Source organism: Mus caroli, unplaced genomic scaffold, assembly GCF_978045245.1.
Source record: "Mus caroli unplaced genomic scaffold, Mus_caroli_1 scaffold_3, whole genome shotgun sequence".
NCBI lineage: Eukaryota > Metazoa > Chordata > Mammalia > Rodentia > Muridae > Mus > Mus caroli.
In genome coordinates, this window is record NW_028227258.1 from 147,096,138 (window position 1) to 147,168,226 (window position 72,089).

The window sequence follows — 72,089 nt, forward strand, 5'->3', positions numbered from 1 at the left end:
TGTTTTTCTTTAAGGACTTGTAACTCTTTAGCCATGTTCTCCTGTAATTCTTTAAGTGAGTTATTAAAGTCCTTCTTGATGTCCTCTACCATCATCATGAGATATGCTTTTAGATCCGTGTCTAGCTTTTCCGGTGTGTTGGGGTGCCCTGGACTGGGCGAAGTGGGGGTGCTGGGTTCTGATGATGGTGAGTGGTCTTGGTTTCTGTTAGTAAGATTATTACGTTTACCTTTCGCCATCTGGTAATCTCTGGGGTTAGTTGTTATCGTTGTCACTGTTTAAAGATTGGAGCAGAAGCTGTGTTCCACTCACCAGCAGTCTCAAAATCCTGCGGCGGGGGTCGTGGGTAGCTGGCGGTACCCCGGTGCTGGTCCAGCCGGAAGAGGCCTGTGGTCCTACTCAGGCCGGTTTTCTGCTTCCCTAACTAATGCAGTCTCTGGTCCCGCCTGCAATTGGATTGGAGCAGAAGCTGTGTTCCACTCACCAGAAGTCTTAAGATCTTGTGGTGGGTGTTGTGGGTTGCTGTCGAGTGTCAGCCGACCCTGCGCCCTAGCTATCCCGGTGCTTTTCTGACCGGAAGAGGCTTGTGGCCCTACGTAGGCCGGATTTCTGCCTCCCCAACCAAAGCAGTCTCAGGTCCCGCGTGATTGGACTGGAGCAGAAGCTGTGTTCCACTCACCAGCAGTCTCAAAATCCTGTGGTGGGGGTCGTGGGTAGCTGGCGGGTGTCAGGCGACCCTGCGCTCAAGCTACCCCTGTGCTGATCCGGCCGGATGAGGCCTGTGGCCCTACTCAGGCCGGTTTCTGCTTCCCTAACTAATGCAGTCTCAGTTCCCGCGCGCAATTGGATTGGAGCAGACGCTGTGTTCCACTCACCAGAAGTCTTAAGATCCTGTGGTGGGTGTTGTGGGTAGCTGGCGAGTGTCAGCCGACCCTGCGCCCTAGCTACCCCTGTGCTTTTCTGACAGGAAGAGCGTGACTGTTGTCTTAAAAAAGCCTAAAAGAGGGTTGTTAAAATCACCAGACTAGAGTTACAAATGGACTTACAGATGGTTGTGAGCTGTCATATAGCCCAACTTCAATGTAATTGCCTTTGTTTTATTTTTATATTGTCTTTTATTTTTATATTGACAAAGAATGAATGAAAACCCAGTCACTAGGGTAAAGGTTAATAACCGATTTATCACCTATACCTGCTAGGAGAGGGAAAGTCAATTTTCTCCAGTAGTGTGATATGGGCTATATCAACCATTCTAGGACAGACCTCATGTTTAGGAGTAGTAGACCAACATACTGTGGTATGTTTCCACAGTTTTGTTTGTGAATACTTTTATTTTGTTACAGTTTGGTGATCAGGGGATGTGTGGTTTTATCTTGTTTTCTTGTTTTTAGGGGGTTTGTTGTCCTGGGTTTTTGTTAAAAGTAATTTTCACAAAAGCATAAAAAACAAAGAAAAATGAATAGGCAAATGTCAAAGCAAAAACATAGCATCAGAGACTAGCAGGGAACTGAAGGGATCTAACACATGAATTTGGAAGTCCCAGAAGAAAATAAAGAGACAAGATATAAAAACAATTGACGAAATAACAGCAAAAACTTTCCATGTTTTATCTAATCTCTGACTTTAAATAAATAACTGGAGGTGCTGGAGAGATGCCTCAGAAGTTGAAAGAAGAAAATTACTGGACACCTGAACTTTTCCTGAACTCTCTTACCCCTCCCATCCAGAGACTGTTCCCGGAGCACTCCTGAACTTTTTACCCCAAGGTACCCCCTCCCAATTGGAAACTGCTCCAGGAACATTTTTTAGATAAGGGGTCTCCTGAAAAAAACCTAGTCCTACCCCTCCTAACTGAAGACTATGCCAAGAACATTTTTGAGATAGGGGCCTCCTGGTACTACCCCAGAATGTTCCAATAGATCGAGTACATTGCCAAAATATAGGACACGACCCCTTGGTTATGTAAAGCCCCTTGGCAAAGCCCCTTGGTGACGTAAAACTTGTACTTTTCCCTTGGCTATTTCCTATAAAAGCCTGTGAAAAGTTTGGGCCAATTGCCGAATCTCCTCTGCACCTTGCTGGCTGCATGAGTTTCGACCCCAGATATCTGGTATATGTGCTTTTTTTATGTGCTTTCTTGTCGTTGCTGTATTAAATCTTACTCTCTATACATCTTAAGTTCGGTCTCAGTGTCTTCTTGGGTGCGCGGCTGACCCGAGGCTTGAGTAAGTGCCTCCCTTTGGGAGTTTTAGAGTCTTTCATTTGGTGCATTGGCCGGGAATCAGCGCGACTACCCAGAAGTCCTGGACCCATTCAGAAGTAAGATTTACTGTTCTGCTTTGGTCTGGTGTCTGTGTTCTGTTAGTTTCTGAGAGGCCAGGTAGGCTATTCTGCATTTGGTGCGATCGCAGTTTCGGTTTTGCAGACGCTCAGTGTGCAATGTGCACGGTGAGACCGCGCTCCGGGTAGGAGCGTAGGGTGTGGACAAAGACAGATGTGTCCAGGTGTCCACCGTCTGTGCGCCCTGGGAGACGTCCCAGGAGGACAAGGGGAGGACTAAGGACGCTTAGTGGACCCCTCTGTGCGAGATCGTGGGTTCGAGTCCCACCTCGTGCTTCAGGTTGCGAGATCGTGGGTTCAAGTCCCACCTCGTGCTTTGGTTTTTTCTTTTTGTCTCAAGTCTTGTGTCTGCTCTTGTGTTTGCTATTATTCTGGAAATGGGACAATCTGCTGGGTGTGTAGGTGTGGAACTGCTGCATTTGTGTATTCTGAGATTGTGTGTTTATTCTGGCAGCTGCCACTGTGGACCGTAAGGACCCTAGTGGCTGTGAGAGGACGACTGTCTATGGCCTCACAGTCTGCACCCCAAAAAGATGTTCCAAGGGAGACCCTGGAAGGAGTGCCCAGGGTACAGAACAGTCAAAAAGACCTGGCTGTTGCCTGGCAGAGTGAGAGAGAAAGAGAGTGTTCTTTCTGCCAGGGCGGGGGTGGATGTGGAGTTCCACCCCGTCAGAAAAAGGGAGTCGATGTGGAATCCGACCCCGTCAGAAAGTGGCGTTTGGCTGGTTGTGTCACGTGACAAGACTGTGTGTGTGTGTGTGTGTGTTAACCCTTTGTCGACTGTAGACTTGGACTGACGTCAGGACAGAATTTGTCAGCAATGGTTTAATGGTTTTAGAAAAAAGGAAAAAAAAAAGGGAAAAAAAGAACCATCAGGCCGGTCTTGCCCACCGCGCTCTCGGCGAGGCAGTGCCAGCGGCTCGCAGCGGGCGGGCAGCACCGGCCGGCCTTGCTGCGGGGCCATCGTGGGGCGAGACCAGCTACCACCGGCCGACAAAGGCAGCGCACGGTCCGCACTCGGCTGGGGAGCCCCAGGCTGTTCAAAAGAGAACCTAGATGCAGAGCCGGCTTTGGCGGCGCAGTTATGCTGGTGGTGAGTGCAGCCGCCTGCCGGTCCCGGAGTGGCCGGGAAGCCTGCCACAGCTGAGGAGGGGCCGACTACAGCCGCCGTCCCTCCTTTGGCCCCCCCCCAGAGTCTACCCGCACTCCCTTGTGCCTGCCTGGCTGCGTGCTCCCTCCCCAAAGACAGTGCAGAGAGCACCAGGTGTCTATCAGGTAGTTAAATAGTTAAATTGCTGCCTCTGCCTGCCAGCGTTTGTTTGCCACTCCCAGGAGTTTACACCGCATTCCGGCGCGCAGCGGAGACTCGGCGCTGGGCTCTTCACATCAAAGGATCTGTTTTCAGCCTTTGCCTGCCTCCTGGGTGGGAGAGAGGCTCATTCTCCTGTCCCCTGTATCCTGTCTCTTGTAAACAGAAAAAAATTGTGTTCATTTTGAAATATCAGTGGTCTGGTATAGCTAGATGTGAGAACTGCACTCCCTTCTCTGCCCCATGTGTTTTCTCTTCTCAGGCACCGCCCTGAGCTGCGTGAGTTTGTTCTAAGCTCCGGTGAGGGAGACCACTCACTTGGGGCTTCTTCTGTCCAAGGTAAGGAACACCTGCGAGTCTAACTGCCAGGCTCTGATGAAGGATAGAGGTCTGCAAAGAAGAACTGAGAGCAAAGCTTCAGCAGACTCAAAAGAAATAGGTTAACAGTAAAAAGAGGTAAACTATGAAAAAAGTTAAGTGACAGAATATAGATGTAATAATTAGATAACATTCAAAGTAAGCAAAAACAAGAAAGAGATATATATAGATAGAAAGAGAGACATTATATGAGATCTCCATTGCAGTTAAGAAACAGGAGCAAAGAGAGATAAATGACAAAGACTAGAACCTAGCAAAGTGACACTTGCTAATAATACTAGCACTTAGAGATGATCTGTAAGAAATAAGGAGCCAGAAAATTTTCTAAAAAAGATAAGAGAATTGAAATGCTGGTCACAAACGTCAGGGAAACTAGAAAACTTAGTACCTGGCAACAAAAAAAAAGAAAGCTTTTGGCTAAGGATCAAAGTGTTTACTGTTAAGAAGAGAAGAGCACTGGGTGAGAGACTGTCCTAACAAGAAGAAGAGGAACCCCCCTCATGACCAAACCCTTCACCTGTTCGTGGCTAAAAATAAAGAGATAGCAGAAGGGGTGCTAACACAGAAGCTGAGTCCTTAAAAGAGACTGGTAGCCTACCTGTTGAAGCAGCTAAAAAGAGACTGTGTTTTCATATTCCTCCACTGACCAGTGCAAAGCAAGTTTAAAAGGTCCCTGGACACTACAGGTCTTTGCAAACTGTGGATTCCAGGTTTTGCTGAATTAAAAAGATAAACAGCCCCTCGTATAAAAAATAAAGAACAACCTTGGATGGCCTTAGATGCTATTGAGACTGCCCTAATGTTGTCCCCAACTTTGGGACTCCTAGATGTGACTGAGAACAAAGGTATTGCCAAAGAGGTTCTTACTCAGAGATTGGGACCCTGAAAAAGACCGGTGGCATACTACAGGTAAAAATTAGACCTGGTGACTGAGAGATGGCCTGCTTGTCTGCACATAATGGCTTTTGGTCAGGGACACATGATTCAATTGTTTCCCTGACTGATGGACACATTATTAGAGCTTTTTGTTGACAGAACAAGTGACCTTCGCTTCCCCTGCTAACCTGCTGAGTCTTCACCTACTCATCACTGCTCTGACATTCTGGCAGAAGGAACTTCGACTCTGAAAGCTGAACTCTTGGCACTAACCCAAGCCCTGCAGTTGGCTGAAGGCAGAGACATCAAAGACAAAGAAAAAATTCTGGCCCTCCTAGAAGCTCCTGAATGAACTGGGTGAGTTGGGGTACCGGGTATCAGCTAAGAAAGCCCAGCTATGTCACACCGAGGTGACCTACATAGGGTACACCCTCCGGGAAGGAAAGCGGTGGCTCACCGAAGCCAAGAAAAAGACTGTGATGCTGATCCCAACCCCCACCACCCCGCGCCAAGTACGTGAGTTTCTGGGAACGGTGGGCTTTTGCAGACTCTGGACTAAAGAAAAAGTCCCATTTACCTGGACTGAGGAACACCAAAAAGCCTTTGACAGCATAAAGGCAGCCCTGCTTGCAGCCCCCGCTCTGGCTTTGCCAGATCTGACTAAGCCTTTTACCCTATATGCTGAAGTGGTACACGGATGGCAGTAGCCTCATGGTTAAAGGTAAGCGGAAGGCGGGGACAGCAGTGCAGCAGTGGACAAAAAGCAGGTGATCTAGGCCAGCAGCCTCCCTAAAGAGACTTCAGCCCAGAAAGCTGAATTTGTGGTTTTGATACAAGCTTTATAAATGACACTGACAGCAGGTATGCTTTTGCCACTGTATGGAACAATATGCAGACAAAGAAAGCTGTTGACATCTGCAGAAAAAGACGTTCTCAAAATGGATAAATGAGACTGCTCACATAGTCATCAAGAAGACTATTAAAGAAAATTTTTCCAAGGTTCAGAGTGCCAAAAGCAATAGTGTCAGATAATGGCCCTGCTTTGTTGCCCAGGTAAGTCAGGGTGTGGCCAAGCATTTAGAGGTCAAATAAAAATTACATTGTGTGTATAGACCTCAGAGCTCAGGATAGATAAAAATTAGTTTAAAACTCTAAGACAGACCTTGACAAAATTAATCGTGGAGACTGGCATGGACTTGGTGTTCCTTCCCTATGCCCTATCTCTTGATTCAGTTTTACTCTGTTTAAGATCCTTTATGAAACTCCTATGCCCATTACTGTTTTAAATAATGTGTTTAAACCTATGTTGTTATAATAATGATCTGTATGCTAAGTTAAAAGGCTTGCAGGTGGTCTGGTCACAACTGAGAAAAATTGGACTGAGTACGCGGACGACATCGCGCCAGGGATCCCAACAGCCGAGACAGTGAACGAGCTGGGTACCCCAAGGACATCTCACCAGTTCCAGCCAGAGATCTGATCTACATGCACCTGCATCATGCCCAGACCCTCAAGCCTCGCTAAAAGGGCCCCTGCCTAGTTCTGTTTACTAATGCTTCTTATTCTGTTTTTGTTCCCATGTTAAAATAGAGTAAATGCAGTATCTGAAATTCTAAGATTAGAATTATTTACTAAAAGAAGGGGGGAATGAAAGAAGAAAATTACTGGACACCTGAACTTTTCCTGAACTCTCTTACCCCTCCCATCCAGAGACTGTTCCCGGAGCACTCCTGAACTTTTTACCCCAAGGTACCCCCTCCCAATTGGAAACTGCTCCAGGAACATTTTTTAGATAAGGGGTCTCCTGAAAAAAACCTAGTCCTACCCCTCCTAACTGAAGACTATGCCAAGAACATTTTTGAGATAGGGGCCTCCTGGTACTACCCCAGAATGTTCCAATAGATCGAGTACATTGCCAAAATATAGGACACGACCCCTTGGTTATGTAAAGCCCCTTGGCAAAGCCCCTTGGTGACGTAAAACTTGTACTTTTCCCTTGGCTATTTCCTATAAAAGCCTGTGAAAAGTTTGGGCCAATTGCCGAATCTCCTCTGCACCTTGCTGGCTGCATGAGTTTCGACCCCAGATATCTGGTATATGTGCTTTTTTTATGTGCTTTCTTGTCGTTGCTGTATTAAATCTTACTCTCTATACATCTTAAGTTCGGTCTCAGTGTCTTCTTGGGTGCACGGCTGACCCGAGGCTTGAGTAAGTGCCTCCCTTTGGGAGTTTTAGAGTCTTTCAAAGTAAAGAGCACTTATTATATTTCCAGATGACCAGAATTCAAGTCCAAGCATCCATGTGAGGTAGCCCATAACTTCCTATAACTGTAGCTCCAGAGGACCCAATGCTTCCAGCTTCCACTCATATGCATATTCCCACTTACATACACATAATTGAAAAAATAATCTTAAAAACAGTGTGATATGATGGGGAGATGGCTCATTCATCAAGAACATTGGTTATTCTTCCAGAGGATCCAGTTTCTTTCCTCAACTTTCATATGACTATCTTTCCATTTTTAGCCATCATGAAAGCATAATGCTTCCCCTCTGCTTCACTGGGATTCTGTGTCAGAACAGACAAAAACCTCATCTGGATGAAAACAGACAACAAATTCTGGTACAGATACAGGTAAAGAAGAAACCACATATATTGTTGATATGACAGTGAACTCATGTAACCATTAAAGAAATCACTGTGGCTCTTTCAGAAAATCTAGAAGTACCATAAGTTTCAATTTTTGTTACTCCTGATTATATGCCCAAATGATATAAGCCAGCATCCCACAGATACACTTGTACAGACATGTTTATTACTACACTCTCAAAGCTTCAAGCATAGAATTAATCTGATATGCATCAAAGAATGAATGGATAAAGAAAATGGGGTAGATATACCCATTAGAATTTTATTCAGTTTTAAACAAGATTGAAATCATGATCATTTCAGAAACGTACATAAAATTGGGATCAATATAAGTCATATAAGGCAATACATGATATAAGGCAGACCAAGGTAGTTAAATATTACATTTTCTTTCATATGTAAAACCTACCTTAGAAGTATATTTGTGTATTTGTGTATGTTCTAATGTGAAGAAGAAGGGGGAAAAATGAGTGGGCTATAGAGTGTAACAGTCATGGAAAGAGGGAAGGAACTACTTTACAGGAAGTTGAGAATCAGAAAGAAGAAGGGATTAAAAGATGGGAGCACACTGGGGAAGATAAAATTATATATATATATATATATATATATATATATATATATATATATGTATATATATGTATATGTATATATGCATATGCATATGTGTGTGTATCACAATGAAAATGAAACTCAAAATATTCCTAAGGAAAAAAAAAAACAGGAAATGATTGTGCCATAAATAATTTTACATTTTAATATTATTTCATTTTATAAATTTATGGGGAGAGTTTTATAACTTGATTGTGACATTTAGTAATGTAATCAGGGTAGTCAACATTTCTACCTGAAACACTGTATGGGTTGGTTTTGTGTGAACTTGACAAAAGTTAGAGTTATCAGAGAGGAAGGAGCCTCAGTAGAGAAAATGCCTCCATGAGATTCAGCTAGAAGACATTTTCTCAATTAGTGACTAATGGGGGTTGTCCAACACATGGTTGGTGGTGTCATTCCTGGGCTGGTTGGTGGTCCTGAGTTCTATTAGAAAGCAGGCTGAGTTTGGTGATTGTTTATGGGATGGATCCCGGGGTGGGGCAGTCTTTGGATGGTCATTTCTTCAGTCGCAGCTTTGAACTTTGTCTCTGTAACTCTTTCATGGGTATTTTGTTCCCCATTCTAAGAAGGAATGAAGTATCCACATGTTGTTCTTCTTTCTTCTTGATTTTCATGAGTTTTGCAAATTGTATCTTGGGTAGTCTAAGTTTCTGGGCTAATAATATCCACTTATCAGTGAGTGCATATGTGTGTTCTTTTGTGATTCGGTTACCTCTCTCAGGATGATATCCCCCTCCATTTGCCTAAGAATTTCATAAATTCATTGTTTTTAATAGCTGAGTAGTACTCCATTGTGTAAATGTACCACATTTTCTGTATCCATTCCTCTGTTGAGGGACATCTGGGTTCTTGCAAGCTTCTGGCTATTATAAATAAGGCTGCTAGGTACATAGTGGAACACTTGTCCTTATTACAAGTTGGAACATCTTCTGGGTATATGCCCAAGAGTGGTATTGCTGGCTCTTCTGGTAGTACTGTGTCTAATTTTCTATTGCATATACCAACAATATTTTGCTGACAGGACCCTGATATAGCTGTCTCCTGTGAGGCTATGCCAGTGCCTAGCAAATTCAGAAGTGGATGCTCACAGTCATCTATTGGATGGAACACAGGGTCCCCAGTGAAGGAGCTAGAGAAAGTACCCAAGGAGCTGAATGGGTCTGCAGGTGGAACAACAATATGAACTAACCAGTACCCCCAGAGTTCGTGTCTCTAGGTGCATATGTAGCAGAAGATGGCCTAGTTGACCATCAATTGGAGGAGAGGCCCTTAGTCTCGTGAAGATTCTATGCCCCAGTATAGGGGGATACCAGGGCCAGGAAGTGGGAGTGGGTTGGGTTGGGGAGCAGGGGAAAGTGGGATGGTATAGGGGATTTTCAGAGAGGAAACTAGGGAAAGGGATAGCATTTGAAATGTAAATGAAGAAAACATCTAATAAAAATATACAAAACGAAAAAAAAAAGAAAGAAAGAAACAAAGCAGGCTGAGCAAGGCATGGGAAGCAAGCCAGTAAACAGCACCCCTCCGTTGTTTGCTTTCAGTTATGTTTTGTCACAAAAATAGAAACCCTGACTAAGGCAAATATCTTTAAAAATATCTTGGTTAAAGAAGCAATGACAGTATTTATGGGGTACAGAGTTATATACAGTGGGGTGTGTGTGTGTGTGTGTGTGTGTATGTGTATACTGATCCAAATAGAGAAATGTGCCTTTTTTCTTCTATGTTTCATATGTTAAACAACAGCTTGCTTTATACACTAAATTTATTTGCATAGGACAGGAGCTCAGTGTACTTCCTTGAAACATATTTACCAGATGCTCTGTGGTCTCATTCAAAGTTATTTGTCATCAGATCACTACTACTCCCCAAAATCTTCTTATGCAAGTACCTCATACATTACAACAGGCCATAAATCATTACTTGTTAAATCATCAAGTCAAACGTTAGTCATTCAGAATTCTGGGCATTATAAACCCTTTCTACTTAGCAGTATAGATAGGGCTGGGTAACTTTCTCTGAAAAAAACATTGAGAACATATTTTCAGCATTGAAGGTTGTAAGGTCTCTGTCATCACTCTTGAAGTCTATCAGTGTAGAGAGAGAGTAGCCAGAGATGAATCACTGATTCTGGCTCTGTGGATAGAGGACAACTATTTCTTTGCATACACAGCACATTACACAGACATCCCATTTTTGTAAAATTATGCTAAGTATGACTTGTAAAAACTCTACCTAAAAGTTCTAAGTTTTTCTGTGTGGCAAAGTAAATTTGCCAACATGCTAAACCACTATGGACACTTATATTTGTCTTAATGAGAAATAAAATTTCCATATTCTTTTAATTTGTGTTTTTTACATTTAATCTTATTTCTACTAATTATTCATAGAATAAAAATGTGTACGAGGTGGAATTTAAAATTTGCAACATTTTTTTGGGGGGTGGGAATAATGTGAGCAAGCATGTGTTTAAAGCATATATATCTAAAAATAAAATTGCAATAAAATTTTGCTCATTTAAAAATAGTTTTGCTTCTGTTTTTTCAAATATACTTCTTTAGTCAGGATTTGGAGAAGGAATTAATTTTTCTAGATCTTCAGATGGGGAGATATTGAAAAGTAATTGGCAGTAGCAAGTGATTGTGTCAAAACAAATAGCATGTCCATTAAGGTTAGCTTGGAGCCAATAACACAGAAATCCACAAAAAAGAAACACAACTTGATAGACATGCTCTATATTAGGAGACTGAATAATTGGTGCGAAAATGAGGAAAAGTGATAAAGCCATAGATCCAAATATAAATGGCAGCCACACCTGAAAAAGAAAATGGGAATTTTTTTTTTGTTGACATGGTAAGCTGTTATTACAAAAAGGGCATTATATATGTTACAGAACCAAGAGGACGTGAGTGCATACATATCTTCAAAAGGTTTAAAGTAGGTAGTCATGATATTAGCTTATACAAATAAATTGATTGCAGATTAAGTATTATTTAAAAAATCCAACATCAAGTTAATTATTTACCTGTAGTGTCCATGAGGTTTTACTCTATCCATCACCTTGAGTTAACATTGACTAAAGGCAGTACTTCATTTCCAAACATTAGCAAAAATGGTTCCTTAGTAGATACCATTGCCATAAATAAAATAACAACATCATAGAACTTTTAGTCATTAATGTCTTTTACTGAATTATGAAAACTAACTATATATTTACACATAGCCAACATTTTCCTTCTCTTGCTCTCCCCCTCTTTCTTTTCCTCCCTGTCTTCCTTTATCTGTTACTTTGTTTCCATTATTAATTTTTAGTTAACATAGTATAGTTGTATATTTGTAGGTCTGGTGATATTTACTTGGAATTTTCATATACACACATAATTCTATTATGCTCTTATTCTACCTCTATTTTCCTTTTCCTTTTTGTCTATCCATTCCATTCTTGAAAATTGTTCTCACTTGACTTTCTAAAAAATGTTCAATTATCTTCTCTTGTTTTCATAAATCTGTATTTTAGGCATTATCATCTATTCTGATCTCATTTCTATGTTTATGTCCTATATATGTATATACACATATTAAAAAATAAACGTGATTTCAAAACTTTAGTCTAGTTTGTATAATATTACCTTTATTGATTTAAATATGTTCAATTATTCTTTCATTCTTATAATTAAACCAAAATTTCTTGTTGTGTCTTATCCCCTTGATATATTCTCAAATTTAGATTAGAAATATTATAATTACGAATTTTGTGCGTATATTCACTAACAAATTGTTTAATAATTTTTCTAATTGTTGTTGGCTTTTTCTCCTTATTATGGATTATTATTGTAGTATTATGGTAATAGTGGCCTTCTAGTATTGTTTTTAGCATTTCTATTCTTTAGATTTTATGGAATTGTTTGAGAAACATTGGTGTGAACTCTTAAAGCTTGGTAGAAATCAGCGGCTCCTTAAAGAGTTCTTTACAATACCAAGAATACAACTGAGGAGTGAAGGCTCTAGGTAGGCACTAGCTCAACATCTCTTTGTTGAGTGAGTTGTGAAGGTGTTGGCTTCAATAGGGCCATATTGTCAGTCTGTAGGGAGCAGCAAATAGCCTAGTTTCTTTGGTTTTTTTTTTTTTTTTTAATGTAGCCCCCCCCCCCCTTTTTTTTTTTTTTTACAAACAGCTCGTTTGATGTAACAAATTTCTGGTACTTAAACTTCATTTGGTGAAAAAGAGATGTCCAGTTGGGCCTTTCTCTCCCCCATCATTTGTTGGTTTAATTTATTTCACCTTCATCTATGTATGCATTTTTGGGAAGCATCCATTGATTTATTTTTTGCTCAGATGGCCCTTAGTTTTAGCTGACCTCTCCTTTCCCAAATTCTATGTGTTCCTACAGTTCCTCTGGCGACTTTTTAGTATACACACACACACACACACACACACACACACACACACACACACTACATTTTGAAGGCTTGCATTGTTAGCTAAATTTATAGACTTTTGAGAGAAAAACACAATTCACAGATATTAGATGGAACATTCTGAAGATACCTTCATTAATTTTTAATGTGGATGGATTATGTGAAGATCAGAGTGCTATGTGGAAATCACTCAGCATTATTACTACAGGACCCATCTGATATTTCATGCACATTATTGCTTAGTGACTTTGAAATTGAGAATTCCAATAGTTTATTGAATATTTGCTATTCATATATACTCCTGATGAGTTATCCATTTCAATAATTTGTAGTGCTTTACTACAGTTTGTTGAATTTTGAAGTCTTATGTCAATATCTAAATAGTCACACCAGCTAGTTTTCAACTTCCCTTTGTTCAATAAGGTCCCGTGTACTCTTTACTAATTTATAGGCAATTTTGCTAATGAGATATATTTTTTAATGATTCTAAGCAGCTAGATATTATTTCTCATCTGTTAAACTAGTCTTTTTCTCTCTTTTGGTGATTTGAAGCTGTTTGCATTTGATTTAGCATTAGGTATGGCTTAAAACAAAATTTTGGTTTATTTTTCTGGTTGTCTGAATTATTGTGCTTTCTTCTCTCTCTTCTGTTTGTATAAAGAGTTTACTTGTTAACCATGTTAGTAATGAAGAATTCCTTTCTATTTCTTCTTTGTGCATATATTCCTCCCATGAAGTATATTCCTTCTGGTGGTTTCATGATAGAGATAGTCTTTCTTCATTTGTTACCTATAGTATTCCTTTAAGTATGTTCCCCACAGATAGTTTGATGAATTGTCTTGAATTGTCCCTATTGCCTCATTAGTTTTATAAGATAGTTTTGGTGGATATATCACACTTGATTAGTTATTATTTACTTTCAGACAAAATTTGTTTTGCTGTATAACCCCATCCTTTTTGAAAAATAATATTTTCTTCTCTCCCTTGTGTCTGCTTACCCTCAGTACATTCTTTTCTACTTTCAAAAGTTATTTCATTGAGGACTTGAAATATAATATCCTATGCTTTCATAGTATTTAGTTTTTCTGATGTGTGACATGAAATAATTTTGATGTATTTAGATTTTAGAAATCCAGTATTATATCATATATTACAAAGACGATGTGAGTTTCCTTGTGTAGATCTCTATCATTACTATTATTTGTCATTTTTTCATTGTCTCTAAGAAGTATATTGCTGATCTACAACTTACCAATTTATATATAACTCTAACAAGTATCTTAGTGAGAAATCTTAACTGTAACACAAGATCATGGTCTGGAATGTATAATTACAAAGTAGAACTTGGTGATGATTTTATAATTTTTGGCATCTTTTTAAAGGGGTGTTTCAGCAATACATCAATATTCTGGATGGTTGAAACACTTTGAAAATCATTTGATTTAAAATTTAATGGTAATATCTCCATCTATAATTTCTCTTGGGGTTTTTAATCAAAGAAACACCTGAAGGTTTAACACAGTGTCATATTCATAACTGGCAACAGAAGAGTCTCTAAGTGAGTAGTTCAATTCTCAGGATGAGGTTCTTTCTGAGTAGAAGTTTTCAGTGGAAGAACTAGTGGACTATTAACTTATTTGAATATCTTTTCTTTCCAAAATATTCTGAAAGTCAGTATTGTTTCAACTCAAGTATTACAATTTACTATTTTCTAGAGAGCAATTTCCAAAGTAGAATCCATCCGGTTTACTTTAAACCCATAGCTGTTGTCTGTTTCAAAGTTAACTCAGAGACCACCTCATAAATGACTAATACATTTGTAATTGTCTTTTGACATACCAGGGTGTCACAGAGGATGGATCTGGTGTTTTCCCCCACAGTTCTTGTTTTCTATTTATATTTCCCATGAATATATGAAGGAACAGTTTTTTGTTTTGTTTTGTTTTTTGTTTTTGTTTTTTGAGACAGGGTTTCTCTGTGTATCCCTCACTGTCCTGGAACTCACTCTGTAGACCAGGCTGGCCTCTAACTCAGAAATCTGTCTGTCTCTGCCTCCCAAGTGTTGGGATTAAAGGCGTGTGCCACCACTGCCTGGCTAAGAACAGTATTTTTAACAGAAGAATTTAAATGGTTTCTGCTTAGCAGTGATGGAGCAAAACATTCCTTCATCCAAATACTGACATTTCATGATATAGAAGGTCTTTCACTAGGGATTGACTCTTGAACGTACTGGAGAGCTTGGCTATTTTACCTTCAATTTTTTGTGTCAATGTCAAGTGCTATTCTCTGTCTCTTATGGAGGCAGCATCCTAATTTTTTGTTCTATGTGTCACCATATGACAATGTTTCTAAGTCTAGTTTTTTCTCTTTGTTGAAACAATTGTGCCTAAATGAGTTCTAATATTACATGGATATGTTTAGCTTTTGTGTTTTTAGGGACTGTCTCTCAGTTTTATATATTATGTTGTTACACAGAAGACTTCATTTTCTTCACTATGAGTATTTTTCTGTATATCCATTTTATAATATCTGACAACAAATAGGTTCTTAATGTAGGTATGAGCATTATTTTATTTAATACTTTTGCTTAGTTATTACCCAGTTTTCCGGTGATTTCATACTGTCAGAAAGCTAGAGTTTCAAGTATAAGCATTAATCAGATTGAATTACTATTTATTGTGTACTATGACCAATGCTCAAGAAAAGTACAGAAAATTAATAAACAGGAATTTGAGGTACATAAGCCTAGATAATGACTTAATTAGTTTTGTTTTTGTTTTTGTTTTTATATATAGTTTTTTTAAATGTTAAAATGGCATTTGTGGACTGGAGAGATGGTCCAATTGTTAAGAGCACTAGCTGCTCTTACAGACATCCTGAATTTCATTCCCAGCCACCACATGGTGGCTCCCAACCACCTTTAATGGGATCCAATGCTCTCTTTTGGTGTGTCTGAAGACCACTATGGTGTACTCATTTACATAAAATAATTAAATAAATCTTTAAAAAATGGCATCTAATTTGATTTTGATATTTAAAGTTTATATGACAGAATCACATTAACTAGATTGTGCTCAACAAAATACAATTTCTATATTGACCTTGAATGATGTATGTATGTATCCTTTTTACTCTGATATATATATATAGTAAGACTAAAAAATATGTCTATCCCCATTTATAAAAGCAACTTTTATTCACCAGATGTAATTGTCATCTCAGAGCCTCACTTCTGAATAAGCTCACCCTTTCTAGCTCTTTCTGAACTCTGGCTATCTACTTCACTGTTTTGTCTCGAACACCACTCTAAACTGACTGACTCAATATGGCTTTGCTAGTGTTCTCATTGCATTGTTCTGCTTGGCCTCAAACTAACTTGGTCAAATTATTCTAATCTTTTGTCTCCTTATTCTCTGTCTTCATCCATTTACTGAATTATGTACATGAGTGTCTGAAATATAGCAGGTATATGCAATATATCCAAAATATTTGCCTTTGTTAATATAGAATACACTTGAAGAAGAAATGATTACAAAAAAGAAAAATGTGGAATCTTGTATAAAGTGATATTTCTTAAAATATGGTCAGTGTGCCACTATTTATAGGAATCCCAAGATGCCTGATATCATTACACATTCCTGTGGGCCAATAGAGACTGAATGAATCAGAACCCTAGGAGAAAACCTGTGAATATGGACTTTATTAACAGTACTCAAGTGCTTATTATGCTTATTGTAATAACATGTGGAGTTTTAAATATTGTAATATTATCTCAGAAACCATGGACTGCTTCTGAGATGATAATTATATCTGGTGAATAAAAGCTTAAATCTTGATTAAATTTATGGGAATGCTGAGAAGGAACATCTTGAGATTTATGTTTTATTAATGTGTGACTTACACATTACAAACAAAATATAAATGAAATTCATTTATGATTAGACTTGAAATATTGAATTAAATAAAGTATCAATTAAGAAAATAAGTAAGAAGAGGAAGCTACCTCTAATATGTTATTAGGGAATTATTATGATGTGAGTGAGTTCATTTCAGCATGGAAGATATTGTTTTCTCCTTAGTATTGTTATTTGGTCTCAAGAAGATAATGATGATATTTGTCCTCCCTGACGTGTATCAGTTTTCACATTTCACACAATAAGAAGGAATCCTCAAATATGTCATATCACAGAAGCTGGAAAGGAAGAAATTGGGCAGTTCCACGGGATCTGCCGGGTTTGTAACTGGTTAGAAGAATATCACAGAGCTTGAACAAAGTGACATTCAACATTGGTATTTACATGTTGACTTACCTTATAAGGTCTTGGTATATCAGGGTTCTGGTACCTTATCTTAAGCAACCCGATCATTTGCAGCAACTGTATACAAAATGATCCTAGACTAACATATTTCACTAAATAGATGATGCTTGAAGATATTATTGCAACAGAAGATAAAATAACAGTCTGGATTTCAGCTACAGCTGGAGTGTGATGATCATTAAGCATTGAGTAGATAGAAGGAAATTCTCCCTCTTGACTTGCAGAGTAGAATACTCTTGATGCAGAAACTATTCCACAAGAAACGGTGCCAAGTAGGAAAGCTGAGATCAAGAAAGAACTTATCCATTGTGAGGAAGGAAAGGCTCTGTTCATCCATGTGACACCAACAGAATCTACAAGTTAAATAAAAATTTAGAATGTCAAAGTTATTTTTTGCTTGACAGAAAATAGAAGAGCATTCTTTATTTTTTTTTTTTCTACAGCCATACATTTTGTAATGTGACTTGGCAAATTCTTTCTAGGAGGAGTCTAGTACTGCTTGAATATGTTGTGTCTTGTGATTGTTTTTTTCCAGTAAAGCACATTAGAAGTGGATATTTGTGAACTTCAAGGCAACTCAGTGGCAGAAAATTTATTCTTGCTCTCCTGATTGTTATGGTGCCTTTCTCATATATTAGCAAAACCCACCTGTTTATCAGTGATAATTCAGAAAAAAAAGACATTCTATTTGTGGAGCTCTGGCACGGCATGATAGAGATATCACAGTACAAATGATCTAAAACTCAGCTACTATTCTGTAGAATGAGTTGTAAAATTGTGCAATGCTATGTCTCCTTCAGACAACTCCCTTTAAAGTCCCTGTGTTGCAGATATACATGTAAATACTCCAAATATTTTGAGAAAGCACTCCCTGCCAAACCTTCTTTATCCATCCATGTCATTTTATAACCATCTATATGAGAATGAAACTATCCTAAAGTAAAACTATGTGTGCTTCTCCCTTTGATTAGCATACTATTTAAAATAAATGGCCTTCCTAAGGAAAAGAATTTTAACAAATATTTTCATGGAAGGGAAAACAGAAGCTTTGTTTCCTACCAGAATAGGTATTTACTTTTCAGGAAAGGGTTTTATATATTTATGACCACTTATCAGGATAAACAAAGCCCAGAAAATGACCAATAAGTGATGAAGGGTTCACACTCCTAGTGGGATTTTGATGACTGATTTTTGAAGAGCAAATCATGAAAATTGCTGCTCATATTTATGACATTACTGCTCACATTAACAACATACTAGACTATAACAGTGTGCTACAATGTGGAGAATGACCCTGAGAACTTGGCTGTGACTCACTTGTCTGTCCAATTGCAGATGGATATAAATGGCAGCCTTACCTAACTTCATGGCACTAGTTTCTGCATCTAAGAAGCTAAGAAGCTGTTGCCTATTTGTACAGCTGAATTTATTGTAAAGATGTAGGTGTGTTGTGAAAGATGAAGCATCTATGCATAGTGTCTTGTTCATATGTCTTCTCATCTTTTTCTTTACTCATGTCCTCATCTTCTTTTCTTTTCCTTCATTTTAGTTTTGGATCCTTCGTGTACTACTTGTCCTATAATTTAGTTATTAAAATGTGATTGATTGTTTTTAATAGATGAGTTATGTAATTGTGTTTCTCTTGGATTCCTTCAAAAGTCCAAAACATAAATATTTTATATCACTGTAGGTATACCAAACATATGTACAGCTCATAAAATTCACTCCAGTTGGACACAGTTCAGTGGTGCCATATGAAAATGCTGAGTGCTTGTGGGAAAACTTCAAGAAAATAAGAGACCTGTGACCTCAGTTTCTTCAAAACACAGACTTGTTCTTGGAATGTGTTTTCTTACTTATGTGATTCTTCTTAATCCTTAGCATATAAATTTCTTTATGTTTTGAACAAAGGTCACTATTCCATGAGACTCTAGTCTACCTCAATTTTAGGTCTAACTGCCCTAGTTCATTCTGCCTACCAGAGCAATAAACCCACCCATGTTTTTTCCCCTGAGAACAGAGAGGAATTTATTTCCTATTTAGATTTACTTTATCATACCTGAAAAGATGATTTCCTGGGATGTCAAAACTGCCAAGTATGATATATTAGTCAGTAAGTATAACACAGTCACAATGGATATACCATAAATTAGTGTTTTTGGAATTGTTTCAGTTGGCCGTTTTATTTCTCCTAAGGGGGGAAAAACACATATAGAAAAAGAATAGACTGAGCATGTGAAGTTTCCAATGTCCCATCTCATGGGGATAGGGCCGTTAGGTCTTTGATAAAATAATTACTTTCGTCACTAGGGATTTTCTATTGTCTTCCTTTTACTGAGGCAGAAGCATTGATGGCTTAGATATCCAACACATGTACTCTTGTATTCAGTGAGTCTAAGGAATATAAAATAGTGCTAGGTTCTCTTCAATGCTTCGTTAACACAAGAGTCTAGACATATGCACTCTGTCTCAGGTAAGTATTGTGGAACACAATGTCTGATGAGACAATGTGAAGGACACAGATTTTTTTTCATTCATAATCACCGATTTTATCTAAGAGTCTAACTCTATTAGAGTCATACAACAAATTTGTAAATGACATTATGCAGTATGGTCTCTGATATCCACTGCCATTCAGGCAGTGTTCCCAAAGCTCAGGTTCTCGAAGTGTGGGTTATGATTATGTATGGGGCCCTTTAGCTGAAAGTGGGGATCATGAGAAGTTGACAACAATAAAAGGTTTTTGGATATGCATTGCCAAATGTTAATTCAAAATCAAACACGTAACAGACTTGAGGTGTTTATCACAGTGCTCAAGTGTGTTGGATAATGCACCTTTACCACAGTCATGTATATGAAGTCATAACACAAGCACATTGCCCAGCTCATGGTTGTCACACTGCACAGTATCATCAACAAATGCTAGTCATAATACCTCAGTTCACCCTTTTTTTCTAAGATCTGGCTGTGCACCTTTGTTCTCCCACTAGCAACAGATGAGTGTTCCCCTTGCTGCACATCCTCACCAGCATGACCTGTCTTTGAATCATAACCATTCAGACAAGTATAAGATTGAAACTCAAAATAATTTTGATTTGCATTTTCCCTAAGGACTAACGACACTTTTTAAAGTTTTTTCAGCCAAATGAGTTTTTTTTTCTATTGAGAATTATGTGTTTACATCTGTACTACATTTTTTAATTGGATTATTTGGTGTTTTAATACCATGTTTTGTCAGCTCTTTATATATTTTGGATATTATCCTTCAATTGGAGGTAAAGTTAGAAAAAACTTTTCTCATTTACAGTTACCAATTTCTCTACATGATGGTGCCCTTCACTTTACAGAAGCCTTTTAGTTTTGTGAGGTCTCATTTATTAATTGTTGATCTTAGGACCTGTGTTAATGATGCATGTTCAGTAATGCATTATTTTTTTGGCATGATAGGACAGTACATTGTGTAATAAGAACACTTGCTTAACTACATTCATTTTTCTTTATTCATATTAGTCCAAAATTGGAAGCATCTGATATTTCCTTCAACAGAAGGAGGAATAACAATAATGTGGTGAGGTATCTCGGGTCCAGAATGATAAATATGGTTTGTATTTTGTTATATGTGGATATTAACAATTACATAAATGATAAGCAAGCTACAATTTTTTGACCCCATAGAGGTTATATGTAGAGGAAGGGATAGTGAGACACATATATTTCCCTGAGATAGAGGAAACAGAATAGATTTTTTTTTTTTTTTTTAGGTTGACTGGGACCAGAGAGTTGGATGTTATCAGAAGGATCAGATAGGGAAAGGAATAGGGGTGGTTGAGGGAGAAATTGTCGAAAGAGACATCTAGAACTGAGGGACATTTGAACCTTATAAAAACATAGTGCAGTGGAAATGTAAAAATATATGAAGGCAATTCTAATAAAATCTCCAAATTATAAAAGAGATGAAGCCAAAACTGGCCATCTCTTGTCACCAAATGAATATTCCAGTACTGGGTTGTACTCAATTTGTGTTGGCTGAAGGTATCCCATGGAAAGCATCAAATAACACAGATTATTAGCTCTACACAAATGAACAGTAAAGGCTGAAGAAAATACTCACAGAACTCATTGTACATGTTGAGGTTCAGCTGGTGCCTATATAAAATACCCATATTTAATAACTTCAATATGAGAAGTGACTTTTCAGATGATGAAAAGGGAAATGTAAACTCAAACTCAGATGCAAAAAATGGTCTGCAATCTGTACGGACTGCAAATATTTCCAGGTGAATGATGGCACAAAACTTGTAGGAGTAACCAACCAATAACTGATTTGATTTAAAACCTACTCCATTAAACCAAACTTACACCCAGCACTGTTTGGGTAACTAAAAACCAGAGACTAGATAGGCCAGGAACCTAAGATTGGACAAAAAATTATTTTTATAAAAATATAAAAGTAACAATAAAATGTATTTTAATGATATTTTCCAAGACCTGTAGATTGGTGCCTTATTCATCTATCATCAGAGAGGCTTTCTCCTGCATCATATGGGAACAAATATAGAGACCCTCAGCCATGCATTATACATACACTGAGACACCTTGGAAAACAGTTCTAAGTGGAATGACTTCACCAAATTCCTTCTCTCAGAGTTCAGGAATACAATGAAGAAGTGGCAGAAAGAATATAAGAATAGAGGATACCAGGAGAACGAGGACTTTTCAACCTACTGAGCAAAGCTCATACAAATCCACAGAAACTGAAGTAGCAAGTACAGGGTCTTCAAAGGTCTTCATCAGATTCTCTGCATATATGTTATAGATTTAGATTTTTTATTTTTATGGGACATCAGAATATGTGAACAAGTAAGCCTCTGATTCTTGGGCTTAATCTTATAGTTTTGATTGTAAGCCTAGTCTTTAAAAGATGAATCATCTTTCCAGCCTACTTCTACCTTCTGGTAGTGTTCTCTCCTTTCCCTTGGATTGCCTTGTCCAACCTTGATGATCACATCAAGGTTTTGCTTTATTTTATTATATTTTGGTATGTTTTGTTGTTTTCTATTAGAAGCCTGTTCTATTTTTTCCCTAAGAGACAGAGAGCGTGTGGATCCAATGGGAGAGGAGGTAGGAGGAACTGAGAGGAATAGAAGGATGAAAAACTTTAATCAGGATATGTTGTGTGAGAAAATAATTTATCTTCAATAAGAGAGAAAAAATGGGACACACCTAAGGTCAAAGGAAGACCACCACTTCTTCTCCAATACGTGGCCCAAGTGGGACCAATCCAGAGCTCACAGGACACAGGAAAACCAGAGCAGCCTTGGATAAGATCCTTCCAGTTTCAATCTGCAACCTGGAGCTAGCTCTGTCCCATAGTTTTCCACACCCAAATCCTGCCAGGAGAGAGCTAGTCTCCTTGGAGTGCTGACACACCTAAGATCACAGGTAAGACCACCACCACTGCTCTAATACCTGACCCAAGTGGGACCCAGATGGAACCCACAGGACACAGGAACTCTGGAGCAGCCAGGGACAAAAACCTTCCAGTTTCCCTCTGCACCCTAGGACTGACCCTGAGCCACTGCTCTTCTTACTAAAATCCTGCCCAGAGATAGCTGGTCTCTTAGGATTCTGACATACCTAAGATTAAAGGCTTACAGTTTCACAGGAGAGAGAAGCCAGTCAGAGAAAGCAATACCAGCTAACATCAGAGATAACCAGATGGCAAGAGGCAAGGGCAAGAACCTAAGCAACAGAAAATAAGGCTACTTGGCAACACCAAAACCCAATTTTCCCACAAGCAAGCCCTGGATACACCAAAACACAAGAAAAGCAAGATTCTGCTTTAAAATCACATTTCAGGATGATAATAGAGAACTTTAAGAAAGATATAAATAAATCCATTAAAGAAATACAGGAGAGCACAGGTAAACAGGTAGAAACCCTTAAAGAGGAAATACATAAATCCTTTAAAGAAATTCAGGAAAGCACAACCAAACATGTTGGTTGAACATGTTTGGTTGAACATGAAGGAATTGAACAAAAAGATCCAGAATCTGAATATTGAAATAGAAACATTAAAGAAATAGCAAAGGGAGAAAACCTTGGAGATAGAAAACCTAGGAAAAAGATCAGGAGTAGTAGATGCAAGCATCACCAATAGAATACAAGAGATAGAAGAGAGAATCTCAGGAGTAGAAGATACCATAGAAGACACTGACACAACAGTCAAACAAAATTTTTCAATAGAGACTTTAAAAGTCAGAAGATCTTGGGCAGATGTCATAGACCCTAAGAGAACACAAATGCCAGCCCAGGCTACTATACCGAGCAAAACCCTCAATTACCATAGATGGAGAAACCAAGATATTCCATGAGAAAACCAAATTTACACAATATCTTTCCACACACCCAGCCCTACAAAGGATAATAGATGGGAAGTGTGAACATAAGGAGGGAAACTATAACCTAGAAAAAGCAAGAAAGTAATCTTTTAACAAACTTAAAAGAAGATAGCCACACAAATGTAATTCCACCTCTAATAACAAAAATAACAGAAAGCAACAATAACAATTCCTTAGTATCTCTTAACATCAATGGACTCACTTCCCTGATAAAAAGACATAGACTACCTGCCTGGATAAATAAATAAATAAATAAATAAATAAATAAATAAATAAATAAATAGGATACAGCTTTTTGTAGCTTACAGGAAACACACTTCAATGACAAACACAGACACTACCTCAAAGTAAAAGCCTGGATAAAATTATCCAGGCAAAAGGTCCCAAGAAACAAGATGGAGTAGTAATTCTAGTGTTCAATAAAATAGACTTTCAACCAAAAGTTATCAAAAATGATGGGGAAGGACACTCTGTAGTCATCAAAGGGAAAATCCACCAAGAAGAACTCTCAGGTCTGAACATCTATGCTCGATATGCAAGGGTACCCACATTTGTAAAAGAAACATTACTGAAGCTCAAAACACACATTGAACCTCACACAATAATAGTAGGAGACTTTACCACCCCACTCTCAGCAATGGATTGATCATGGAATCAGAATCTAAGCAGAGACACAGTGAAACTAACAGAAGTTACAAACCAAATGGACTTGACAGTTATCTACAGAACATTTCACTCTAAAACAAAATAAATATACCTTCCTCTCAGTGCCTCATGGTACCTTCTTCAAAATTGACCATGTAATTGGACACAAAACAATCCTCAACCAATACAAGAAGATTGAAATAATCCCATGTATCCTATCAGATCATCACAGACTAAGGCTGGTCTTCAACAAGAACAGAAACAACAGAAAACCCACAGACACATGGACGCTGATAACTTGATCAAGGAAGAAATAAAGAAAGAAATTAAGGACTTTTTACAATTTAATAAAAATGAAGGCACAACATACCTAATCTTTTGGGACACAATGAAAGCAGTGCTAAGAGGAAAACTCATAGCACTGAGTGCCTCTATGAAGAAATTGGAGAGAGAATACACTAGCAGATTACCAGCATATATGAAAGCTCTAGAACAAAAAGAAGCAAATACACCCAAGTGGAGTAGATTGCAGGAAATAATCAAACTCAGGGCTGAAATCAACCAAATTCAACAAAGAAAACTATACAAAGAATCAAGAAAACCAGGACCTTGTTCTTTGAGAAAATCAACAGGATAGATAAACCCTTAGCCAGACTAACCAGAGGGAACAGAGACAGTATCTTCATTAACAGAATCAGAAATGAAAAGGGAGACATACAACAGAAAATGAAGGAATTCAAAAAATCATGAGATCCTACTACAAAAGTCTATACTCAATAAAACTAAAAAAAATCTGGATGAAATAAATGATTTTCTAGACAGATACCAGGTAACAAAGTTAAATCATGGCCAGATAAACCATCTAAATAGTCCCACACCACCTAAGGAAATAGAAGCAGTAATTAAATGGCTCCCAACCCAAACATCCCCAGGCCCAGATGCTTTTAGTGCAGAATTCTATCAGACCTTCAAGGAAGACCTAATACCAATACTTCTCAAACCATTTCATAAAATAGAAACAGAAGGAACACTACCTGAATACATTTTATGAAACCACAGCTACACTGATATCTAAACCACACAAAAAAGAAACCACACAACAAAGAAAGAGAACTTCAGACCAATTTCGCTCATGAATATTGATGCAAAACTACTCAGTAAAATTCTTGAAAACCGAATCCAAGAACATATCGAAAGGACCATTCACTCTGATCAAGTAGATTTCATCCCAGGGATGCAGTGATGGTTCAATAAATGTAAGTCCATCAACATAATCCACCATATAAACCAGCTCAAAGGAAAAAACCAACATATGATCATCTCATTAGATGCTGAAAAAGCCTTTCACTTCATGCTAAAAGTATTGTAGAGTTCAGGAAGCCACGGCCCACACAGAAACATAATAAAAGCAATATACAGAAAGCCAATAGCTAACATCAAACTAAATGGAGTGAAACTTGTAGCAATCCCACTAAAATCACGGACAAAACAAGGCTGTCTACTCTTTCCCTATCAATTCAATATAGTACTTGAAGGTATAGCCAGAGCAATTAGACAACCAAAGGAGGTCAAATGATACAAATTGAAAAAAAGAAGTCAAAATATCCCTATTGCAGATGATATAAGAGTATACTTAAGTGACCAAAAATGCAACCAGAGAATCTCTACACCTGATAAACAACTTCAACAAGGTGTCTGGATATAAAATTAACTCAAATAAATCAGTAGCTTTCCTCTACTCAAAGGATAAATTAACTGAGAAAGAAATTAAACCCTATACAATTGTCACAAATAATATGATTTATTTTGGTGTGACACTAACCAAGCAAGTGAAAGATTTGTATGATAAGAACTTCATGTTTCTGAAGAAAGAAATTGCAGAAGCTCTCAGAAGATGGAAAGAGCTCCCATGCTCCTGGATTGGCAGGATTAACATAGTAAAAATGGTCATTTTACCAAAAGAAATCTACAGATTCAGTGAAATCCCCATTACAATTACAATTCAATTCTTCTCAGAGATAGAAAGAGCAATTCTCAAATTTATCTGGAATAACAAGAAACCCAGGATAACAAAAACTATTCTCAACAATAAAAGAACTTCTAAGGGAATCACCATGACTGACCTCAAACTGTACTACAGAGCAACAGTGAGAAATACCTCATGTTATTGGTACACAGACAGGCAGGTAGATCAATGGAACAGTGTTGAAGACCCAGAAATGAACTCACATACTTTGGTCACTTGATTTTTGACAAAGAATCCAAAACCTATGGAAAAAATAACCCAGCATTTTAAACAAATGATGCTGGTTCAACTAGCTCTCAGCATGTATAAGAACACAGTTTGACCTGTTCTTATCTTCTTGTACAAAGCTCAAGTCCAAATAGATCAAGGACCTCCACATTAAAGCAGATATGATGAATCTAACTGATGAGAAAGTGGGAAAGAACCTCAAAGATATGGGCACAGGGAAATTCTTCCTAAACAGACCACACTCTAAGATCAAGAATTGATCAATAGGACCTCATAAAATTGAAAAGCTGACAAATCCCTTCCAGAAGGTGCCAGCACCAGGTCACCTTGGGCACGGAGTCCGCAGACACCCCCACAGTCCGTAGAGGACTCTCCACGTGATCTTAGGACCACTGGTGAGTGAAACTCAACTTCTGTTCCAATACAATTGCGCGGGACCTGAGACAGCATTAGGGAAGCAGAAAACTGGCCTGACCAGGGACACAAGTCCCTTCCGGTTGGCGCCAGCACAGGGTCACCTTGGATGCAGAGTCAGCAGACACCCCCAAGGTTCCTAGAGGACACTCCACATAATCTTAGGACCACTGACCAGACAGTTCCACGCTCCTCAAAGGAGACACCACTTCCAGGCACTGGAAAAAGTCACTTCTCATGATGATGATGGAGGAATTTAAGAAGGAAATACAGGAAAACACAGGCAAACAGCTAGAAGCCTTTAAAGAGGAAACAAAAAAATAATCCCTTAGAGAGTTACAGAAAAACACTACCAAAAAAGCCCAGGATCTTAGGACAACAGTATCCCAGAATAACAGCAGCTGGGTCACACCAGTATTTCATGGTCTCAGAGGAACTTTACTGCCAAGAATTCTGACATAACCAGAATCTCAGGTTCACAGGAGCCCACAATCAAAGGATCACAGAGAAAGATAGACTCTGAGGAGTCCTGAATCAACTGGGATTATAGGAAGGACAGGCTCCAATCAGATATATTGAGGACAGCAATACTTGAGATAATCAGATGGCAGGAGGCAAGCATAAGAAAAGAAGCAACAGAAATCAAGGTTACTTTGCGTCATCAGAACCAAACTCTCCCACCATAGCAAGTCTTGGATACACCATCACACCAGAAAAGCAAGACATGGATCTAAAGTCACTTCTCATGATGATGATGGAGGAATTTAAGAAGGAAATACAGGAAAACACAGGCAAACAGCTAGAAGCCTTTAAAGAGAAAACAAAAAAAAAATCCCCTAGAGAGTTACAGAAAAACACTACCAAATAGGCGACGGAATTGAACAAAACCATCCAGAATCTAAAAATGGAAGTAGAAACAATAAAGAAAACGCACAGGGAGACAACTCTGGAGATAGAAACCCTAGGAAAGAAATCAGGAACCATAGATGCGAGCATCAGCAACAGAACACAAGAGATGGAAGAGAGAATCTCAGGTGCAGAAGATTCCATAGGGAACATAGACACAACAATCAAAGAAAATTCAAAATGCAAAAAGATCCTAAATCAAAACATCCAGGAAATCCAGGACACAATGAGAAGACCAAACCTACAGATAAAAGAAGTAGATGAGAATGAAGATTTTCAACGTTAAGGGCCAGCAAATATCTTCAACAAAATTATAGACAAAAACTTCCCATACCTAAAGAAAGTAATGCCCATGAACATACAAGAAGCCTACAGAACTCCAAATAGACTGCACCAGAAAAGAAATTCCTCCCAACACATAATAATCAGAACAACAAATGCACTAAATAAGGACAAAATATTAAAAGCAGTAAGGGAAAAAGGTCAAGTAAAAATATAAAGCCAGGCCTATTAGAATTTCTCCAGACTTCACACCAGAGACTATGCAAGCCAGAAGATCCTGGACAAATGTTATACAGACACTAAGAGAACACAAAGGCCATCTCAGGCTACTAAACCAGCCAAATTGTCAATTACCATAGGTAGAGAAACCAAAGTATTTCATGACAAAACCAAATTCAAACAATATCTTTCCACGAATCCAGACCTTCAAAGGATAATAACAACAACAACAACAACAACAACAACAACAACAAAAACCAATATAAGGACAGAAACTCTGCCCTAGAAAAAGCACAAAAGTAATACTTCAACAAACCTAAAAGAAGACAGCCACAAGAACAGAATGCCAACTTTAACAACAAAAATAACAGGAAGCAACAATTACTTTTCCTTAATATCTCTTAATATCAATGGACTCAATTCCCCAATAAAAAGACATAGACTAACAGACTGGTTACACAAACAGGACCCAACATTTTGCTGCTGACAGGAAACCCATCTCAGTGAAAAAGACAGACACTACCTCAGAGTGAAAGGCTGGAAAACAATTTTCCAAGCAAACTGTCTGAAGAAACTCGCTGGAGTAGCCATTCTAATATCGAATAAAATTGACTTCCAACCCAGAGTTATCAAAAAAGACAAGGAGGGGCACATCATACTCAGCAATGGTAAAATGTTCCAAGAGGAATTCTCGATTGTGAATATCTCTGCTCCAAATGTAAGGGCAGCCAAATTCATTAAAGAAACTTTAGTAAAGCTCAAAGCACACATTACACCTTACATAATAATATTGGGAAACTTCAACACACCACTCTCATTAATGGACAGATCCTGGAAACAGAAACTAAACAGAGACACAGTGAAACTAACAGAAGTTATGAAGCAAATGGGTTTAACAGATATCTACAGAACATTTCATCCTAATGTACCTCATGTACCTAAGGTACCTCATGGTACCTTCTCCAAAACTGACCATATAAGTGGTCACAAAACAGGCTTCCACAGATAGAAAAATATTGAAATTGTCCCATGCATCCTATCAGATAACCATAGACTAAGGCTGTTCTTCAATAACAACATAAATAATACAAAGCCAACAATATTCACGTGGAAACTGAACAACAATCTCCTGAATGATACCTTGGTCAAGGAAGAAATAAAGAATGAAATTAAAGACTTTTTAGAGTTTAGTGAGAATGAAGCCTCAACATACCCAAACTTTTGGGACACAATGAAAGCATTCCTAAGAGGAAAACTGATAGCTCTGAGTGACTCCAAACAGAAAGTAGAGAAAGCATACACTAGCAGGTTGACAACACATCTAAAAACTCTAGAACAAAAGGAAGCAAATTCACCCAAGAGGAGTAGACAGCAGGAAATAATCAAATTCAGGGGTAAAATCAACCAAGAGGAAACAAAGAGAACTATTGAAAGAATCAACCAAATGAGGAGCTGGTTCTTTGAGAAAATCAACAAAATAGATAAACCCTTAGCCAGACTCACTAGAGGGCACAGGGGCAGCATCCTAATTAACACAATTACAAATGAAAAGGAAGACATAACAACAGATTCTGAGGAAATCCAAAACACCATCACATCCTTCTACAAAAAAAAAAGGCTATACCCAACAAAACTGGAAAACCTGGATGAAATGGACAAATTTCTAGACAGATACCAGGTACCAAAGTTAAATTAGGATCAGATTAATGACTTAAACAGTCCTATATGCCCTAAAGAAATAGAAGCAGTCATTAATAGTTTCCCAACCAAAAAAAAAAAAAAAAAAAAAAAAAAAAAAGCCCAGGACCAGATGGGTTTAATGCAGAGTTCTATCAGACCTTGTACTGGCTAGTTTTGTGTCAACTTGACACAGCTGGAGTTATCACAGAGAAAGGAGCTTCAGTTGAGGAGATGCCTCCATGAGATCTAACTGTAAGGCATTTTCTCAATTAGTGATCAAGGGGGAAAGGCCCCTTGTGGGTGGGACCATCTCTGGGCTGGTTGTCTTGGGTTCTATAAGAGAGCAGGCTGAGCAAGCCAGCGGAGGCAAGCCACTAAAGAACATTCCTCCATGGCCTCGGCATCAGCTCCTGCTTTCGGACCTGCTTGAGTTCCAGTCCTGACTTCCTTTGGTGATGAACAGCAGTATGGAAGTGTAAGCCAAATAAACCCTTTTCTCCCCAACTTGCTTCTTGGTCATGATGTTTGTGCAGGAATAGAAACCCTGACTAAGACAGACCTTAAAGAAGATCTATTTCCAGTTCTTCTCAAACTATTCTACAAAATAGACACAGAAGGTACTCTACCCAATTCATTCTATGAAGCCACAATTACTCTGATACCTAAACCACATAAAGACCCAACAGAGAAAGAGTACTTCAGACCAATTTCCTTATGAATATCGATGCAAAAATACTCAATAAAATTCTCGCTAACAGAATCTAAGAACACATCAAAACAATCATCCATCCTGACCAATTAGGCTTCATTCCAGGAATTCAGGGATGGTTTAATATATGGAAATCCATCAATGTAAACTGCTATATAAACAAACTCAAAGACAAAAACCACATGATCATCTTGTTAGATGCTAAGAAAGCATTTGACAAAATCCAACAGCCCTTCATGATAAAAGTCTTGGGAAGTCAGGAATTCAAGGCCATACCTAAAAATAATAAAAGGAATCTACAGCAAACCAATAGCCACCATCAAAGTAAATGGAAGCAATTTCACTAAAATCAGGGAGTAAACAAGGCTGTCCACTTTCTTCCTACCTATTCAATATAGTACTTGAAGTCCTAGCCAGAGCAATTCGACAACAAAAGGACATCAAGGGCATACAAATTGGAAAGGAAGAAGTCAAGATATTACTATTTGCAGATAATATGAGAGTATATATATATATATATATGTGAGCCAAAAAATTCCAACAGAGAACTCCTAAACCTGATAAACAGATTCAGTGAAGTAGCTGGATATAAAATTAACTCAAACAAATCAATGGCCTTTTTCTACACAAAGGTTAAACAGGCTGAGAAAGAAAATAGGGAAACAACACCCTTCACAATAGTCACAAATAATATATAATTCCTTGATGTGACTTTAACTAAAGAAGTGAAAGATCTACATGATAAGAACTTCAAGTCTCTCAAGAAAGAAATCAAAGAACATCTCAGAAGATAGAAAGATCTTCCATGCTCATGGATTGGCAGGATCAATATAGTAAAAATGGATATCTTGCCGAAAGCAATCTACAGATTCAATGCAATTCCCATCAAAATTCCAACTCAATTCTCCACAGAGTTATAAAGGGCAATTTGAAAATTCATCTGGAATAACAAAAAACATAGGATAGCCAAAACTATTTTCAACAATAAAAGAACCTCTGTTAGAATCACCATGCCTGACCTCAAGCTGTATACAGAGCAATTGTGATTTAAAAATGTATGGTACTGGTATAGCTACAGAGAGGTAGACCAATGGAATAGAATTGAAGACCCAGAAGTGAACCCACACACCTATTGTCACTTGATCTTTGACAAGGGAGCTAAAACCATCCAGTGGAAAAAAGACAGCATTTTCAACACATGGTGCTGGCATAACTGGTGGTTATCATATATAAGAATGTGAATTTATCCATTCTTATCTCCTTGTACTAAGGTCAAGTCTAAGTGGATGAAGGAACTCCACATAAAACCAGAGACACTGAAACTTATAGAGGAGTTATTGGGGAAAAACCTCAAAGATATGGGCACCGGGGAAAATTTCCTGAATAGAAAAGCAATGCCTTGTGCAGTAAGATCGAGAATTGACAAATGGGACCTCATGAAACTGCAAAGCTTCTGCAAGGCAAAAGACACTGTCAATAAGACAAAAAGCCCACCAACAGATTGGGAAAGGATCTTTTCAAATCCTAAATCAGATAGAGGACTAATATCCAATATATATAAAGAACTCAAGAAGGTGGACTCCAGAAAATCAAATAACCCCATTAAAAAATGGGACACAAAACTAAACAAAGAATTCTCAACTGAGGAATACCGAATGGCTTAGATGCACCTGAAAAAAATGTTCAACATCCTTAATCATCAGTGAAATGCAAATCAAAACAACCTAGAGATTCCACCTCACACCAGTCAGAATGGCTAAGATCAAAAATTCAGTTGACAGCAGATGCTTGCGAGGATATGGAGAGAGGAACACTCCTCCATTGTTGGTGGGATTGCAAGCTTGTACAACCACTCTGGAAATCAGTCTGGTGGTTCTTCAGAAAATTGGACATAGTACCACTGGAGCATCCCACAATATATCCAGAAGATGTTCTAATTGGTAATAAGGACACATGCTCCACTATGTTCATAGCAGCCTTATTTATAATAGTCAGAACCTGGAAAGAACCCAGATGTTGCTCAACATAGAAGTGGATACAGAAAATGTGGTACATTTATACAATGGATTTCTACTCAGCTATTAAAAAAATGAATTTATGTAATTCCTAGGCAAACGGATGGACCTGGAGGGCATCATCCTGAGTGAGGTAACCCAATCACAAAAGAATTCACATGATATGTACTCACTGATAAGTGGATATTAGCCCAGAAACTTAGAATACCCAAGATACAAGATACAATTTGCAGTACACATGAAACTCAAGAAGAACACAGACCAAAGTGTCGACACTTAGCCCGTTCATAGAAATGGGAATAAAACACCCATGGAAGGAGTTACAGAGACAAATTTTGGAGCTGAGACAAAAGGATGGACCATCTAGAGACTGCCATACCTGGGGATCCATCCCATGATCAGCCTCCAAATGCTGACACCATTGCATGCACCAGGAAGATTTTGCTGAAAGGACCCTGATATAGCTGTCTCTTTTATGCCTATGCTGGTGCCTGGCAAACACAGAAGTGGATGCTCACAGTCAGGTATTAGATGGAACACAGGGTCTCAAATGGAGGAGCTAGAGAAATTACCCAAGGAGCTGAAGGGGTCTGCAACCCTATAGGTGGAACAACAATATTAATTAACCAGTACCCCCGGAGCTCATGTCTCTAGCTGCATATGTATCAGAAGATGGCATAGTCAGCCATCATTGGGAAGAGAGGCCCCTTGGTTTTGCAAACCTTATTATATGCCTCAGTATGGGGGAATGCCAGGGCCAAGAAGTGGGTGGGCCGGGGAGGGGGGACACGGGGAGCTTTTGGGATAGCATTTGAAATGTAAATGAAGAAAATACCTAATTAAAAAAATAAATTAAAAAATAAAATTAAATAAAAAAAGAAAAAAAATGATTTGGGAGTGCACAGATCATTTTGGGCTGTGCCTCTATTGTGCTGGTGGCCTTGCATTATGTAAGAAAGCAGGCTAAGCAAGTCATGAGGAGAAAACTAGTGAACAGCATTCCTCCATAGTCTCTGTATCAGTTTGTGTCTCCAGGCTCCTTCCCTGTCTTTCCTGGGTGATAAACTATAAACTGTAAGATGAAATAAACCCTTTACTTCTCAACTTGCACTTTTGGTCATGGCTGTTCTATCACAACAATATAAAAGCATGAATTAAGACAGATAAGTGTTAATATGCCACAATGAAACTCATTACTTTCTATATTAAGCACTTTGTATGTTTAGTTGTTGTCTCTTGGAACCTTGATCTTTTCTGAAAGGAAATGTATGTTGAGTGGACTTGGGGAGGAGGAGAGATGGGGAAAAGATGAGAGGAGTGCAGGGAGGGGAAACAGTGATCAGGATGAGAGGATCTACTGACAATAAGAAAAGAAAAAGAAATAAAAAATATGCATAATATGTAATGAATTCCTTTCTTTAAATCTTTTAGATATTGCAGGCAGATTGGTTTGCAATAATTACCAAATTCTCTTGGTACTGTGACATCAGCATGAGAAGTGTTGCTCCATAGAGAACAATGTTGAATTTTCAAAAATGTTCATTATATCACTTTCTCTAGCATAAAAATATCAGAGACACTTGAAATGCTCAGCAGTGAGAAGAATCAGTTAAAAATGTTTAGGTAAGAGTATAACAACGTAAAGTCCTGTAAGATATATTGTGAAATAACATTTATCTCGTACTTTATGATTCCTAGTTACATATATACAAGAAAGCACAATTTAGTTATTGGTGTAAATACACTAAGAGTGATGGTGAACCACAACAAGCATAAGAGTGAATATTTCTGGGAAGAGAATTGTTTCCAAGTTGAGTTGAAGTATATTAAAATCTGAGACATGTGATAGCTTTATAAATATAATTTTACTAATATATTACTTAAAAATAATTACTAAATTCAAGATGGTGAGATTATATGAAATAAAATTGAGAATATAGTATAATCTCAGTTCTCTTTTGAAAATTCTTAGCATCCACAAGTTTCATACAAATGATATAACTTGAAGAAAGGTAAAGTCTATAAGTCTACATGCATGAATATACATGAGTGTTTTAATTATAACAGCATTACAGAGAAGATTGAATTTCACTACAAAGCAGCATACAATCATATTAGCCTTTCCCCCAAGTTCTGTGCTTATTTTATGAATGAATTAACCCACTATTGACAGTTTTAAGAATGGATTTACCTGCTATGATGATGAGGACTGATGGTCCTACATATGAATAGGACACTTGGAGAATGGCATCTGCAATCTGTGAGGCATTAGGAAGTTCAGCGTCCAAAGCATTCTCAAACCTGGACACATTCTCCTTTTTGCCATTCACTAACAGCACAATCCCAGTTAGAGAAATGAGACAAAGAACACTCAACTTGATGAAACTGCTGACAGTATTAAACCAAGCCACTGTTTTTATCCCTCGAGTACTGAGAATTCCAAATGTCCACAAAACAGCCAAAGCCAGACATTTTGTTGGTAGCTCTGGAGCTGGGCATCCAGAATAGAAACACTGGATTACAGAAGTAGCTACTAGCAAGCACTGAGCACCGATGCCTAGAAAGTGAGCAAAAAGTTTAATCCAGAGACTGAGAAAAGCAACAGAGGATCCAAGAGTTCTTTTGAGGAAATAATAAGATGCTCCACTCAAAGGGTAGGTGGTTGCTATCTCTGCATTACAGAGGGCACTCATGATGCTCAGCAGGCCGCAGCCTGCCCAAATACTTAAGGAGACAGGGATATTTAGTGAGGAGTATTTTAATACTGCTTTAGGAGTCACAAAAATCCCTGTCCCCACGGTGGCACTAAATAAGATCATGCTTATATGGAAGAATCCTAGTGCTCTCAAGAGTTGCATGGTTATGCCTTTTTTGCTCTTTCAAATACTGAAAAATACAGTTTTTCTTTACAGTGCTTTTCTGTCAGTTTGTGAAAAACCCTGTCAAACAGAGTGTTGCCTTTGCTAAAGCATTTGTTCTTTATATAAGTTACTAAAATCTGAACCTAACTTGGGTTTGATAATAATTAACTTCTGAATTATTCTGAGGAATTGTGACTTCTTTCTAAAAGCATACCAAACAAATTTCTTGTTAATAATTTTTTATTACTTTTATTCTTTTACAGTCCAGTTGTTACCCTTCTCCTGGTCCATCCTCTCATAGCTCATCTCATTCCTCCTGGCCCCTGTCTTCAAGAGGATGACCCCTTTGCCTCTGACAGCCCTCCTCACTCCCTGGAACCTCAGGTCTCTCAAGGGTTAGGTGCATTTTCTTCCACTGAGAGCAGACCAGGCAGCCTTCTGCTGTATATGTGTCTGGGAACCTTGGACCAGCTAGTATATGCTACCTAGTTGGTGGCTCAGTGCCTGAGAGATCTTGATGGTCCAAGGTTAGTTGAGACTGCTTAGTCTTTTTATGGGGCCATTCTCCTCCTCAGCATCTTCCAGCCTTTCCCTAATTCAACCATTGGGGTCTCCAACTTCACTCCAGTGGTTGGTTTTAAGTATATGCTCCTGTCTCAGTCAGCTGCTTGTTGGTCCTCTCAGAGGACAGCCATGCTAGGCACCTGTCTGTAATACACCATAGCATCAATAATAGTGTCAGGCTTTGGATCCTCCCTTTGAGATGAGTCCCAATTTGAGCTGGTCACTGGACCCACTTTCCCTCAATCTCTTCTCCATACTTGTCCCTGTAGTTCTTTTAGACAGGAACAATTCTGAGTCAGAGTTTTTGACTATGGGATGGCAACCGCATCCCTCCACCTGATGCTTTGTCTTTCTACTAAAGGTCGATTCTACAAGTTCCCTCTCCCCACTGTTGGGCATTTCATCTAAGGTCCCTCCCTTTGAGTCCTGAGACTCTCTAGCCTCCTGGGTCTCTGGTACTTTCTAGAGGATCTCCCCACCTCACACCCCCTGGAGTTTCATATTTCCATTCACTCTGCTGGATCTCAGAACTTCTCTCCTGTCTCCTCCCCCATACCTGATTATTTCCTTCTTTTTCCTTCCCCCTCCCTCTCCCACCTAAATCCCTTCCTCCCTCTGTGGATGAAGCTAGAAAATATCCTGAGTGAGGTAACACAGACCCAAAGGACATTCATGGTATGTGATTACTAGTAAGTGGATAATAGCCAAAAGTACAGAATAGTTAGTATATAATCTACAGAAATAAAGAAGGTTAATAAAAAGAGCAGAAGGGCCCAAGCGAGGATGCTTCAATCCAACTTGGGAAGGAGAAGAAAACAATCTTGTTAATAATTTTAAAAATATCAAATATGCTGATGGCCAAGTTACTTGATGCTAATCAGGAGAAGTATTTTCTGTAGTTCAGAAAGGTACTTTTGGAGGCAAAACACTGCTAGATACAGTTTGTTTACTTGTTGGGCAAAAGCCAATACATGTGAGGTAATTGGAGGGGAATAAAAAAGAATTTTCAAGTACTAGACTCTGGAAGGATAAGAGGACATTTTATCCCAATTACTACACACACACACACGCACACACACACACACACACACACACACACACACACACACACACAGAGAGAGAGAGAGAGAGAGAGAGAGAGAGAGAGAGAGAGAGAGAGAGAGAGAGAAACAGAAAGCCAACTCAGGTAAGTAAAATGTATGACTAGGCTTTTATAAGGTAATGCAAAGAGTAGCAAGATGAACATAGTAGAAAAGGTCTGTCATGTTCCTGTTTTCTTTTTGCTTTCCTTGTCCCTACTAGAAATAATGTAACTTATCATGACCTGCTGAAATTAGTTCCTGGAATTCTTCAGTCAAGTGCATTTTTGTACAAGTTAAACATTATGACAGCTTACCTACTTTCTCTCATTTGATATACATGACTGAAGGGTGAAGAACCCTTATCATTGTAATGTGAATTGGTTAGCCAATATTCTGGCTTCTGCCAATCAAAACAGTATTATTCAACAGTGAAAGTCAAAGAATGCCAGTACCTGACAAATATTAAGTGGATGCTCACAGCCATCCATTAGACAGAGCACAGGGTCCCCAATGACGGAGCTAGAGAAAGTATCCAAGGAGCTGAAGGGGTTTGCAGCCCCATGGGAGGAACAACAATATGAATTACCAGTATCCCCAGAGCTCCCCGGGGACTAAACCACCAATCAAAGGGTGCACATGGCTCCAACCACATATGTAGCATAGGATTGCCTTGTGGATATCAGTGAGAGGACAGGCCCTTGGTCTTGTGAAGGCTTAGTGCCCCAGTGTAGGGGAATCCCAGGACAGGGGAGAGGGAGTGGATGGGTTAGTGGGCAGGGGGAGGGGGGATGTGATGGGGGTTTGGAGGGAAACCTTCTATAAATTCATGCATGCATGCATCCCATTTACCGTGTTTAAAAACAGCCCTTCATTGGGAGAAAAGTATAAGTGAATTGGATTACACGCTTATTCTTTTGAGTTTCCCCCTGCATCAACACAGATAATTAAGTTGTGTGCTGTAGATGGTGTTTTAAAATATTGAATAATCAAGCTTTAATTTGTATATTTATCAATATATATATTGATATATATATCAGAGTTTACAATTGCTTAAAATTGTTCATCCCTCAGATACTATAAATTCTCAAATTTGCAATTGTTATGCATATACAACTCATAAGAAAAAAAATACTATTCCTTTAAGAAGACTGTTTTTAGACAGTTAAGAATTTGTCCTGGGTTGCCTGGAAAAGACCCCCAGGATTTGCTTTTGTGTTATAGAGATTTACAAAAAGCTTTAGGTGATAAAGGATTACAGATAGCTCCTGAAAAGATACAAACTCAGGATCCTTATAATATTTTGGGCGTTTTAGCCTTATTAAGCAGGCTGTTTTTCCCTAGAAGATAGTTATTCACAGAGACAACTTAAGGACTTTGAATGATTTTCAAAAATTGTTAGGTGATATTATTTGGCTTCACCCCTATTTAAAGCTTACTACAGAGGAGTTGAAACCTTTATTTGATATTCTTAAAGGGAGTACTGATCCTATTACCACCCCCACCCCCACCCAGATCTTTAACCTCAGAAGGATTGCTGGCCTTGCAGCTAGTGGAAAAAGCTATTGAAGAACAATTTGTCACTTATATAGATTACTCTTTGCCTTTACATCTGTTAATTTTTAATACGATTCATATGCCTCCAGGATTGTTATGGCAAAAGTCTCTTCTAATGTGGATACATTCGAGGATTTCTCCTAAACATAATATCTTGTCATATTATGAAGCAGTATGATTATCCTTGGCAGGAAGCAGGCACTGACTTATTTTGGCAAAGAGCCAGATATTATCCAGATATTATTGTTCAGCCTTACAGCATAGGTCAAGACACTTGGCTGAAACAGCACAGTACAGATTGGTTGCTTGATCAAATAGGGTTTAAAGAAACTGTAGACAGCCACTACCCTCAAGATAGGTTGATAAAATTTTTAAATGCACATGAGGTGATATTTCCTAATGACCTCTTTACAACCCTTACACAATGCTGTTCTGATGTTTACTGATGGCTCCTCTAAAGGGCGAGCTGGATATCTTATAAATAATCAACAGGTAATCATAAAGACTCCTGGCCTCTCAGCTCAATTAGCAGAATTAACGGCAGTACTGAATGTCTTTCAGTCTGTGAATTATGCTTTCAATATTTTTATTGATAGTTTATATGTTGCACAATTGGTACCCTTATTGGAGACCTGTGGTATGTTTAATTTTAATACACCAGCAGGATCCCTGTTTTCACAATTGCAAAACATTATTCTTGCCCCAAAACATCCATTCTATATTGGCCACATATGATCTCATTCTGGTCTTCCTGGACGTTTAGCAGCAGGCAATGATTGCATCGAAAGAGCTCTAATAGGAGAGGCCTTAATTTCAGATCCTATTGTTTTGGCCAAACGTGATCATGAAAAATTTCATCTCTCTAGCGATACCTTAAGGCTCCTACATAAGATCACTAAGGAGCAGGCAAGAATGATTGTAAAAGAATGTCCTAAATGTATTACATTATCTCCAGTGCCACATTTAGGAGTTAATCCACGAGGTCTTATGCCTAATCATATTTGGCAAATGGATGTAACTCATTATGCAGAATTTGGATAATTAAAATATATACAAGTTTGTATTGACACTTGTTTAGGATTTCTCTACATTCTGGAGAGGCCTCTCAAAATGTAATTGATCATTGCCTACAAAGCATTAATGCTATGGGATTGCCTAAACTTATTAAGGCAGATAATGGGCCATCCTACTCTAGCAAAATTTACTTCATTTTGTAAGGAATTTGGTATCAAACATAAGACTGGAATTCCTTATAACCCCATGGGACAAGGAATAGTTGAACGTGCTCATTGCACTTTAAAAAATTGGCTTTAAAAAACAAAACAGGGGCAGTTATATCCCCCAAGGTTACCAAAGGCACATCTTGCTTTTGCTTTATTTGTTCTAAATTTTTTGCAAACTAATGTTAAAGGTCAGTCTGCAGCCGATCACCACTGGCATCCAGTTACTTCTTGTTCTTATGCCATGGTAAAGTGGCAGGACCCATTAACTAATGAGTGGAAGGGTCCAGACCTGGTCCTAATATGGGGAAGGACCTCAGTCTGTGTTTTTTCACAAAAAGAAGATGGAGCATGATGGCTGCCTGATATATTTGTTCGTCAACTGAACACAGATCCTGAATCTCCCAGTAAGTATGACTCTGACCTTGATTATGGCTAAAAATCCTCTTTAGCCAAAAAGTTAATTTGGAGCACAGCCTCCTCTCCCAGAAAAGTTACAGCCTTTCAGTGATTCCCAAAGCCAGCTCCCTCACACCAGGAGCTCATAGTCTAAGCTTGATTGTTGCTAATTTGCAATTGAATGGAGTACCTGGACTTCCCCAAAGAACCTTTTGTACTGTTGTTTTTCACTGTCTCCCATTGTTTTTCAAGCAGGTTACTCCTGCCCTTCAGCCTGAATTGCAGTAGGTGTACAACCTTGCCTCCAACAGTACAGCTGGCAGTTATTAATCCATATGAAGAAGCGTTTTAAGTACATATTGTGGCTCTGGTCTGAATTGGGAATAAGGTTTGCTATGAGGGCCGAACAGTCAAAGACGGGCACCCAGATCTCGGAACCATACCAATATAAGACAGAGGTACATGCCAAGAGGCCATGGCTGTTAATAATACACCAAGGAGCTATGTATTGTGTGAAATAAACACAAACAAGCTGCACATAGCCTCCATGACAGATTTTGGATGTATCAGGAAGATCTAAGATTTCCTAAGTCAGGCATGGCTGCCAGCCACCATAACTCCCAGGCAGGACTTAGAGCATAAATAAATTTTATGCCCCAGTCCAGCTATTTTTATTATTATAAACGGGGGATGGGGAAATGTAACCCTCCTAGCCTGAAACAAGCTGATCCAGACTTTGACCTGCCACTAGGAGATTAACTAGGGTAGAGCCTTCCTGCCTAGATGACTATTGTTCAGCCACTGCCACTGTTCTCCTTCAAGATATTGCTACCTGCTGAGAGGCCCCTGAGCTATTCTGGAGTCTACACTACACCCTATCCTGCATGTAGTCACCTGCAGCTGGTTCCAGGCTCCAAGAATGGATTAGCGGGGGATGGACCTCACCCCCCCCCTTTTATAAGCACAGTTTTCTATTAAATATTTGAGTTTTGATCAGGAATCTTGACTTAGCTCCATTTTTCTCTCAATCGCCTAGTTTCTGTCTTTCAGCCCCGGCCTGCCACCCAGGTGTACCCAGTCCATGTGAGCCGTGGGTCGGCTCACAACAAGTGGTCTTGAAAGGTAGCAATATTCTGATCCAAGTATTGTGGGCTATCAGAGGGTCTTTAGAAAATGCTCTGGTCATAAGAGAAGGAGGAACCAAGTCCGTCTAGCCCTACCAATTCTAGTGGTGATTCCTACCATTCCTACAAGAAGGAGAATGCACTGTAGATATGGCAAAAATTTCCAAAGGAACAACTAAGACTGAATTTTTAAAGGGCTAGTCTATATTAGGGATTAAATAAATCAAGGTGTATGTTCTCATCCAATTGGCTGAGGGGCATAGGTAAGAGATGATCATGCAGAGCTGAAAAATTTCTAAGTTTCATGACAAAAGTTGGCATTAATTATAAATATATGAGTGCATATATACTTTTCCAAGGCAGATTAAGTTGCTAATAGTATAGCCACAGACAAAGGTTAAAAGGGCCATTTTCAGATGTCCTATGTTTCAAACCTATTTTTTTTTCCCCAATATATAAAATTTCTTTTGGCATCTACTAGCATCCATTCAGTGAGGACTTTATAGGCGAATACTCTTTAAATATTTGTGGTTTCAAGGTTAGACTTATTCTCTCAGGCATAAGCATTTGCAGTAATCCTTATGCAATAATTTGAATTTTATTTCTATGATTAATTTCTTTAATTTTAATTTATGAATAACCTGAATACTACATAAGTTTCCTATAGAATGCTTATGGTTTACTATGTAATTGACATGAAGTTTCCAAGGAATAAAATTTCTAAGATGTAGTTACAACTTGACATGGAAATTGCCTAGAACTTTATTTGAGTTTTGGGTCCTGATGTAGAGGGATAACTGGAGCTGGAGTAATGAAGAGCAACAACATATAATTTTGGTTCTTATAGCACTGTGGCATCTAAGTTCAAGAAATTCAGGGCTAAATGTTGTAAAGAATAGACCCAGGATGGGTCCAGGCACAGCCAGACCCACCCTGTAGCTGGGAACGTCCGGCCATAAAAGATAAAGAAAAGAATGCAGGAACTGGCCAGAGCTATCAGAACTGACCAAATGGCCATCTGGCAGGATGGCACCTCCCAGGCTGTGCCTCCCTCTGGCCCACCATAAATCATACATTGACCAGGTGTCCTGCTGACCTCGATAAGTCACAGGCCCTAGTGCCTCCCTACACCTTAGCTGGCACGTACTATCCTGTTAACTTGTAATCACCCCACTGACATTTAATTGAGCCAATCATGTGTAACCGTGCCAATTTTTTCTACTCCCCCCTTTTGGTTTGTGGTTTTTGCCTTTATAAGCCTGTGAAAAGTTTGGGCTGGGGTCGAACTCCTCTGCCCCTGCGCGGTGCATGAGTTTCGACCCCAGCATGCTGGTTGAGCGCTCCTTTGTTGTTTGTGTGCCATTAAAGCCTCGTGTGGTTACAACAAGTTCGGTCTCAGCGACTCACTGGGTGCACACCTTCCGGAGACTTGAGTAAGGGTCTCCCCGCGGGGGGTCTTTCAGTATCATCTCCGGAGTTGGAGGATTATATGGATGTTTATTGGTCCCTAGATGGGCAAATGGGGAATGGAGCTGGAGAGACGGCTCAGCAGTTAGAAGCACTGAGGTTCTGAATTCAATTCCCAGCAACCATACGGGGGGCTCACAACTATCTTTAATGGGATCTGATGCCCTCATATATATATATATATATATATATATATATATATATATATTATTACGTATTTTCCTCAATTACATTTCCAATGCTATTCCAAAAGTCCCCCATCCCCTCTCCCCCACTACCCTACACACCCATTCCCACTTTTAGGCCCTTGCGTTCCTCTGTACTGGGGCATATAAAGTTTGCATGTCCAATGTGCCTCTCTTTCCAGTGATAGCTCCTCCATTGGGGGCCCTGTGATCCATCCAATAACTGACTGTGAGCATCCACTTCTGTGTTTGCTAGGCCCCAGCCTACTCTCACAAGAGACAGCTATATCAGGGTCCTTTCAACAAAATCTTGCTAGTGTATGCAATAGTGTCATCGTTTGGAGGCTAATTATGGGATGGATCCCTGGATATGGCAGTTTCTAGATGGTCCATCCTTTTGTCTCAGCTCCAAACTTTGTCTCTGTAACTCCTTCCATGGGTGATTGTTTCCAGTTCTAAGAAGGGGCAAAGTATCCACACTTTGGTCTTTGTTCTTCTTCAGTTTCATGTGTTTTACAAATTGTCTCTTATATCTTGGGTATACTAAGTTTCTGGGTAATACCCACTTATTAGTGAGTACATATCATTTGAGTTCTTTTGTGATTGTGTTACCTCACTCAGGATGATGCCCTCTAGGTCCAACCATTTGCCTAGTAATTTCATAAATTCATTCTTTTTAAGAGCTGAGTAATACTCCATTGTGTAAATGTAACACATTTTTTTGTATCCATTCCTCTGTTGTGGGGCATCTAGGTTCTTTCCAGCTTCTGGCTATTATAAATAAGGGTGCTATGAACATAGTGGAGCATGTGTCCTTCTTACCGGTTGGGACATCTTCTGAATATATGCCCAGGAGAGGTTTTGCAGGATCCTCCAGTAGTACTATGTCCAATTTTCTGAGGAACTGCCAGACTGATTTCCAGAGTGGTTGTACAAGCTTGTAATCCCACCAACAATGGAGGAGTGTTCCTCTTTCTCCACATCCTCGCCAGCATCTGCTGTCACCTGAATTTCTGATCTTAGCCATTCTTAATGGTGTGAGATGGAATCTCAGGGTTGTTTTGATTTGCATTTCTCTGATGATTAAGGATGTTGAACATTTTTTCAGGTGTTTCTCAGCCATTCGGTATTCCTCAGGTGAGAATTCTTTGTTTAGCTCTGAGCCCCATTTTTTAATGGGGTTATTTGATTTTCTGGAGTCTACCTTCTTGAGTTCTTTATATATATTGGATATTAGTCCCCTATCTGATTTAAGATAGGTAAAGATCCCTTCCCAATCTGTTGGTGGCCTTTTTGTCTTATTGATGGTGTCTTTTGCCTTGCAGAAGCTTTGCAGTTTCATGAGGTACCATTTGTCAATCCTTGATCTTACAGCACAAGCCATTGCTGTTCTATTCAGGAATTTTTCCCCTGTGCCCATATCTTCAAGGGTTTTCCCCACTTTCTCCTCTATAAGTTTCAGTGTCTCTGGTTTTATGTGAAGTTCCTTTATCCACTTAGATTTGACCTTAGTACAAGGAGATAGGAATGGATCAATTCGCATTCTTCTACATGTTAACAACCAGTTGTGCCAGCACCATTTGTTGAAAATGCTGTCTTTCTTCCACTGGATGGTTTTATCTCCCTTGTCGAAGATCAAGTGACCATAGGTGTGTGGGTTCATTTCTGGGTCTTCAATTCTATTCCATTGGTCTACTTGTCTGTCACTATACCAGTACCATGCAGTTTTTAATCACAATTTCTCTGTAGTAGAGCTTTAGGTAAGGCATGGTGATTCCACCAGAGGTACTTTTATCCTTGAGAAGAGTTTTTGCTATCCTAGGTTTTTTGTTATTCCAGGTGAATTTGCAGATTGCTCTTTCTAATTCGTTGAAGAATTGAGTTGAAATTTTGATGGGGATTGCATTGAATCTGTAGATTGCTTTTGGCAAGATAGCCATCTTTACAATGTTGATCCTGCCAATCCATGAGCATGGGAGATCTTTCCATCTTCTGAGATCTTCTTTAATTTCTTTTTTCAGAGACTTGATGTTCTTGTCATACAGATCTTTTACTTCCTTAGTTAGAGTCAAGCCAAGATATTTTATATTATTTGTGACTATTGAGAAGGGTGCTCTTTCCCTAATTTCTTTCTCAGCCTGTTTATTCTTTGTGTAGAGAAAGGCCATTGACTAGTTTGAGTTAATTTTATATCCAGCTACTTCACCAAAGCTGTTTATCAGGTTTAGGAGTTCTCTGGTGGAATTCTTAGGGTCACTTATATATACTATCATATCATCTGCAAAGAGTGATATTTTGACTTCATCTTTTCCAATTTGTATCCCCTTGATCTCCTTTTGTTGTGGAATTGCTCTGGGTAGGACTTCAAGTACTATGTTGAATAGGTAGGGAGAAAGTGGGCAGCCTTGTCTAGTCCCTGATTTTAGTGGGATTGCTTCAAGCTTCTCACCATTTACTTTGATGTTGGCTACTGGTTTGCTGTAGATTGCTTTTATCATGGTTAGGTATGGGCCTTGAATTCCTGATCTTTCCAAGACTTTTATCATGAATGGGTGTTGGATCTTGTCGAATGCTTTTTCTGCATCTAATGAGATGATCATGTGGTTTTGGTCTTTGAGTTTGTTTATATAATGGATTACGTAGATGGATTTCCATATATTGAACCATCCCTGCATCCCTGGAATTAAACCTACTTGGTCAGGATGGATGATTGCTTTAATGTGTTCTTGGATTCGGTTAGTGAGAATTTTATTGAGGATTTTTGCATCTATATTCATAAGGGAAATTGGTCTGAAGTTCTCTATCTTTGTTGGATCTTTCTGTGGTTTAGGTATCAGAGTAATTGTGGCTTCATAGAATGAGTTGGGTACAGTTCCCTCTACTTCTATTTTGTGGAATAGCTTGTGCAGAACTGGAATTAGGTCTTCTTCGAAGGTCTGGTAGAACTCTGCACTAAACCCATCTGTTCCTGGGCTTTTTTTTTTTTTTTTGGCTTGGAGACTATTAATGACTGCTTCTATTTCTTTAGGGGATTTGGGACTGTTTAGATCGTTAACTTGATCCTGATTTAACTTTGGTACCTGGTATCTGTCTAGAAATTTGTCCATTTCGTACAGGTTTTCCAGTTTTGTTGAGTATAGCCTTTTGTAGAAGGATCTGATGGTGTTTTGGATTTCTTCAGGATCTGTTGTTATGTCTCCCTTTTCATTTCTGATTTTGTTAATTAGGGTGTTGTCCCTGTGCCCTCTAGTGAGTGTAGGTAAGGGTTTATCTATGTTGTTGATTTTCTCAAAGAACCAACTCGGAGTTTGGTTAATTCTTTGAATAGTTCTTCTTGTTTCCATTTGGTTGATTTCACCCCTGAGTTTGATTATTTCCTGCTGTCTACTCCTCTTGGGTGAATTTTCTTACTTTTTTTCTAGAGCTTTTAGATGTGTTGTCAAGCTGCTAGTGTGTGCTCTCTCCAGTTTCTTTTTGTAGGCACTCAGAGGTATGAGTTTCCCTCTTAGAAATGCTTTCATTGTGTCCCATAGGTTTGGGTATGTTGTGGCTTAATTATCATTAAACTCTTTAAAGTCTTTAATTTCTTTCTTTATTCCTTCCTTGACCAAGGTATCATTGAGAAGAGTGTTGTTCAGTTTCCATGTGAATGTTGGCTTCCCATTATTTATGTTGTTATTGAAGATCAGCCTTAGTCCATGGTGGTCTGATAGGATGCATGGGACAATTTCAATATTTTTGTATCTGTTGAGGCCTGTTTTGTGACCAATTATATGGTCAATTTTGGAGAAGGTCCTGTGAGGTGCTGAGAAGAAGGTATATCCTTTTGTTTTAGGATAAAATGTCCTGTAGATATCTGTCAGATCCATTTGTTTCATAACTTCTGTTAGTTTCACTGTGTCCCTGTTTAGTTTCTGTGTCCACGATCTGTCCATTGATGAAAGTGGTGTGTTGAAGTCTCCCACTATTATTGTGTGAGGTGCAATGTGTGCTTTGAGATTTACTAAGGTGTCTTTAATGAATGTGGCTGCCCTTGCATTTGGAGCATAGATATTCAGATTTGAGAGTTCCTCTTGGAGGATTTTACCTTTGATGAGTATGAAGTGTCCCTCCTTGTCTTTTTTGATAACTTTGGGTTGGAAGTCAATTTTATTGGATATTAGAATGGCTACTCCAGCTTTTTTCTTCAGACCATTTGCTTGAAAAATTGTTTTCCAGCCTTTCACTCTGAGGTAGTATTTGTGTTTTCCCCTGAGATAGGTTTCCTGTAAGCAGCAGAATGTTGGGTCATGTTTGTGTAGCCAGTCTGTTAGTCTATGTCTTTTTATTGGGGAATTGAATCCATTGATATTAAGAGATATTAAGGAAAAGTAATGGTTGCTTCCTTTTATTTTTGTTGTTAGAGTTGGCATTCTGTTCTTGTGGCTGTCTTCTTTTTGGTTTGTTGAGGGTTTACTTTCTTGCTTTTTCTAGGGAGTGATTTCCGTCTTTGTATTGTTTTTTTTTTTTTTTTTTTTTCTGTTATTATCCTTTGAAGGGCTGGATTCCTGGAAAGATAATGTGTGAATTTGGTTTTGTCGTGGAATACTTTGGTTTCTCCATCTATGGTAATTTGAGTTTGGGGAGTATAGAAGCCTGGGCTGGCATTTGTGTTCTCTTAGCATCTGTATAACATCTGTCCAGGCTCTTCTGGCTTTCATAGTCTCTGGTGAAAAGTCTGGTGTAATTCTGATAGGCCTGCCTTTATATGTTACTTGACCTTTCTCCCTTACTGCTTTTAATATTCTATCTTTATTTAGTGTATTTGTTGTTCTGATTATTATGTTTTGGGAGGAATTTCTTTTCTGGTCCAGTCTATTTGGATTTCTGTAGGCTTTTTGTATGTTAATGTGAATCTCTTTTTTAGGTTTGGGAAGTTTTCTTCTATAATTTTGTTGAAGATATTCGCTGGCCCTTTAGGTTGAAAATCTTCATTCTCATCAACTCCTATTATCCGTAGGTTTGGTCTTCTCATTGTGTCCTGTATTTCCTGGATGTTTTGAGTTAGGATCCTTTTGCGTTTTGTATTTTCTTTGATTGTTGTGCTGATGTTCTCTATGGAATCTTCTGTACCTGAAATTCTCTCTTCCATCTCTTGTATTCTGTTGCTGATGCTCGCATCTATGGTTCCAGATTTCTTTCCTAGGGTTTCTATCTCCAGCGTTGCCTCATTTTGGGTTTTCTTTATTGTGTCTACTTCCCTTTTTAGGTTTAGTATGGTTTTGTTCATTTCCATCACCTGTTTGGATGTGTTTTCCTGTTTTTCTTTAAGGACTTCTAACTGTTTGGTTGTGTTGTCCTGTTTTTCTTTAAGGACTTGTCACTCTTTAGCAGTGTTCTCCTGTATTTCTTTAAGTGAGTTATTAATTTCCTTCTTGATGTCCTGTACCTGGTCGGATGTTTGGAGCCCGAAAAGGGCGCTGCCTTAGAAGCTCTGTGACTCCCGCCTGTCCCAGAAGCTGTCTGCTTCTGTGTGCACACTCTCCCCTGTGCAGACTACTTTTCTTGATGCCCTCTTTTGGTGTGTCTAAAGACAGTGACAGTGTATACTCACATATATAAAAATAAACAAATTTTTAAAATATGGGAAATGGATCGTCAGTTGAATTGGTTTGTTAAGATTTAAGGACTTTGATTATATTTTTAGTCTACATACATTTGCATGTACTTGTAGTTTTTAAATTAGATTTATGGTCATTTTATGTATATAGGTATTTATCTGCATATATATGTACTATGAGTATGCAGTTCCCATGGAGTTCCAAAGAGGGCATTGGATGCCATGGAATTAAATCAAGATAATTTTTAGTCTTCATGTAAGCTCTGGGAACTGAACTTGGGTCCTCTATAAGAATGACAGATTCTTTTGATGGATGAGCCATTTCTCCAGTCATCATATCTATAGTTCTGAGGATATAAAAGTTATTAATATTTATCTTCCGAAAGGAGCAGTCTCTGCAGTATTTATTGTGGAAAGTCATGCTGTCTTGGGCTACATTTAGGTTGGTACTAAGATAATTGTAGATTGAACATGGAGGAAAAAAAGACAAAGCCTACCTTCCATCTCTAGGTTAGGATTGAAGCTATTTATAGGGTTGGTGGGTTGAATTTTCTATTAATGAATAACTATCCTGTGAACTAGACTAAATATAAACACTCTCAGATGTTAGGGAAGATTGTTAGTTTTATATTGAGATGGTAGGATACAGTTTTGATTGATAACTATGCATTGCTTTCAAATTGGTTTCAAGGATGGAGAAGAAAACAAGAAGGAAAAGGAGCAGATGAAACAATGAATTTGCTACTTGTCTTGTGTATATATCTATTTTGTTAGTTTTCTTGAGGAGGCTTCAAAGCTGTCTAATGGATCACAAGAGTATATAGTTCCATGCAAGTTATCTAGTTCTTCAGGTTTATCTCTTACTAGGAGCTTGATCTTTAATCATTGAAGTTGTGCCACGATTTTGGGGAATCATCTCTTTCATGTGAATTGTAATTATTCAATGAGAGTCAGGAGGTCTGGTAGGTTCATCCAAATATTGCAATTAGGCTCAGTCCAGTGAAGAATCTATTTACTATATACATAATACTATCTTTTCCAATGCGGAAGGAATAAAGTTGTAGCTACATTGTCCTGTAAACTACTAAAGCTCTATGTATTTCCCCCTTCACTACCTACCACATTCATTTCTTGACTATATATAGTCTCTATGGATTATTATTAGAGTGAGAAATGACTAAAGCACGAAGGGGCCACCAGTTTACCATCACCTATTTTGGTTTATTTATTCATTTATTTATTTTGCCAGTTTCTGAACTCTTAAAGCAACATTTTTTTTTTTTTCTGGTTAAGCCTCTGTTACATCTTCTGTTGGTCATCAAGATTATCTCCAATATGCTTCCCATAATTTTGACTTCTCATTTCCTCATTGGTCTGTTTTCTTATTCCCATTATAGTTGTTAGAAACCATGAAACATACAGCTATATTTTAACTGTCTGGTGTTCCATTTGTAATTTCTTGAACTTTCATTTAATATCTGAAACATAATCATGTAGCCTCCCCTCCCCAGCCTGAAACCTGCTTGCTCAGGGGTGGAGCTTGCTGCTCAATCGTTCTGCCATGCCTACTGCTGGAGCCTGCCACTTTGCTGTTCTAGAGCCATCACGTGTTCACCTGCAACCTTACACCATGGCGATTTGGTGGGAATTGGGCCCCTCTCCCTGCTTCTTAACTGAGTGTCCGAATAGTAAAATTGAGCTTTGATCAGAATGACTGTCTTAGCTACATCTTTTTCTCGCACTGCCTAGTCCCTCTTCTCTTCCAGATTTCCAAGATGCCTTTCCAGACTAGAACCCAGACATGTGAGCCGCTGGCCGGACACAACAAGATTAATTAGTAAAGTATTGTATCATAAGTGCTCTCCATTCTGGAGAAGGGGAATATACATTGGTGGATTAGGGAAGTCATTATCTATCGCAGAAGACGTGGAATTTTAATCTTTACCTTGAACAATACCTGATCTTATCTAAACTCACTTATTCACAATTCCTTTTCTGAAAGCACAGTTAGGATTCCTGTGAATCTAGATCACTCATTCATTCTGGCAGGGATATTTTACCTCCAGTGTTGATCTGTGATAAAAACAGCATTACCCTAAATGTTTGTGTTACAATCTTCTACCTCTCAGTGGGCTGCTGTCGGAATATGTTCCCTTTTAATAACAGGGCATAACGTTAATGAATAGGAAATTTCTCCAGAATAAATATAGGGCCACAGATGGGACCTGAAAACCATAAGTAAATCTACTAGTGTCCTTAGAGTATACTTTAATCTTTATGTTGCTGAATGTATGTTATTTAAAGTATACCTGCACCATTATGTTCCACAAGGCCCTAGCACTTTCATCTAAGCCAGGAAAGCCAGGTGAACGGTGGAACATAATAATCTGATACAGCTTTGTTGAAAGCTCGAGATACCTCTTATGCTTGGTGTTGGTTTATTAGGAGGATGGTTGGGAACTTGGGGCTCATGATTCCCTCTGAGAAAAATGTGTACCTTCCTAGAGTAGAATATCTATAATCTCAGTGTTGGAGTCCCTTTCTGCCTGGAATTCTCTGATTAATTTGTAAGTGGAGGGATTTGATTGAAGGTCATAAAGGTCCTGTGTGTGTGTAATCCCTTTAACAGCAGTCTTTTCTCAAAACAAGTCTAATTGCAATATGGTAGTGTAATTTAGGTTGCTGTTAAAGGTACACTACTTTTGGTTATTCAACTTACACTGTGGGCATACAGTATTAAATTCTTTGTTTGTTTACTGAGTAAAACTATTTCAGCTAAGTAGAGATTTCAATGATAGTAAGAGGAAGGGTTTCTTATAATATTCTACAAGAAAAAGGGGGAGATCTACTGGTAGTCTGCCAGGCACCAGTTCTCTCTGGAACTCATGGGTAGTAGCATTGGCATTTTCTGGGTGTAAAACTTGGTTTTGCAAGAATATTTGCTGGTTACTATTAATAATATTTACCTTACTTAACTTTTCTCTATTGGGAGGCCTGAAGACACTGCATCTGAAGAGACAAGCAACAGCTGTCAAATAGCTGGTGATTAAGTAAAGAAGTGATTATTTTAGCTCTTTGCTATTTTCTCTAACGACTCTTAAACTCTTGTTAAAGGCTCTGAGTTACTTAACTCCTTGTCAGTCAGAGAAAGTCACACTCTCAGAAAAAAAAACCACCCACTTTAAAAATAGGCTCAAGGTCTGCCTGGGAGGGCTCTGTCAGAGCAGGTGGGGGAGCCATCTTGGGACCTGGATCCCTCAGAGACTAGTCTGCACAGGTGAGAGGGTAGACCACAGAAGCTACACAGCTTCTGGGACAGGCAGAAGCAATACAGCTTCTGGGACTGACCCCATTTCAGGCTCCAGATATCCAGGCACATTCCCTGCCAGAGGAGAGGTGTCCATCTGGGAGGGTTCTGCATGAGCAGGTGGGGGAGCCATCTTGGGTCCCTGATCCCTCAGAGAGTAGTCTGTGCAGGTGAGAGTGCAGACTACAGAAGCTACACAGCTTCTGGGACAGGCAAAAGCAACAGAGCTTCTGGGACAGGCCCTGTTTTGGGCCTTCATCTTCAGCCAGGAGGCAAGTCTGAAGTCCAGATATCTGGGCACCTTTCCTGCAAGAGGAAAGCTTGACTTCAGAGAGTACTCTGACCACTGAGACTCACGAGAGAGCTAGATTTCCAGGTTTGCTGATAGAGGCTAACAGAATCAAGGGAGGAACAAGCTCCAACCAGAGACAACTATAACAACTAATTACAGAGATTACCAGATGGCGAAAGGCAAACGTAAGAATCTTACTAACAGAAACCAAGATCACTCACCATCATCAAAACCTAGCACTCCCACCTCAGCCAGTCCTGGATACCCCAACACACCTGAAAAGCAAAGCTCAGATTTAAAATCATATCTCATGATGCTGATAGAGGACGTCAAGAAGCACTTTAATAACTCACTCAAAGAAATACAGAACACTGCTAAAGAGAAAGAAGTCTTTAAAGAAATACAGGAAAAACACACCCAAACAGGTGATTGAATTGAACAAAACCATACAAGACCTAAAAAGGGAAGTAGACACAATAAAGAAAATCCAAAGTGAGACAATGCTGGAGATAGAAACCCTAGGAAGGAAATCTGAAACCATAGATTCGAGAATCAGCAACAGAATACAAGAAATGGAATAGAGAATCTCAGGTGCAGAAGATTCCATAGAGAACATGGGCACAACAATCAAAGAAAATGCAAAATGCAAAAAGATCCTAACTCAAAACATCCAGGAAATCCAGGACACAATGAGGAGACCAATAATAGGAGTAGATGAGAATGAAGATTTTCAACTTAAAGAAACAGCAAATATCTTCAACAAAATTATAGAAGAAAACTTCCCAAACCTAAAGAAAGAGATGCCAATCAACATACAAGAAGCCTACAGAACTCCAAATAGCCTGGACCAGAAAAGAAATTCCTCCTGACACATAATAATCAGAACAACAAATGCACTAAATAAAGATAGGATATCAAAAGCAGTAAGGGAAAAAGGTCAAGTAACATATAAAGCAGGCCTATTAGAATGACACCAGACCTCTCACCAGAGACTATGAAAGCCAGAAGATCCTGGACAGATGTTATGCAGACCCTAAGAGAACACAAATGCCAGCCCAGGCTACTGTGCCCAACAAAAATCTCAATTACCATAGATGGAGAAACCAAAGTATTCCATGATAAAACCAAATTCACACAATATCTTTCCACAAATCCAGCCCTTCAAAGGATAATAAAGGGAAAACACCAATACAAGGACGGAAACTGCACCCTAGAAAAAACAATAAAGTAATCCTTCAACAAAACTAAAAGAAGACAGCCACAAGAACAGAATCCCAACTTTAACAACAAAAATAACAGGAAGCAACAATTACTTTTCTTTAATTTCTCTTAAAATCAATGGACACAATTCCCAAATAAAAAGACATAGACTAATAGACTAGCTACACAAATAGGACCCAACATTTTGTTGGTTACAGGAAACACACCTCAGGGAAAAGGACAGCCACTACCTCAGAGTGAGAGGCTGAAAAACAATTTTCTAAGCAAATGGTCTGAAGAAACAAGCTGGAGTAGCCATTCTAATATCGAATAAAATTGACTTCCACCCCAATGTTATCAAAAAAGACAAGGAGGGGCACTTCATACCCATCAAAGATGAAATCTACCAAGATGAACTCTCAATTTTGAATATCCATGCTCCAAATACAAGGGCAGCTACATTCATTAAAGAAACTTTAGTAAAGCTCAAAGCACACATTGCACCTCACACAATAATATTGGGAGACTTCAACACCCCACTCTCACCAATGGACAGATCCTGGAAACAGAAACTAAACAGACACATGGACACTAACAGAAGTTATGAAACAAATGGATTTAATTGATATCTACAGAAGATTTTATTCTAAAACAAAAGGATATACCTTCTTCTCAGTGCCACATGGTACCTTCTCCAAAATTGACCATATAATTCATCACAAAACAGGCCTCAACAGATACAAAAATATTGAAATTATCCCACAGACTCTGGCTGATGTTCAATAACAACATAATAGAAAGTCAACATTCACGTGGAAACTGAACAACACTCTACTCAATGATTCCTTGGTCAAGGATGAAATAAAGAAAGAAATTAAAGACTTTTTAGAGTTCAATGAAAATGAAGCCACAACATACCCAAACTTATGGGACGCAATGAAAGCATTTCTAAGAGGAAAACTCATAGCTCTGAGTGCCTCCAAAAGGAAACTAGAGAGAGCACACATTAGCAGCTTGACAACACACCTAAAAGCACTAGAACAAAAGGAAGCAAATTCACCCAAGAGGAGTAGATGGCAGGAAATAATCAAACTCAGGGGTGAAATCAACCAAGTGGAAACAAAAAGAACTATTCACAGAATCAACCAAACCAGGAGCTGGTTCTTTGAGGAAATCAACAAGATAGATAAACCCTTAGTTAGACTCACTAGAGGGCACAGGGACAACATCCTAATTAACAAAATCAGAAATGAAATAGGAGACATAACAACAGAACCTGAGGAAAACCAAAACACCATTAGATCCTACTACAAAAGGCTATACTCAACAAAACTAGAGACACGGAATGAAATGGACAACTTCCTAGACAGATACCAGGTACCAAAGTTAAATCAGGATCAGATTAACGATCTAAACAGTCCCATTTCATCCAAAGAAATAGAAGCAGTCATCAATAGTCTCCCAACCAAAAAAAAAAAAAAAAAAAAAAAAAAGCCCAGGAACAGATAAGTTTAGTGCAGAGTTCTATCAGACCTTCAAAGAAGACCTAATTCCAACTCTTCTCAAACGATTCCACAAAATAGAAACAGAAGGTACTCTACCCAATTCATTCTATGAAGCCACAATTACTCTGATACTTAAACTACACAAAGATAAAACAAAGAAAGAGAAGTCAGATCAATTTCCCTTATGAATATTGACGCAAAAATACTCAATAAAATCCTCACAAACCAAATCCAAGAACATATCAAAATGATCATCCTTCATGACCAAATAGGCTTCATCCCAAGGATTCAGGGATGGTTTAATATACGGAAATCCATCAACGTAATCCACTATATAAACAAACACAAAGACAAAAACCACATTATCATCTCGTTAGATGTTGAGAGAGAAAGCATTTGATAAAATCCAACACCCCTTCATGATAAAAGTTTTGGAAAGATCAGGAATTCAAGCCCCAGACATAAACATAAAAAGCAATCTACAGCAAACCAGTAGCTAACATTAAACTAAATGGAGAGAAACTCAAAACAATCCCACTAAAATCAGGGACTAGATGAGGATGCCTTCTTTCTCCCTACCTATTTAATGTAGTACTTGAAGTTCTAGCCAGATCAATTTGACAACAAAAGGACATCAAGGGCATACAAATTGGAAAGGAAGAAGTCAAAATATCACTATTTGCAGATGTTATGATAGTATATGTGTGACCCCCCAAAATTTCACCAGAGAACTCTTAAACCTGATAAACATCTTCAGTGCAGTTGCTGGATATAAAATTAACTCAAATAAATCAATGTCCGTTCTCTACAGAAATGATAAGTGGACTGAGAAAGACATTAGGGAAACAACACCCTTCACAATAGTCACAAATAATATGAAATACCTTGGTGTTACTAACTAAGAAAGTGAACAGTCTGTCTGATAAGAACTTCAAGTCTCTGAAGAAAGAAATAGAGGAAGATCTCAGAAGATGGAAAAATCTCCCATGCTCATGGATTGGCAGGATTAAAATAGTAAAAATGTCTATCCTGCCAAAAGTAATCTACACACTCAATGCAATCCCCATTAAATTCCAACTCAATTCTTCACTGAGATAGAAAGTGCAACTTGCAAATTCATCTGGAATAACAAAAAACATAGGATAGCAAAAACTATTCTCAACAATAAAAGAACCTCTGGTAGAATAACCATGCCTGACATTAAGCAGTACTACAGAGAAATTGTGATAAAAACTGCATGGTACTGATACAGTGACAGACAGGTAGATCAATGGAATAGAACTGAAGACCCAGAAATGAATCCACACATCTATTATCACTTGATATTTGACAAGGGAGCTAAAACCATCTAGTGGAAAAAGACAGCATGTTTAACAAATGGTGCTGACACAACTGGTGGTTATTATGTAGAAGAATGCAAATAGATCCATTCTTATCTCCTTGTACAAAGCTCAAGTTTAAGTGGATCAAAGACCTCCACATAAGACCAGAGACACTGAAATTAATAGAGGAGAAAGTGTGTAACAGCCTTGAAGATATGGGCACATGGGAAAAATTCCTGAACAGAACAGCAATGGCTTGTGCTGTAAGATCCAGAATTGACAAATGGGACCTCATAAAATTGCAAAGCTTCAGTAAGATAAAAGACACTGTCAATAAGACAAAAAGCCCACCAACAAATTGGGAACGTATTTTTTCCTATCATAATTCTGATAAGGCACTAATATACAATACATACAAGGAGCTCAAGAAGCTGGACTCCAGAAATTCAAATAACCCGATTAAAAATGGGGCACAAAACTAAACAAAGAATTCTCAACTGGGGAATACTGAATGGCTGAGAAGCACCTGAAAAAACGTTCAACATCCTTAATCATTAGGGAAATGCAAATCAAAACAATCTTGAGTTTCCACCTCACACCAGTCAGAATGGCTAAGATCAAAAATTCAGGTGACAGCAGATGCTGGCGAGGATGTGGAGAAAGTGGTATACTCCTCCACTGTTGGTGGGATTGCAAACTTGTACAACCACTCTGGAAGTCAGTCAGTCTGGAAGTTCCTCAGAAAATTGGACATAATACTATTGGAATATACAGCAATACCTCTCCTGGGCATATACCCAGAAGAAGTTCCATCTGGTAATAAGAACCCATGCTCCACTATGTTCACAGCAGCCTTATTCATAATAGCCAGAAGTTGGAAAGAACCTAGATGTCCTCAATAGAAGAATGGATACAGAAAATGTGGTACATTTACACAATGGAGTACTACTCAGCTATTAAAAACAATGGATTTATGAAATTCTTGGACAAATGGATGTATCTGAAGGACATCATCCTTAGTGAGGTAACCCAATCACAAAAGAAGTCATTAGATAAATGCACTCACTGATAAGTGGATATTATCCCAGAAACAAAGTTCAACCAAGATACAATTCACAAAACAGAAGAAAATCAAGAAGCCAGAAAACCAATGGGTGGATACTTCATTCCTCTTTAGAATAGGGAACAAAATACCCATGAAAGGAGTTACAGAGACAAAGTTTGAAGCTTAGACGAAAGGATGGACTATACAGAGACTACCCCACTGGGGGATCCATCCCATAATCAGCCACCAAACCCAGTCACTATTGCATATGCTAACAATATTCTCCTGAAGGGACCCTGTTCTAGCTGTCTTGTATGAGGTTTTGCCAGTGCCTGGCAAATACAGAAATGGATGCTCACAGTCATCTATAAAATCTGACACAGGGCCCCCAATGGAGAAGTTAGAGAAAGCACCCAATGTGCTTTAGGGGTCTTCAACCCTCTAGCTGGAACAACAATATGAACTAACCAGTATCTCCAGAGCTCATATCTCTAGCTGCATATGTAGCTGAAGATGGCCTAGTCGGCCATCATCGGAGGAGATTTCCCTTGGTATTGCAAACTTTATATGCCAGGGCCAGTGGGTGGGTAGGGGAGTAGGGCGGTGGGTGGGGGGGGTATAGGGAACGTTCTGGATAGTATTTGAAATGTATATAAAGAAAATATCTAATAAAAAATAAATTAAAAAAATAAAAAAATAAAAATATGCTCAAATCTTTACTTCTGTGAGAAAGAGAAAGGAGGAAACTTTCCTGTTGTCATTCTCCATTCTTATACATTCTCAGGATACATGATTCCATGGTGTTCCAAGTATCTATTTCCCAAAAGTTTTCTAGATATATTTTAGGTCAATAAAATTGAATAAGCAAAATTGTTTACAATTACAGCAAAAATGTTTAAGTGTGTTTCACTAAGATTAACATCTAATTAAACATTATCTATCTTATAGATCCACAAATGTTCATTACATGTTCAAAACAATAATTCTCATGTCATAAGTTAGCACTGTTTTGTTCATAGGCAAATCATCTGCCTTGTGTCTCATTAATTTTGAAGTTTTATATAGATAAATTCACTCAATATTTTATCTTCTGTTCTTGCATCTACAATAAATTGTCCATTCTCAGTTTAGGACTTTAATTACAGCTAGCCTAGAAGTCATGTTTTCCCTGATTGTAAATTTGTCCTAAGCCTGCTTTCTAATCCTAATGCAATTAGCCCAAGGCATATGAAGGTTTACAGAACTCTAATTTCAACTTTTATACTAAAGAGTGCTCAAATTTTCTTGCACAAATTTAGTAATTCTATAGAATGATTATTAAGAATTATGAAATCATAAATTTGTCTATATAGCATTAACAAAAGAGTACATTTTTGTTGCTCTGCAGAAAATCTGCCTAATAAGATAGGGTAATGTCCAGGAGTCATTATACTATTTAATAATAACAGGAAAGACATAGCAATAACAAGAGTCAATCCTGGAATGAGTTTTTTGAAGGCCTTGCAATTCAGTTTATCCATCACCGCCATGCAAAATGATGGGCCATCTCTAGAAAGTCATTTGTTAATTTTTGTCTATCCTAGATGGCTTCTGACAGTGATCTAGAGACATGGAAGTTATATGTCCAGTGTCCCTCTAGAGATATATTTCTCAGAGATCTTTGGACCCTACAATGAGTCCTTTTGGCTTCCCCATCTGAGACTCATCTTTTGTTACTAGGTACCTCTGATACTTGGAAAGTCTGTGGTTCTACTTTACTTGGAGCAAACTCAGTAGGGTATAGTTTACCTCCAAGTATTGAGTGTCTGACCTGAGTCTTAATATTCTGCCAATTCTAATTTATCATCTCTGACAAAGTTTTCACAAAGATAATTTTTCCCTTATAGTTGCAACCAAAATAATGGAGGGGGCATTTTTTGCAAGATATGATAACAGTTCTGTCTGCTTATGACTAAGCCTACCAAGATTTGAAAGACAAAGTTTATTAGCATTCTATCTCTTGAATATTTACTTTGCAAGGGAATCCCAACATAAATATCCATGACAATCTTATATCTCTTATCATAACACATGTGTCATAGTATTGGCAAGATTTTACAATCACAGTAAGAAAATCTCTAAAAAAGAAAACCATAACCATCTATCAAACAGAAATTTTAACTTGCATTATTTAGAGATATTTGATAAACATAATAACTTTTTCAAAGGTACACTGAAGTAGAGCATACACCTCCAAGATGACATATCTACTAACTATTTTATTAATATTATTTTCCTAGTTAGTTTTCTTAAAATTACACAATCTTCTTGAATTCATTAATTTTATTCCTGCTGAGATTCCCCTTTTATCTCTGTTCTCTGTCTATATCTGGCTTTTATTTAGTTGGTGCGACAGAGGTTTTGAAGTGATTTCTGTACCTTGAACCCAGACACAAGAGGACATGCAGAGCATGTACTCACTGAGAAGTGAGTATTAGCCATAAAGTACAGAATTCATATAATACACCCTGCAGACCCAAAAAAGTTAAATAAGAAGAAAGGCCCAAGCAAGGAGGCTTGAACCACACTTAAAAGGGGAAACAAACTAGTTATATGAGGCAGAGGGAGGGAAAGAACTGGGTGTGAGAGGGAAGGAGGAGAAGAAAGGGGAAACAGGATCAGGAATAGGAAGAGACACCAAGAGAATGAACAGAAATCTGCAGCTAGCTGCCAGAGGTAGGAGAGGGGGAGAATCTCTAGGAAGTCCCAGAGACATAGAATAGCGGAGGCTTCTAGGTGACCTTAGCCAAGATGCCTAACAGTGGGAATCTGAGATGTGAAACTGCTAAGCAACTTAAAAAAGAATCATTGCAAACTATTGGCACTAGAATTTCCTAAATAGGGCTCCAGAAGTTGAAGACATAAAGACAAGAGTATAAATATGGGTAGGATTACATCAAATTAATTATCCTTATGTTCAGCAAAGAACATGGTAAACAAAATGTGGTAAATATATTTTTACATATATTTTAATTTTAATTTTAATTACATGTATAATTATATATTAGTTACATAATATACATTATATTATCTATGTTATATAATTATATACAATGATACATGTATATTATATATCACATAATTTATTATATAAAACAATATACAAATATATTATATATTATGTTTTTATATAATATGTTATATACAATATATTATATATTACATATCTAATATCTACAACTCCAGAGAAAACCAAATGCCTAAAGTAGAGTATAAGAACACAATCAACGTGCTCCATTATTTTCATAGCAGCTTTATTTGCAATAGCCAGAAACAGAAACAACCAGATGTCCCTCAACTGAAGAATGACTACAGAAAATGTCATTCATTTACACAATGGAACACTATTCAGCTATTAAAAAAAAAGGGCATTGTTAATTTTGCAGGCAAATAGAGCTCGAAAATATCCTGTACATTCGGCATCTGGTTTTCTTCGGAGTTGTAGGCCAGATAATGGAGATCAGGGTACCAGACTGCTGGTTCTGCCTCAGGCAGCAGATTGGTAGTGAAATGTTCCAAACTCTTAGATCTTGGGGTCTCCACAGGCCTACATGTTATGTAAGAGAATCTTGGGGTCCTTCAAGGCTCCTCAGGACCAAAGAAAAAGCCCAGAGATAACCGAGCTCAGGAGTCTGAAAGCAATTCACCTCTGTAGGCTGTGTTGTGGGCAAGCCTACTTGGAAGGGATTGATGGAGCAGAGTCCCATGCTGTTTAGCCTTTGGGCTCAGATTGTTTCCTCAGGGAAGCAGGATGCTCTTGGAGTCCTGCAAGTCACCTCCGGATTGAAAAGACAGCCTAGAGCTAGACATTGAGGATCAGGGGATAGAATACAATTCAGCTCTACAGGATGTATCTCAGGCAGACAGATGGACCATAAGTTGAATTTTTAAAAAGGTGGACCCAGTTAAAATTTTATATCATGAGAATTTAATATACCAAAATAAAACAGTGATACATCATTCCTATAAAAATATAAATGCTAGGAAAAAATTAAAGGTGATGAAAATTCAATTAGTTTGTGTTGACGTTATTTTTTAATTGCAAGTTAAGATATTCAAATGAATGGCAAGACTATAATTGAAACATTTGTGTATATTTGGGAAATTCAAATAGATATGAGGAATATGACACTGAATAAATATTTTTAATGCAATAAAAGAGGACAATCATAGACCTAGGAGTAACAAGTTTATGTCAACAAGAAATTCCATATAATGGTAAAATAGATATAAGATGACTACGGAAGTAGACTTGGATGTTATTTAAGCTGAAGGCACTATTACAGCACCATTACAAGGAAATATGCCTTATAACTTATATATACTTATATATAACTTATATATATATATGTACTAATCTCCTTAACTGCTTAAAAGTTTTGATTTCTCTGTAATATTCATTTATGCAATGAATTATAACACTTATTGTATTTTAAAAATAATTTTTAACAATTCCATGTCTTTTAGTTTTGTTTTGTGAACCTTTGAGCTCAGAGTGTACACTGTCTTGTGCTGTACAGGAGATGTAAATTTTGTGTTTGAGAGGATATATATTTTAAAATAAAAATTCATTTAAAATATTATAGTTTATAAAGGAAAATATTTAGTAGGATTTACTAAAAAAATCACTTTCAGTCAGTTTTACTCTGTGGAATAACCTTTGTTTGTCAGATAGGAAATCATTACATAGAAATTGCAAATAATGTGTGTTAAAATAATCAGAGCATCCTTGAAGGTCAACTATGTATGAACATAGTACAGCACAAATCTACTGGAAAGAAAGATAACTTGAGAAATATGCTTTGTATTAGGAGACTGAGTCACTGACATCAGAAGGAAAAATACAGGCAGAGGTAAATATCCAAATACAAATGCCAGGTATAAAGGAAAGTAAAAAGAAAATTATATCGATGGTGACTTTGTTTTTTAATTTCTTAAAATATAAGCCATAGAACATTACACATATTCCAGAGTCAGGGGTTAGGATATCTATGTATATATGGGTACAGTCTCAGTCTCTTATTGTGTAACAACTGCATTTATTTGACAATTGACCAGTTGTAAAACTGTAGAGTTGAATCTGTATTTAGTTTAAAATTTCCTTGGATCATTTCAACATTTATAGGTTTGCCCACTCATACAGTAAAATCAATGCTATTGCAGGATAAGTACTTAAGAACACCTTGAAATGTATCATTTACACTGATCATAATTGAATTAATACACATTTGTTCAAAAATCTTTGATCTTTCAGACTTGGAAAATTAAGAAACACGGCTATGTCATAACCAAGTATCCATTCAGAGAACAGTTTTAAACAGATATATATCAATTAACCTCAGAGTATAGTCATCAAATTACAGAAATAGAAAAAAAAAAACAACACTGAATTTGTAAAAATCTGGTTTGAAATAAGAACATTACTATCTTTATCATTTATTCCAGAAATATTCATTAATGATTCTAATATTCAGTAGCCTGTATTTAGGTTAAATAAAATAAGTTCTTATCTTGGAAGCTATTTTTCACTTTCTAGGTTTGTGCCACTCTATCTCTAAAACGATACTCAATGCATATAACAATGATAGACAGGAAGCAGGGTTACTACTCATGTCAGCTTCAAATAGTGGAGAATCTGGAGTGGAGCATCTTGCTCACTTAAACGATGACTAAAGTATAAAGTAAAGACTTCATAGAATTTCTGGCTTTCATTACACAAAGATGAGTAAGTGAAAAATATCTAAATAAAAAAGCAAACAAAGGAAATAAAGGAAAATCTAGGTAAGAATACATTTTGTTGGCTCTCTGCTCCTCCCTGTTCCAGAGACAAATGCATCTTCTTGTGCAGTGTCAGCCTCATCCCATAGACAAAATGGAAGGTTGGTGTGAACTGATTTGGCCATATTGGGCGCCTGGTTACCAAGGCTGCTGTTTGCTCTCCACATGGCAAAAAGGAGATTGTTGCCATCAATGACTCCTTCATTGACCTCAACTACATGGTCTACATGTTCCAGTATGACTCCACCCATGGCAAATTCAATGGCACAGTCAAGGCCGAGAATGGGAAACTTGTCATCAATGGGAAGCCCATCACCATCTTCCAGGAGGGAGATCCCACTAACATCAAATGCTGGTGCTGAGTATGTCGTGGAGTCTACTGGCATCTTTATCACTATGGAAAAAATCGGGAACCACTTGAAGGGTGGAATAAAAAGGGACATCATCTCTGCCCCTGTCGCAGACCCTCTTGGTTCCTTGTCTGCATAGAACGAGTCTCTGCAGATGGACAAGTAGTTGGCGAATAAATGACAGACAGAGACAACACAGGAGATTGTATAGAATCTGAATGTATTGTCACAAAGTGAACACCAGTCTTACATAATACAGAAATTAAAAGGGTAGGATGTCACAGTAGGCAAAGTACATTGAAGTTACCTGACACAAAACAAAGGAATGACTTCAAAAGGACTACAGGAACCAGGTAATATTTACAGCAAAGATAGAACAGCTCTGCTTAGGGTCAGCTAATGACAGGTAAGGATTTCACACCCTAGTCACAATTTGTGCTACTCCTTTGAGCCTTGTGAAAGCTAGCACCAGGGGGTTCTGCTCTAGCAGACCTTCTCAGGAATAATGCAATACCACAACCCCCCTATTTCCTAGGCCTTGATAAATTCTTGTATGAGTGTAACTTTTAAGTATCTGTGGAGAATCTCCATTTGTCAGAAGAATTCACCAACTTGCTTCTAATATGCAATGTAGCCTGCTATACCTGGCTGTAGTGAAGATTCCTGTCTCAGTGGGATTCCCTAACTTTTTCATGGTAAACCCACCTATTCGCTAGGCCATTGTGAATTTCCTTGTCTGGGTAAGACTGGCTACTGTCCCAAGTAAACACTCTGCAGACCAGCCCTGAGCTATTCTGGCTCCATTCTTTGTAATGCCTAATTAGTTTCACCATCTCTACTAGAAGTAAATTTGAATGTTACTGAATAGGTAACCTTCTTACTGAATTCCTACTGAATTCCAAGTTTGTTGGCTTCAAAGTCTTACTAGGACATTGGAACATTGGCGAAGGCTTAGCTATGTCAGAATTCAATGTTTAAAGGCACTTATAATAAAATAATACTAAAAGAGAGCATGTGGATCCATACACCAGACTAACTCGGGGATAGGGTATGAGTATATGGGTTATGAGAATGCCTGGTTCCAGGAGGTTAAGTTTCTGTGAAACTCTTTGCCTTGTGAGTGCTTTAAGGCCTCTCGGCCTGCCAAGCAGACTACACTGGAGTGTGCATAGCATTCCCCTTTTGCCAATGCTCCCATGTTTGTGATGGGTGTGAACCACAAGAAATATGACAACTCACTCAAGATTGTCAGAAATGAATCCTGCACCACCAACTGCTTAGTGCCCCTTCCCCTAAGGTCATCCATGAGAACTCTGGCATCGTGGAATGGCTCATGACCATGGTTCATGGCTTTACTGCCACTCAGCAGACTGTGGGTGGCCCCTCTGGAAAGCTGTGGTGTGATGGCCATGGTGCTGCCCAGAATATCATCTCTGCATCGACTGGTGCTGCCAAGGCTTTGGGCAAGGTCATCCCAGAGCTGAACAGGAAGCGCACTGGCATGGCCTTCTGTGTTCCTACCCCCAATATATATCTGTTCTGGATATGACATGCAGCCTGGAGAAACCTGCCAATATGAAGACACCAAGAAGTTAGTGAAGCAGGCATCTGAGGGTCCACTGAAGGGCATCCGGGGCTACACTGAGGACTAGGTTGTCTCTTGTGACTTCAACAGCAAGTCTCACTCTTCCATCTTTGATGCTGGGGCTGGCATTGTTCTCAAAGACAACTTTGTGAAGCTAATTTCTTGGTATGACAATGAATACGGCTACATCAAGAGGGTGGTGGACCTCCTGGTCTACATGGCCTTCAAGGTGTAAGAAACCCTGGGCCACCTACCCCAGCAAGGACACTAAGAGCAAGAGAGTGGCCCTCAGTTGCTGAGGCATCCCTATTCTCACTTGGCCCCCCAACACTGTGCATCTCCCTCACAATTTCCATCCCAGAACCCCATAATAACAGGAGGGGCCTAGTGAGCCCTCCATACTCTCTTGAATACCATCAATAAAGTTCGCTGCACCCACCCCCCCACACAAAGAGTACATTTGTTTACGAAAATGCATGCCACCCAGGGTTCTGTGGATTCTGAAGGCAGCTATCACAAGGTACAAGGAAATAATTTATTCTAGCCAGGCACACATATTCTTGATACTGAGAAGAATATAACATTACCAAGAAAGTAAGTAAACCAACAATGAATTCATAATTGACAGTATTCATCACAATTTGCATATAAATAGGCTTTGATATAACAATATCTAGCTCTACTTTTATGATAAGGTAATTTATGTGAACCCTACAGCAGTTTTGAACATAAATATATTGTTATGGCAGATGTGTGTACCTATGCATGCTTGCTACTCATTCAAATTCTGCTCGGTTTTCAGTATGATGTTTTAAAGTAAGAGCTTATTTTCATTGTTGTTTGATTGCTTATATATTTCATTTTGCAACTGTGCACCAATCTTCCTGGCAAATTTGTTTGAATTCTCATTATATTCTGCTCACAAGGAATCTATGCCTGGGATTTGTGATACATTTCCCCAGTGGAAGGAATACTTATAATTTAGTGGTATTCACTGAAGCTGATGTTTATTATAGAAATTTTATAATGTGGTTAGAATGTAAGCAAGAATGCAAGGTTATATAATTTATGTTGGATGGCTCAAAAAGCAGTCAGTTTTGTTCAATGCCAATATTTTATTACCCAGGTAAAAACATTGGCTAGTTCCTAAATCATAGTGAAAATGGCATATGTATTCATCACAAGAGTAAGTTTTGAGTTTTCATATATTAAACAACAACAACAACAACGGTCCTTATCATAAAATTGGGAACCAGACAGCAGATTAGATGTATCAAAGACTAAGCTTATAATTTATTTGAAGCATCCACACATGTGAAACATGTATAATAATTTAATATTATTCATGTAGGGTGGGTAGAATCAAAGTTAGTACCTTATAAGGTCTAAGAATATTTGGGTGTGGACACTTCAGTTTAAGTAAAACCATCATATATAGTCCATCATTGAAAATGAATATTAATTATTGATATTTTACTAGTTTAAGTGTGAAGTTATTATTGAAACCAAAGATAAAAATGACAATTTGAATGGCAGCCATTGCTGGAGAGTAGTGGTAATTAAACATAGAGCATACAAATGACATTTGTCCTTCTTGACGCACAGGGCAGAAAAGTCTTGACGTGGAAAGTATTACATGAGCAGGGGTATTCAATGATGACATGGAGATATGCATAGAAATGATCCATTGCATGTAGGAGTACACTCTGTTCATGTAATAGCAGTAAAGCATACAAACATTAAACAAAAAATCAATAATGAAAGCCCTTGCTTGTTGAGAATATTATAACACTTCTCTATGCTATTCTTTGAAAGCAGTATGACTTTGTATCTCTTTCTAACGGATACATTCTTCTTTCTCACTTTTTAAATGTTTCTTTTAAAAATTCTGAATTAGAAATCGCTATTTCTCTATGTTGAGTCAACTCCATGAGACACTGTACAATTATTCTTACTCCAGTGATGGATACACTGCCTAGGAGCCATATGACAATATCAGCTAGTTTGTCAGAGGATAGAGGCAAGATAAGCCATGCTTGCTCTAGAACTATGAGAATATGGCACAATTTACAAAGAATGTTTGTTCTAGGGTTCAGTTACTTTCTTCGGTTACCCAATAAGAAGCCCTCATGTGTAGATATGCTCAACTGTTCTTAAATTTTGAAGGGATGATGTCTATCATGTTGGATACAGAATGACTGCAGAAACATATAGCAGGTAGTCATATTGAGTAGCCAAGAAGTAGAGAATAGCCAAGACCTGTTGACAGTCTTTAAAACCACAGAAATCTTTCTTCACAGACCCCATTCCTCTAATACATCTTCACCTCCAAAAGATGCCACAGTGTTCTCAAGAGGAACCTTAAGCTGGAGGCCCAGCATCCAACTACATGAGCCTATATGAGACATTTCACATCTATACCACAAAACTCAGCTACTGACCTGTAAAGTGTTATTGAATCATAAACCATCCTCCATCCACTCCCTTTTGCTTGAGGTGTATAATTGTTCATGACTCCATTCTTATCTCATTCTTTTTCTGTTTTCTCCAACACAAACATGTGCCCATATTCAGACATTATGTTTAGAAGCTTATTTTGAAGACTGATTTTCAAAGGATCAGAACTAACCTCCAAGTGAGAAGCAGAGTCCATGTGAAACTTGATGGCAGCTGCTTTCCAGGCTGAAAGAATCTACAGACATGTAAATAACCTGATAGTGAACATAACTGCTTTTATGAATATATCCTAAATTGTTAATTTGAGGGTATGTGAAGTGAAGACAGCTGATTTGTGTCAGAAAATATCCGAAGAAACAATAGGATTCAATAGATACTTGAAACAGACACCGAAACTCTTATCAAATAAATTAAAAATGGAAAGTTATTTCAATGGATATAAATATCATGCTATTTTGAACATTTTTTGAGTATTTTTTATGTGTGTATGGGTTAAGATAAATCTACTCCAATGTTAATGTGGAGTTTATAGAACCACCTGTCATGTGTCTTCTTCTAAAATATGAGTGTATTGATTCTAGGTATTGAATTCAGGTTTGGTGGAAAAGCCCATAGCCTGATTAACAATCACACTGTTCCTGAATATTGCTTTCCTCACTAATTTAAATACTTGCTTGACATTAGGAACATAAATAAATATGTTATAAAATGTCAAATATATTGCAAAAATATTTCAAATTAATCAGTAACAGTTAAAGTTTGGTTAAAATTAACTAGTATAGTTATATTTTTATGTTACAGTACTTTTTTGCATGCTCATTTGATGAAATAATTTTATTACTTTTTGTATTTTGTCACAATAGTTACATACTTATCAGTGTGTGTATTTGAAAAATTAATGTGCTGAGCTTTGTTTTATAGCTCTAAAACACAGAGCTTATTATTCAGAAGAATAAATGCTTTCAGAATTTGAGTACAGTCCTTTCAGTGAATTTTATATTTATTTAGTTTATGAATATGTGTATAATGTAGCTATCTTCAGACATACCAGAAGAGGGAAGCAGATCTCATCACAGATCGTTGTGAGACACCATGTGGTTGAAGGGAATTGAACTCAAGACCTTTAGGAGAGCAGGAAGTGCTCTTAACCATTGTGTCATCTTTCTAGTCCCCCTTTCATTGAATTTTAGATTTTCAATTGCATTTCAAATTCTCCTTGACAAGATAGAGTTGGATATGGCCTTATGAGGCATTTAGACTCAAGGAAATTAGAACTGAGAATAAATCCTACTACATACAGGGAAAGGTTTATACATGAGGCTGAGAGTATACAACAGGTATAAATGTACAAGCCGAAGGTACAGGATCTGTTCTAAAAAAGGATTCTTTAGAGCCTGGAGTGTCTTTGAGAAGGATAATACAAGTTCATTCTGGGTATAAAGGTGTGGCCTTTTGCTTCTAATTTATACTCAGTCATACCTAAAGAGGTGATTTTTCTTCAGTGTCAAAACTTCCAGATCGGATACATTAGCTAATAAATAAAACACAGCTACGATGGAGTGTAGTACAGAAGTGAATGATTTGGAAATTATTTCCACAGGAATTTTTTTTTTAATCTCTCCTGAAAAAAAATAAGTTTGGTAGAAAAAGGACATCTGTAAAGCTTGGAATTCTGCAAAATAAAAGAAATGGAAATATTCTTTAATTGTCAACTGTTCTTTCACTGATACTGTTTTGATGTTACACAAAATTTTCTTTCAGTGATGAATTTTATTTTGTGATACTATGTTAAATACAAAATTTTATAAATTTTTGACAGTCTCCTTCAATAATCACATAAAAGCAGGGAGATTAGATCCTAAAACTGAGGAGTGGGTATTTGTGGGGCAAGTGCAACCAGGGAATAGGCTTGGAACAAGAATGAAGTTGAGAAGTATCCAAACTCCAAAAAATATTACCTTAAGACCAAATTCTCATTTTCTCAACAGTATGGCTAAGGACTATGCCTTCCTTGTTCTCAGCCTTCATGCCCCAGGGCTCATGTAGCCACATGCCTACACCCCCGTCCCCCTTCCTTCTTGAGGAAGCCCCTTACCCTCTTTGCCAAATGACAGGTTTAAGTACCTGGGATCCCTCTTCATTTAAATAAAGCATTCCCACCACCTCAACCCCAGCCAATAATGTACAATCTTTTTGGAACCCCCTACCAACCCCACAAGGTTTATATAGCTCTTGTTACCCTTTAAGAAAGAGAGCTATTATTTCATAGAATACCATCTAAGGGAACTTATTTCAGTGACTATCATCTGTAGAAGTGCTGTTTTACCTTCTCCTGATTAAAAGAGAGCTTTAACACTGAAAACCTTGGAGAAGACCTTGTTGCTTGGCACTGACAACCAGATCGGGATCCTGCTGGCACATCCATTTCATCTCAGCATCATCCTTTTATCCCACTGTGCAGTGAATGAAGTGTAACTCAGAAACACAGGTGATTATTGGCAGTCTTTCTATAACTAGTAACATTTGTAAATATTGATGTCACGATGCATTGATGGCATAGGTACTCAATGAAACTCTTTTAGTCAGTCATTCGTCTAACAATTTTTAAGTAATAGAACATGCAGAAATCAATCTTGCACTCCATTCAAAGCTTCTTCCCTACTGGACATCCTATACAGTGCTGGAAAATTCTGTGCACAAAAATGGAGAAGAAAAGTTGTCATCAGTTTCACTCAGCTGCAAACTTCATTATTTATAATAAGAACTGGTCTGATAAGATATGATCATTACTGCAGTAGTGATATAAATGTTAGTGGAGTACCCAACTGTCTTCTGCTTGGATCTAATGCCCACTACATGAGAAGAAACCAATACCTGGTCCTGATCTTAGGACCAACAAACTATGGCTAGATGATCATAGATCTAATAGTATTATTCTGCTAAATAGGCATGATATTAAAAAAATACAAATAACTTATTGCTATACCTATAGATCAAGTCATCTCTCAACTCTCAACAGAGAAACTGTTTCTTGGAGTAGATGACAATATAAAGATTCCCAAGTGATCAATATACAGAAAGTAAAAGACAGTATTCAATTCTAAATGGGATGTGCATATCACATTCTTTCCCCCGATGCTAAAGGATCTTATTGGTAAAGGGAAAAGAAAGACTGGAATGGCCAGAGGTGGTGAATATTTGAAGAAATAAGTTTTTCTGAACACAAGAAGATCACTAGTACATGTGAAATTACAGCAATTGTGGGAGCATACACAAGAGCTCTCCAAGCTTAAGCCAACAAAATCCAAGCACAGAAATAGGTACTCTGTGGGCATAGAATCCTACCACTTGCTGAGGGGCCATTGGAATTTGATAGTTGCAGGAAGAAGGAGAGTCAGATTTCTTTGATGTTCTGAGCTCTGGTAGGCTAACCACATTCCAGGGCAAGTTCCACTCCAAAGAGTACTTGAGAAACACAAACTGGATTGATGGAGAGAGGGAGAGAGAGAGAGAGAGAGAGAGAGAGAGAGAGAGAGAGAGAGAGAGAGAGAGAGAGAGAGAGAATCTTTGAAGTGACCAGAGAGTAAAGGGAGGAATATGAAAAGGGTTCATCTCTCAAAAATTGTGGGAGGGAGAATGAACATGGTCAAAATACATTGTATGAAATTATCAAAGAATTAACAAAACTACCTCAAGAGAGAATATAGAATGGTGATTGGTATACATGTTGTCCTCTGTGATGGTTTGAATATGTTTGGATCATAAGGAGTGGTACTATTAGCAAGTGTGGCCTTGCTGGAGGAAGTGTGTCATTGTTGTGGTGGGCTTTGAAGCTCTGTTCAATGTGGAAGATACAGTCTTCTCAGGTCTGCCTTTGGATGAAGACATAGAACTTTCAGTTCCTCTCTAGCACCATGCCTGCCATGTTTCTGCCTTGGTGATGATGAACTGAACCTCTGAAACTGTAAGCCAGACCCAATTAAATGTTATCCTTTATAAGAGTTGCCTTGGTGATGGTAACTCTTTACAGCAATGGAAACCACAACTAAGATATCCTCTAAACATAGCAATCTAGACACATATCACCTATTTGATTTATATATAATCAATCAAAATTATTAAGGCTGAAATTGAAGGAGTGAATTCCTTCTAGCTATAATCACTGTACTGCAAACCAAAAAGTCCCAAATGTGTAAGATCAATTTAATACACTATAATGTCAAGGCAGGTCTAGGTGACTAAGTCAAATCTATTAAATCTGATATCCTGGAGCATTATCTTATAATCCTCTTTTTCTTCATACTCATTACACTGATATGTCAGCAAAGAAGGCAAAGCTTGGAATAAAATACTGGTCTATAAAAATTCATCATAACAACAAAGTAAGAAGAATAAAGAAATACTTCTATTGATATCTCTTATCTTCAGTGGTCTAAATTTACTAATAAAAGGACAATAACAGACTAACAAAATGAATGCAAAAACAGTATCCTTCTTTCTTCTGCATCTAAGAAACATACCTTAACCTTAAGGATAGACATTGCCTCACAGTCAAAAGATAGAAAAATATTTCAAGGAAATGGACCTACCAAGCAACCAGTGTAACCATTTTAATATCTGACAAAATAAAGTTCAAACCAGAACTAATCAAAAGAGATAGGAAAAGAAACTATATATTCATCAAAGGAAAATTTCACAAAGATGACATTGTACTTCTTAACATCTTCTAT

The 72,089-nt window shown here is 38.1% G+C and overlaps 1 protein-coding gene across 2 annotated transcripts; it reads right to left on the reverse strand.

The window, feature by feature from the left end:
- Positions 1-8,223: 8,223 nt before the first annotated feature.
- LOC110291795 (solute carrier family 7 member 12) lies at positions 8,224-35,363 on the reverse strand. Of its 2 annotated transcripts, XM_021159055.3 has the most exons (4): positions 34,616-35,363; positions 18,959-19,090; positions 16,891-17,252; positions 8,224-10,976 (listed from the first exon to the last, which is right to left on the reverse strand). In XM_021159055.3, exons 1-4 carry the CDS (start codon positions 35,280-35,282, stop codon positions 10,719-10,721), a joined length of 1,419 nt encoding a protein of 472 aa, XP_021014714.1. In that variant the 5' UTR covers positions 35,283-35,363; the 3' UTR covers positions 8,224-10,718. The 2 variants fall into 2 exon arrangements, with proteins under 2 accessions (XP_021014714.1, XP_029331490.1); XM_029475630.2 differs by lacking the exon at positions 18,959-19,090.
- Positions 35,364-72,089: the final 36,726 nt, after the last annotated feature.

Excerpts from the sequence above, each read along its gene's own strand:
- LOC110291795 (XM_021159055.3), bottom strand. The coding sequence starts at position 35,282 with ATGCAACTCTTGAGAGCACTAGGATTCTTCCATATAAGCATGATCTTA. Across the intron at positions 19,091-34,615 it reads AGTCCTCATCATCATAGCAG|GAGAAATAAAACGGCCAACT; the intron begins GTAAATCCATTC and ends TTCCCCCCTTAG. Across the intron at positions 10,977-16,890 it reads ATATACCAAGACCTTATAAG|GTGTGGCTGCCATTTATATT; the intron begins GTAAGTCAACAT and ends TTTCTTTTTCAG.